This window comes from Chiloscyllium punctatum, chromosome 23, assembly GCF_047496795.1.
Source record: "Chiloscyllium punctatum isolate Juve2018m chromosome 23, sChiPun1.3, whole genome shotgun sequence".
Lineage (NCBI taxonomy): Eukaryota > Metazoa > Chordata > Chondrichthyes > Orectolobiformes > Hemiscylliidae > Chiloscyllium > Chiloscyllium punctatum.
Genome location: NC_092761.1, coordinates 37,515,265 through 37,582,844, shown reverse-complemented (window position 1 = coordinate 37,582,844; position 67,580 = coordinate 37,515,265).

Sequence of the window (67,580 nt, the reverse complement as noted above, 5' to 3'; positions counted from 1 at the left end):
CCCTCTCTCCTTCTCCCCTCTCTCCTTCTCCCCTGTCTCCTTCCCCCTCTCCTTCACCACTCTCTCCTTCTCCCCTCTCTCCTCCCCCTTCCTTCCACTCTCCCCTTCACATCTGTCTCCTTCCACCTTCCTTCCATTCCCCACCTCCTTCTCCCCTCTCTCCTTCCCCCTCTCCTTTCACCAATCTCTCCTTCAGCCCTCTCTCCTTCCCCCATAATTCCCCTCTCCTTTCCCCTTCCTCCTCCCCTCTCCTTCTCCCCTCTCTCCATCCCCCGTCCTTCCCCTCTACTTCCGCCTTCCTTATCCCCTCTCCTTCCCCCTCTCCTACCCCCCTCTCCTTCACCACTCTCTCCTTCAGCCCTCTCTCCTTCCCCCTTCCTTCCCCTCTCTCCTTCCCCCCCTCTCCTTCTCCCCTTCCTTCTCCCCTCTCTCCTTCCCCCTCACCTTCTCCTCTCCCTCCTTCCCCCTCTCTCCTTCTCCCTTTCTTCTCCCCTCTCTCCTTCCCCCTTCCTTCTCCCGTCTCTCCTTCCGCGCTCTTCCTTCACCCCTCTCTCCTTCCCCGCTCTCTCTTTCTCCCCTCTGTCCTTCCCCCTTCCTTCCACGCTCTGTTTCTCCACCCTCTTCCTTCCCCCCTCTCCTTCCCCCCTCTTTCCTTCCCCGTTTCGTCCCCTTTCTCCTTCTCCACTCCCTACTTTCCCCACTCACCTTCCCCATCTCCTTCAGCACTCAATTCCCCTCTCTCCTTCTCCCCTCTCTCTTTCCCCCCTCTCCTTCTCCTCTCTCTCTCCTTCCCGTCTCTCCTTACTCCTTCCTTCCCTCCTCTCCATCTCCACTCTGTCCTCCCACCTTCCTTCCACTCTCTCCTTCTGCCTACTCTCTCATTCCACATTCCTTCTGTTCCCCCACTCCCCTGTCTCCTGCCCCCTTCTTTCCCCTCTCTCTTTCTCCCCTCTCTCCTTCCCCCTTCCTTCCCCTCTCTCCTTCCTCCCTTTCTCCTTCCCCTCTCTCTCTTTCTCCCCTATCTCCTTCCCGCTTCCTTCCCCTCTCCTTTCCCCTTCCTTCACCCCTCTCTCCTTTCCCCTTCGTTCCCCTCTCTCCTTCTCCCGTCTCCATCCCCCATCCTTCCCATCTCCTTCTCCTCTCTCCTTCTCCCCTTTCTCCTTCCCCCTTCTTTCCCCTCTCTCCTTCCCCCTTCCTTCCACTCTCCCCTTCTCATCTGTCTCCTTCCACCTTCCTTCCATTCCCCACCTCCTTCTCCCCTCTCTCCTTCCCCCCTCCTCCCCCCCTCTCTGTCTCCACTCTCTCCTTCCCCCTTCCTTCCCAACTCTCGTTATTCCATCCTTCCCATCTCTCCTTCTCCCCTCTCTCCTTCCCCCCTCTCCTTTGCCCTCTCCTTCACCACTCTCTCCTTCAGCCCTCTCTCCTTCCCCCATAATTCCCCTCTCCTTTCCCCTTCCTCCTCCCCTCTCCTTCCCACCTCTCTCCTTCCCCCGTCCTTCCCCTCTCCTTCCGCCTTCCTTATCCCCTCTCCTACCCCCCTCTCCTTCTCCCCTCTCTCCTTCAGCCCTCTCTCCTTCTCTCTTCCTTCTCCCCTCTCTCCTTCCCCCTTCCTTCTCCCCTCTCTCCTTCCCCGCTCTCTCCTTCTCCCCTCTCTCCTTCCCCCTTCCTTCCCCTCTCTCCTTCCCCCCTCTCTCCTTCTCCCCTTCCTTCTCCCCTCTCTCCTTCCCCCTCACCTTCTCCTCTCCCTCCTTCCCCCTCTCTCCTTCTCCCTTCCTTCTCCCCTCTCTCCTTCCCCCTTCCTTCTCCCGTCTCTCCTTCCGCGCTCTTCCTTCACCCGTCTCACATTCCCCGCTCTCTCTTTCTCCCCTCTGTCCTTCCCCCTTCCTTCCACGCTCTGTTTCTCCACCCTCTTCCTTCCCCCCCCTCTCCTACCCCCCTCTTTCCTTCCCCGTTTCGTCCCCTTTCTCCTTCTCCACTCCCGACTTTCCCCACTCACCTTCCCCATCTCCTTCAGCACTCAATTCCCCTCTCTCCTTCTGCCCTCTCTCTTTCCCCCCTCTCCTTCTCCTCTCTCTCTCCTTCCCGTCTCTCCTTACTCCTTCCTTCCCTCCTCTCCATCTCCACTCTGTCCTCCCACCTTCCTTCCCCTCTCTCCTTCTGCCTACTCTCTCATTCCACATTCCTTCTGTTCCCCCACTCCCCTGTCTCCTGTCCCCTTCTTTCCCCTCTCTCCTTCTCACCTCTCTCCTTCCCCCTTCCTTCCCCTCTCTCCTTCCTCCCTTTCTCCTTCCCCTCTCTCTCTTTCTCCCCTATCTCCTTCCCGCTTCCTTCCCCTCTCCTTTCCCCTTCCTTCACCCCTCTCTCCTTTCCCCTTCGTTCCCCTCTCTCCTTCTCCCGTCTCCATCCCCCATCCTTCCCATCTCCTTCTCCTCTCTCCTTCTCCCCTTTCTCCTTCCCCCTTCTTTCCCCTCTCTCCTTCCCCCTTCCTTCCACTCTCCCCTTCTCATCTGTCTCCTTCCACCTTCCTTCCATTCCCCACCTCCTTCTCCTCTCTCTCCTTCCCCCCTCCTCCCCCCCTCTCTGTCTCCACTCTCTCCTTCCCCCTTCCTTCCCAACTCTCGTTATTCCATCCTTCCCATCTCTCCTTCTCCCCTCTCTCCTTCCCCCCTCTCCTTCCCCTCTCCTTCACCACTCTCTCCTTCAGCCCTCTCTCCTTCCCCCATAATTCCCCTCTCCTTTCCCCTTCCTCCTCCCCTCTCCTTCCCACCTCTCCACTCCCCCGTCCTTCCCCTCTCCTTCCGCCTTCCTTATCCCCTCTCCTACCCCCCTCTCCTTCACCACACTCTCCTTCAGCCCTCTCTCCTTCTCTCTTCCTTCTCCCGTCTCTCCTTCCCCCTTCCTTCTCCCCTCTCTCCTACTGCGCTCTTCCTTCACCCATCTCTCCTTCCCCTCTCTCTCCTTCTCCCCTCTCTCCTTCCCCGCTCTCTCCTTCTCCCCTCTCTCCTTCCCCCTTCCTTCCACGCTCTGTTTCTCCAACCTCTTCCTTCCCCCCTCTCCCCTTCCCCATTTCGTCCCCTTTCTCCTTCTCCACGCCCTACCTTCCCCACTCACCTTCCCCCTCTCCTTCAGCACTCTCTCTTCCCCTCTCTCCTTCTCCCCCTCTCCTTCTCCCCTCTCTCCTTCCCCCCTCTCCTTCTCCTCTCTCTCCTTCCCGTCTCTCCTGACACCTTCCTTCCCTCCTCTCCGTCTCCACTCTGTCCTCCCCAATTCCTTCCCCTCTCTCCTTCTGCCCCCACTCTCATTCCACATTACTTCCCCTCCCCCACTCCCCTGTCTCCTGCCCCCTTCCTTCCCCTCTCTCCTTCTCCCCTCTCTCCTTCCCCCTTCCTTCCCGTCTCTTGTTCCTTCATTCCCCCCTCTCTTTCTCCCCTCTCTCTCCTTCCCCCTTCCTTCCCCTCTCTCCTTCCCCCCTCTCTCCTTCTCCCCTATCTCCTTCCCGCTTCCTTACCCTCTCCTTTCCCCTTCCTTCACCCCTCTCTCCTGCTCCCCTCTCTCCTTCTCCCTGTATCCTTCTCCCCTCACTACTTCCCCCTCTCTCTTTCCCCCTCCTTCCCCACTCTCTCCTTCCCCCCTCTATCCGTGACCCTCTCCTTCCCCCTCTCTTTCTCCCCTCTCTCCTTGTCCCCTCTCCCCTTTCCCTCTCTCCTCTCCCCTCTCTCCTTCCCTCTCTAGTTCTCGCATCTCTCCTTCTCCCTTCATTCCCATTTCTCCTTCTCCCCTCTCTCCTTCCCCCTTCCGTCCACGCTCTGTTTCTCCCCCCTCCCCTCCCCTCACCTTCACCTTTCCTTCCCCTCTCTCCTACCCCCTTCCTTCCTCACTCTCCTTCCCCCCTCTCTCTACCCCCCTCTCCTTCTCCCCTCTTTCTTTCTCCCTTCCATCCTCCCTCTCCTTCACCACTCTCTACTTCGCCCCTCTCTTCTCCCGCCCCTCTCCTTCGCTCTCTGCTTCCCCCCTCACCTTCACCACTCTCTCCTTCCCCCTCTCCTTCACCCCTCTCTCTTTCCCACTCTCTCCATCCCTGCTCTCATTCTCCCCTCTCTCCTTCTTCCCTCTCTCCTACCCCCTCTCATTCACCACTCTCTCCTTCTCCCCTCTCTCCTTCCCCCATCCTTCCCCTCTCCTTCTCCTCTTTCTCCTTCCCCCCTTCATTCCCCTCTCTCCTTCCCCCATCCTTCCCCTCTCCTTCTCCTCTCTCCTTCTCCCCTTTCTCCTTCCCCCTACTTTCCCCTTTCTCCTTCCACCTTCCTTCCATTCCCCACCTCCTTCTCCCCTCTCTCCTTCCCCCTCTCTTTCTACCCTCTCTCCTTCCCCCTTCCTTCCCATCTCTCGTTATTCCTTCCTTCCTCCCTCTCCTTCTCCACTCTCTACTTCCCCCTTGCGCCTCCCCTCTCTTTCTTCCCCCTTCCTTCACCTCTCTCCTTCTCCCCTGTCTCCTTCGCCCTCTCTCCTTCTCCCCTCTCTCCTTCCCCTCTCCGTCCCTTCCTTCCCCCCCTCTCCTTGTCCCCTCTCTCCTTCCCTCCCTCCTTCTCCTCTGTTTCCTTCCCATTTCCTTTCGCTCTCTCCTTCCCCCCTCTCTCCTTCCTCCTCACCTTCCCCCCTCTACTTCACCACTCTCTTCTTCTCCCCTTTCGTCTTCTCCCCTCTCTCCTTCCCTTCCTTCCCCCTCTCCTTCTCACCTTTCCTTCTCCCCTCTCTCCTTCCCTCTTTCATTCCCTCCCTCCTTCTCCCCTGTTTCCTTCCCATTTCCTTTCGCTCTCTCCTTCCCCCCTCTCTCCTTCCTCCTCACCTTGCCCCCTCTACTTCACCACTCTCTTCTTCTCCCCTCTCTCCTTCCCACTCTCCTTCCCCCCATCTACTTCAACACTCTCCCCTTCTCCCCTCTCTCCTTCTCCCTTCCTTCCCCTCTCTCCTTCTCCGCTGTCTCCTTCCTCCTTCCTTTCCCACCCTCCTTCTCCTCTCTCTCCTTCTCCCTCTCCTTCCCCCCTCTCCTTCTCCCCCTCTCCTTCTCACCTCTCTCCTTCCCCCTCTCCTTCACCACTCTCTCCTTCTCCCCTCTCTCCTTTCCCCCCTTTCCTGCCCCCTCTCCTTCACCACTCACTCCTTCAGCCCTCTCTCCTTCCCCATCATTCCCCTCTCCTTCCCACGTCCTTCCCCTCTCTCCTTCTCCCCTCTCTCCTTCCCCCATCCTTCTGCCCTCTCTCCTTCCCCCTCTCATCCCCATCTCCATTTCCCCGCTCTCCTTCTCCCCTCTCTCCTTCCCTCTCTCCTCCCCCTCTCTCCTTCCCCCTTCATTCTCCCCTCTCTCCTTCCACGCTCTTCATTCTCCCCTCTCTCCTTCCCCCTTCCTTCCACGCTCTGTTTCTACCCCCGCTCCCCTCTCTCCTTCCCCCTCTCCTTCCCCCCCACTCCTTCACCACTCTCTCCTTCTCCCCTCCCTACCCACTTCCTCCCCTCTCTCCTTCCCCCATCCCCTTCTCCCCTTTCTCCTTTCCCCTGCTTTCCCCTCTCTCCTTCCCCCTTCCTTCCACTCTCCCCTTCACATCTGTCTCCTTCCACCTTCCTTCCATTCCCCACCTCCTTCTCCCCTCTCTCCTTCCCCCTCTCCATCTCCATTCTCTCCTTCCCCCTTCCTTCCCAACTCTCGTTATTCCTTCCTTCCCCTCTCTCCTTACCCCCTCTCCTTTCCCCTCTCCCCTTCAGCCCACTCTCCTTCCCCCATAATTCCCCTCTCCTTTCCCCTTCCTCCTCCCCTCTCCTTCTCCCCATTCTCCTTCCCCCATCATTCCCCTCTCCTTCCGCCTTCCTTGTCCCCTCTCCTATCCCCTCTCCTTCACCACTCTCTCCTTCAGCACTCTCTCCTTCCCCCTTCCTTCCCCTCTCTCCTTCCCCTTCTCTCCTTCCCCCCTCTCCTTCTCCCCTCACTCCACGCCCTTCCTTCCCCTCTCTCCTTCCCCCTTCCTCCTACTCTCTCTTTCTCCCCTCTCTCCTTCCCCCTTTCCTTCTCCCCTCTTCCTTCCCCTCTCTCCTTCCCCTCGTCTCCTTCACCACTCTCTCCTTCTCCTCTCTCACCTTCCCCCTTCCTTTCCCCTATCCTTTCCTCTCTCTCCTTCTCCCCCCTCCTCCCCCACTCCTCTCCCCTCTCTCTGCTTCTCCCCTCTCTCCATTCCCTGCCTTCCCCTCTCTCCTTCCCCACTTCTCTCTTTCTCCCCTCTCTCCTTCCCACCCCATTCCCCTCTCTCCGTTTCCCCTCTCTCTCCTCCCCCCTTCCTTCCCCTCTCTCCTTCTCCACTTTTTCCTTTCCCCTTCCTTCCACTTTCTCCTTATCCCCCATTCCTTCTCCCCTCTCTCCACGCCCTTCCTTCCTTCTCCTTTCCCCTTCCTCCTCCCCTCTCCTTCTCCCCATTCTCCTTCCCCCATCATTCCCCTCTCCTTCCGCCTTCCTTGTACCCTCTCCTACCCCCCTCTCCTTCACCACTCTCTCCTTCAGCACTCTCTCCTTCCCCCTTCCTTCCCCTCTCTCCTTCCCCCTTCTCTCCTTCCCCCCTCTCCTTCTCCCCTCTCTCCACGCCCTTCCTTCCCCTCTCTCCTTCCCCCTTCCTCCTACTCTCTCTTTCTCCCCTCTAGCCTTCCCCCTCTCCTCCCCCCTCTCCTTCTCCACCCTCTCGTCCCCTGTCTCCTTCCCCCTCTCCTTCTCCCCTCTCTCTTTCCCCATTCCTTCCCCTCTCTCCTTCCCCCTCTCCTTCTCCCCTCTTCCTTCCCCTCTCTCCTTCCCCTCGTCTCCTTCACCACTCTCTCCTTCTCCTCTCTCACCTTCCCCCTTCCTTTCCCCTATCCTTTCCTCTCTCTCCTTCTCCCCCCCTCCTCCCCCACTCCTCTCCCCTCTCTCTGCTTCTCCCCTCTCTCCATTCCCTGCCTTCCCCTCTCTCCTTCCCCACTTCTCTCTTTCTCCCCTCTCTCCTTCCCACCCCATTCCCCTCTCTCCGTTTCCCCTCTCTCTCCTCCCCCCTTCCTTCCCCTCTATCCTTCTCCACTTTTTCCTTTCCCCTTCCTTCCACTTTCTCCTTATCCCCCATTCCTTCTCCCCTCTCTCCACGCCCTTCCTTTCCCTTTCTCCTTCCCCTTCCTCCTACTCTCTCTTTCTCCTCTCTCTCCTACCACCTCTCCCCCCCCGCTCCTCCCCACTCTCCTTCTACACCATCTCGTCCCCTCTTCCTTCCCCCTCTGCTTCTCGCCTCTCTCCTTCACCCCCCTCCTTCCCCCCTCTCTCCTTCCCCCTTCCTTCCCCCTCTACTTTTTCCCACTCTCCTTCCCCACACCTTTCCCTCTTTCCTTCTCCCCTCTCTTCTTCTCCACCTCTCCTTCCCCCTTCTCTCACCTCTCTCCTTCCCCCATCTCCCCTTCTCCCCTCTCTCCTTCCCCCCTCTCCTTCACCACTCCCTCCTTCTCCCCTCTCTCCTTCCCCCTTCCTTCCTCTCTCTCCTTCCCCCACTCTCTCCTTCCCCCCTCTCTGCTTCTCCCCTCTCTCCTTCTCCCCTCTCACCTTCACCCCACTGCTTCACCACTCTACCCTTCTCCCCTTTTTCATTCCCCCATCTCTCCCTCCCGCCTCTTTCCTTCTCCCTTCTCTCCTTCCCCCTTCCATCCCCTCTCTCCTTCCCCCATCTCTCCCTCCCGCGTCTTTCCTATTCCCTTTTCTCGTTCCCCCTTCCTTCCCCTCTCTCCTTCTCCCCTCTCACCTTCCCCCCTCTCACCTTCCCCCCTCTCCTTCACCACTCTATGCTACTCCCCTCTCTCCTTCCCCCCTCTCCTTCCCTCTTCCTTCTCGTCTCTCCTTTCTCCTTCGTGACCCATTTCCTTCCCCCCCTCCCCCATCTCTCCTTCCCCTTTCCTTCCTCCCTCTCTCCTTCCCCACCTTCCCCCCTCTCTCCTTCTCACATCTCTCCTTCTCCCCTCTCTCCTTCCGCCTTCCTTCTATCCTCTCTCTTTCCCCATTCATTCCCCTGTCTCCTTTGTCCTTTTCTCCATCACCCTCTCCTACCTCCCTCTCTCCTTCCGCCCACTCCTTCACCACTCTCTCCATCCCCCCTCTTTTTCCTGCTTCGCCTTCACCACTCTCTCCTTCTCCCCTCTCTCCTTCCCCCCTCACCTACACCACTCTCTCTTTCTCCCCTCTCTCCTTCCCCCCTTGCCGCTCTCTCCTTCTCCCCTCTCTCCTTCCCCTTCCTTCCCCCTCTCCTTCTCCGCTTTCTCCTTCTCCCCTTTCTCCTTCCCCCTTCCTTCTTTCTTCTCCTTCTCCTCTCTCTCTTTCCACCTTCCTTCTCCCCACTCTCCTTCTCCCCTCTCTCCTTCCCCCTTCCTTCCCCTCTCTCCTTCACCACTCTCTCCTTCAGCCCTCTCTGCTTCACCCTTCCTTGCTCCTGCTTCCCCCTCTCTCCTTCCTCCTCTCCTTCACCACTCTCTCCTCCTCCCCTCTCTCCTTCCCCCTTCCTTATCCCCTCTCTTTTGCCTCCTTCCTTCCCCTCTCTCCTTATCCCCGTCTCCTTCCACCCTCTCCTTCACCACTCTCTCCTTCTACCCTCTCTCCTTCCCCGTCTCTCTTCCCCTCTCCTTCCCCTCCTCACCTTCACTACTCTCTCCTTCTCTCCTCTCTCCTTCCCCGTCTCCTTCCCCCCGTCTCCTTCACCACTCTCCTTCCCCCCTCACCTTCACCACTTTCTCCTTCTCCCCTCTCTCCTTCCCTTTCACCTTCTCCCTCTCCTTCACCACTCTCTCCTTCTCCCCTCTTTCCTTCCCCCCTCTCCTTCACCACCCTCTCATTCTCCCCTCTCTCGTCCCCCCCACCTTCTTCCCCCTCTCCTGCACCACTCTCCCATTCTCCCCTCTCTCCTTCCCCGTCTGTCTTCTCCCTCTCCTTCCCCCCTCACCTTCACTACTCTCTCCTTCTCTCCTCTCTCCTTCCCCGTCTCCTTCCCCCCGTCTCCTTTACCACTCTCCTTCCCCCCCTCACCTTCACCACTTTCTCCTTCTCCCCTCTCTCCTTCCCTTTCACCTTCTCCCTCTCCTTCACCACTCTCTCCTTCTCCCCTCTTTCCTTCCCCCCTCTCCTTCACCACCCTCTCATTCTCCCCTCTCTCTTCCCCCCCACCTTCTTCCCCCTCTCCTGCACCACTCTCCCATTCTCCCCTCTCTCCTTCCCCCCGTCTCCTTCTCCCCTCTCTCCTTACCCCTCTCCTTCCACCCTCTCCTTCACCACTCTCTCATTCTCCCCTCTCTCCTTCCCCCTTCTTTCCCCTCTCTCCTTCTCCCCTCTTTCCTTCCCACTCCTTCCCCCTTCCTTCTCCCCTCACTCCTTCCACCTTCCTTCCCCTCTCTCCTACTCACAGCACTCCTTCCCCCTTCCGTCCCTCTCCTCCCATCTCTGCTTCATCCTTCCTTCCCCACTTTCCATCACCACTCTATCCGACCCCCTCTCCTTCTCCCCTCTCTCCTTCCCTCTTCCTTCCCCTCTCTCCATCTCCACCTCTCCTTCCCCTGTCCTTACCCTCTTTCCTCCCCGCCTCTCTCCTCCAACTCTCCTTCCCCCTTCCATCCCCTCTCTCCTTCCCCGATCTCTCCCTCCCGCCTCTTTCCTTCTTCCTTCCCCCTTCCTTCCCCTCTCTCCTTCCCCCCGTCTCCTTCCCCCCTCTCCTTCACCACTCTCTCCTTCTCCCCTCTCTCCTTCCCCCTTCACCTTCACCACTCTCTCTTTCTCCCCTCTCTCCTTCCCCCCTTCCCCCTCTCTCCTTCTCCTCTCTCTCCTTCCCCTTCCTTCCCCCTCTCCTTCACCACTCTCTCCTTCAGCCCTCTCTCCTTCACCCTTCCTTGCTCCTGCTTCCCCCCTCTCTCCTTCACCACTCTCTCCTCCTCCCCTCTCTCCTTCCCCCTTCCTTCCACCTTCCTTATCCCCTCTTTCTGGCCTCCTTCCTTCCCCTCTCTCCTTATCCCCCTCCTTCCCCGTCTCAAACACCCTCTCCTTCACCACTCTCTCCTTTTCCCCTCTCTCCTTCCCCGTCTCTCTTCCCCTCTCCTTCCCCTCCTCACCTTCACTACTCTCTCCTCTCTCCTTCCCCTTCTCCTTCCCCCCGTCTCCTTCACCACTCTCTCCTTCGCCCCTCTCTCCTTCCCCTCTCCTTCCCCACTCACCTTCACCACTTTCTCCTTCTCCCCTCTCTCCTTCCCCTTCACCTCCCTCTCCTTCACCACTCTCTCGTCCTCCCCTCTTTCCTTCCCCCTCTCCATCACCACCCTCTCATTCTCCCCTCTCTCTCTTCCCCCCCTTCTTCCCCCTCTCCTGCACCACTCTCCCATTCTCCCCTCTCTCCTTCCCCCGTCTGTTTTCCCCCTCTCCTCCCCCCCTCACCTTCACTACTCTCTCCTTCTCTCCTCTCTCCTTCCCACCGTCTCCTTCTCCCCTCTCTCCTTCCCACTCCTTCCCCCTTCCTTCTCCCCTCTCCTTCTCCACTCGCTCCTTCCACCATCCTTCCCCTCTCTCCTTCTCACATCACTCCTTCCCCCTTCCGTCCCCTCTCCTCCCATCTCTGCTTCCCCCTTCCTTCCCCTCTTTCCTTCGCCAGTCTCTCCTTCCCCCCTCTCCTTCTCCCCTCTCTCCTTCCCTCTTCCTTCCCCTCTCTCCATCTCCACCTCTCCTTCCCCTGTCCTTACCCTCTTTCCTCCCCGCCTCTCTCATCCTCCACCTCTCCTTCCCCCTTCCATCCCCTCTCTCCTTTCCTCATCTCTCCCTCCCGCCTCTTTCCTTCTCCCTTCTCTCCTTCCCCCTTCCTTCCCCTCTCACCTTCCCCCCTCTCCTTCGCCACTCTCTCCTTCTCCCCTCTCTCCTTCCCTCTTCCTTCCCCTACTCTCTCCTTCTCCCCTCTCTCTCCTTCTCCCCTCTCCTTCACCACTCTATGCTACTCCCCACTCTCCTTCCCCCCTCTCCTTCCCTCTTCCGTCTCGTCTCTCCTTTCTCCTTCGTGACCCATTTCCTTCCCCCTTCTCTCCTCCCATCTCTCCTTCCCCTTTCCTTCCTCCCTCTCTCCTTCCCCACCTCCCCCCCTCTCTCCTTCACACATCTCTTCTTCTCCCCTCTCTCCTTCCGCCTTCCTTCTCCCCTCTCTCTTTCCCCATTCATTCCCCTGTCTCCTTTGCCCTTTTCTTCATCGCCCTCTCCTACCTCCCTCTCTCCTTCCGCCCACTCCTTCACCACTCTCTCCTTCCCCCCTCTCTCGTTCCCCCCTCTTCTTCCCACCTCGCCTTCACCACTCTCTCCTTCTCCCCTCTCTCCTTCACCACTCTCTCCTTCTCCCCTCTCTCCTTCCCCACTTCCCCCTCTCTCCTTCTCCCCTCTCTCCTTCCTCCTTCCTTCCACTCTCCCCTTCTCCCTTGTCTCCTTCCACCTTCCTTCCTTTTCCCACCTCCTTCTCCCCTGTCTCCTTCCCCCTTCCTTCCCGTCTCTCGTTATTCCTTCCGTACCCCCCTCTTCGCCTCTCTCCTCCCCCCTTCCTTCCCCTCTCTCCTTCTCCTCCTCTCCTTCCCCCTTCCTTCCCGTCTCTCGTTATTCCTTCCGTCCCCGCTTCTCCCCTCTCTCCTCCCCCCTTCCTTCCCCTCTCTCCTTATCCTCCTCTCCTTCCCCCTTCATTCCCCTCTCTCCTTCACCACTCTCTCCTTCAGCCCTCTCTCCTTCCCCCTTCCTCCTCCCCTCTCCTTCTCCCTTCTCTCCTTCCCCCTCTCCTTCCCCTCTCTCCTTCACCATTCTCTCCTTTTCCCCTCTCTCCTTCCCGCCATCCATTCCCTATCCTTCCGACTTCCTCCTCCCCTCCTTCTCCACTCTCTCTTTTCCCCTTCCCTTCTCTCCTTCCCCCATTCCCTCCTCCCCCCTTCTCCTCTCGCTCCTTCTAACTCTCCTTCCTCCTTTCTCATTCTCCCTCTCCTTCCCCCTCTCCTTCTCCTCTCTCTCCTCCCTCTTCCTTCCCCTCTCTCCTTCTACACTCTCTCCTTCCTCCCTCCTACCTCCTCTCCTTCTCCCCCCCTCTCCTTCCCCCCCTTTCCCCTCTCCTTCTCCTCTCTCTCCTCCCCCTTCCTTCCCCTCTCTCCTTCCCCCCACCCCTTCCTCCGTCACTCCTTCCCCCCTCTCTCTTTCTCCACCTCTACTTCCCCCTTTCTTCCACTCTCTCCTTACCCCATCTCTCTTTCCCCCTCTCCTTCTCCTCTCTCTCCTTCTCCCCCCTCTCCTCCCCCCTCCTTCTCCCCCTCTCCTTCTCCTCTCTCTCCTTCCCCCTTCCTTAACCCCATCCTTTCCTCTCTCTCCTTCTCCCCTCTCCTCCCCCTTCCTTCCCTTCTCTCCTTCCCCACTCCTCCCCGCCTCCTTCCCCCCTCACCCCTTCCCCCCTCTCTCTTTCTCCACCTCTACTTCCCGCTTTCTTCAACTCTCTCCTTACCCCATCTCTCTTTCCCCCCTCTCCTTCTCCTCTCTCTCCTTTCCCCCTATCTTCCCCCCATCCTTTCCTCTCTCTCCTTCTCCCCCCTCTCCTCCCCCTCTCCTTTGCCCTCTCTCCTTCCCCCCTCCTTCTCCTCTCTCCTACCCCTCTCTCTGCTTCTCCCCTCTCTCCTTTCCCTGCCTTCCCCTCTGACCTTTCCCACTTCTCTCCTGCTCCCCTCTCTCCTTCCCACCCCCTTCCCCTCTCTCTGTTTCCCTCTCTCCTCCCCCCTTCCTTCCCCTCTGTCCTTTTCCACTCTTTACTTTCCCCTTCCTTCCACTTTCTCCTTATCCCCTTTCCTTCTCCCCTCTCTCCACGCCCTTCCTTCCCCTCTCTCCTTCCCCCTTCCTCCTACTCTCTCTTTCTCCCCTCTCTCCATTCCCCTCTCCTCCCCCTCTCCTTCTCCCCACTCTCCTTCTCCACCCTCTCATCCCCTGTCTCCTTCCCCCTCTCCTTCTCCCCTCTCTCTTTCCACATTCCTTCCCCTCTCTCCTTCCCCCTCTCCTTCTCCCCTCTTCCTTCCCCTCTCTCCTTCCCTCTCTCCTTCTCCCCTCTTCCTTCCCCTCTCTCCTTCCCCTCTCTCCTTCCCCCCGTCTCCTTCACAACTCTCTCCTTCTCCTCTCTCTCCTTCCCCCTTCCTTTCCCCTATCCTTTCCTCAGTCTACTTCTCCCCCCTCTCCTCCCCCACTCCTCTCCCCTCTCTCTGCTTCTCCCCTCTCTCCTTTCCCTGCCTTTCCCTCTCTCCTTCCCCACTTCTCTCTTTCTCCCCTCTCTCCTTCCCACCCCCTTCCCCTCTCTCCGTTTCCCCTCTCTCCTCCCCCCTTCCTTCCCCTCTCTCCTCCACTTTTTACTTTCCCCTTCCTTCCACTTCTCCTTATCCCCCATTCCTTCTCCCCTCTCTCCACGCCCCTCCTTCCCCTCTCTCCTTCCCCCTTCCTCCTACTCTCTCTTTCTCCTCTCTCTCTCCTACCACCTCTGCCCCCTTTCCTTCTCCCCACTCTCCTTTTACACCATCTCGTTCCCTCTTCCTTCCCCCCTCTGCTTCTCGCCTCTCTCCTTCCCTCCCTCCTTCCCCCCTCTCTCTCTCCTTCCGACTTTCTTCCCCCTCTACATTTTCCCACACTCCTTCCCCACTCCTTCCCCTTTTTCCTCCTCCCCTCTCCTCTTCTCCACCTCTCCCTCCGCCTTCCCTCGCCTCTCTCCTTCCCCCATCTCTCCTTTCCCAGTCTCTCCTTCTCCCCTCTCTCCTTCCCTCTTTCTTCCCTTGTCCTTACCTTCTTCCCTCCCTGCCTCTCTCCTTCTCCAACTCTCCTTCCCCCTTCCATCTCCTCTCTCCTTCCCCATCTCTCCTTCCCGCCTCTCTCCTTCCCCCTCTCCTTCCCCCCTCTCATTCACCACTCCCTCCTTCTCCCCTCTCTCCTTACCCCTTCCTTCCCCTCTCTCCTTCCCCCACTCTTTCCTTCCCACCTCTCTGCTTCTCCCCTCTCTCCTTCTCCCCCTCTCACCTTCCCCCCACTCCTTCATCACTCTACCCTTCTCGTCTCTCCTTCCCACCTTCCCCCCTCTCTCCATCTCCCCACTCTCCTTTCCCCTTCCTTTCCCCCCTCCTTCTCCTCTCTCTCGTTCCCCCCCTCTCCTTCCCCCTTCCTCCTCGTCTCTCCTTTCTCCTTCCTACCCCATTTCCTTCCCCCACTCTCACCTAACCTCTCTCTCCTTCTCCCCTCTCCTCCGCTCTCACCTTCCCCCCTCTCCTTCACCACTCTATCCTTCTCCCCTCTCTCCTTCCCCTTTCCTTCCCCCTCTCTCCTTCCCCACCTTCCCCCTCTCTCCTTTCCCCTCTCCTTCCCCTCTCTCCTTCCTACTTCCTTCTGCGCTCCCCTTCTCCCCTGTCTCCTTCCACCTTCCCTCCTTTCCCCACTCTCCTTCTCCCCTCTCTCCTTCCTCCTTCCTTCTACTCTCCCCTTCTCCCCTGTCTCCTTCCACCTTCCTTCCCTTCCCCACCTCCTTCTCCACTGTCTCCTTCCCCCTTCATTCCCGTCTCTTGTTGTTCCTTCCTTCCCCCTCTCCTTCTCCCCTCTCTCCTTCCACCTTCCTTCCCCTCTCTCCTTCGCCCTTCTCTCTTTCCCCCTCTCCATCCTCACCCTCTCCTTCCCCCTCTCCTTCCGCCCTCTCCTTCACCACTCTCTCCTTCTGCCCTCTCTCCTTCCCCCCTCACCTTCACCACTCTCTCCTTCTCCACTCTCTCCTTCCTCCATCCCCCCTCACCTTCAGCACTCTCATTCTCCCCTCTCTCCTTCTCCCCTCTCTCCTTCCCCCCTCTCTCCTTCTCCCCTCTCTCCTTCTCCCCCTCTCCTTCTCCCCTCTCTCCTCCCCCTCTCCTTCTCCGCTCTCTACTTCTCCCCTTTCTCCTTCCCCCTTAATTCTCCCTTCTTCTTCTCCTCTCTCTCTTCCCCCCTTCCTTCTCCCCACTCACCTTCCGCCTTCCTTCCATTCTCCCCTTCTCCCCTGACTCCTTCCACCTTCCTTCCTTTCCCCACCTCCTTCTCCCCTGTCTCCTTCCCCCTTCCTTCCCGTCTCTTGTTGTTCCTTCCTTGCCCCCTCTCATTCTCCCCTCTCTCCTTCCACCTTCCTTCCCCTCTCTCCTTCACCACTGTCTCCTTCAGCCCTCTCTCCTTCCCCCTTCCTCCTCCCCTCTCTCTTCTCCTCTCCTTACCCCTCTCCTTCACCACTCTCTCCTTCTCCCCTCTCTCCTCCCCCCTTCCTTCTCCCCTCTCCTTATCCCCTCTCTCTTTCCCCCTTCCTTCGCCTCTCTCCTTCTCCCCCTCCTTCCCGGTCTCCTTCCACCCTCTCCTTCACCACTCTCTCCTTCTCCCCTCTCTCCTTCCCCACTCTCTCGTACCCCTCTCCTTCCCCCCTCACCTTCACCACTCTCTCATTCTCCCCTCAATCCTTCCACCCCTCCTTCCCCCCTCTCCTGCACCATTCTCTCATTCTCCCCTCTCTCCTTCCCCCTTCCTTCCACTCTCCCCTTCTCCCCTTCCTTCTTCCCTCTCACCTTCCCTGTCTCCTTCCCCCCTCTCCTTCTCCCCTCTCTCCTTGCCCCTACATTCCCCTCTTTCCTTCACAACTCTCTCCTTCCCCCTCCATCTTTCTCCACCTCTCCTTCCCCCTTCCTTCCCCTCTCTCCTTCTCCCATCACTCCTTCCCCCTTCCATTCCCTCTCCTTCCCCCCTCCTTCTCGTCTCTTTCCTTCTCCCCTCTTTCCTTCCATCTTCCATTCCCTCTCTCCTTCTCCCCTGTCTGCTTCCCCCTTCCTTCCCCTCTTTCCCTCAACACTCTCTCCTTCCCCCCTCTCCTTCGCCCCTCTCTCCTTCCCTCTTCCTTTCCCTCTCTCCATCTCTACCTCTCCTTACCCTCTTCCCTCCCCGCCTAACTCCTTCTCCACCTCTCCTTCCCTGTTCCATCCCCTCTCTCCTTCCCACATCTCTCCTTCCCGCCTCTCTCCTTCACCCTTCTTTCCTTCCCTCCTCTCCTTCCCCCTCTCCTTACCCCCTCTCCTTCACCACACTCTCCTTGCCCACTCTCTCCTTCCCTCTTCCTTCCCCTCTTTCCTTCCCCCACTCTCTCCTTCCCCCACTCTCTCCTTCCCCCCTCTCTGCTTCTCCCCTCTCTCCTTCTCCCCTCTCTCCTTCTCCCCCTCTCCTTCCCCCCACTCCACCCTTCTCCTCTCTCCTTCCCCGCTTCCCCCCTCTCTCCATCTCCCCACTCTCCTTTCCCCTTCCTTTCCCCCCTCCTTCTCCTCTCTCTCGTTCCTCCCCCCTCTCCTTCCCCCTTCCTCCTCGTCTCTCCTTTCTCCTTCCTACCCCATTTCCTTCCCCCACTCTCGCCTAATCTCTCTCTCCTTCTCCCCCTCTCCTCCCCTCTCACATTTCCCCCTCTCCTTCACCACTCTATCCTTCTCCCCTCTCTCCTTCCCCTTTCCTTCCCCCCTCTCTCCTTCCCCACCTTCCCCCTCTCTCCTTTCCCCTCTCCTTCCCCTCTCTCCTTCCTCCTTCCTTCTACTCTCCCCTTCTCCCCTGTCTCCTTCCACCTTCCCTCCTTTCCCCACTCTCCTTCTCCCCTCTCTCCTTCCTCCTTCCTTCTACTCTCCCCTTGTCCCCTGTCTCCTTCCACCTTCCTTCCCTTCCCCACCTCCTTCTCCCCTGTCTCCTTCCCCCTTCCTTCCCCTCTCTCCTTCGCCCTTCTCTCCTTCCCCCTCTCCACCCTCACCCTCTCCTTCCCCGTCTCCTTGCGCCCTCTCCTTCACCACTCTCTCCTTCTGCCCTCTCTCCTTCCCCCCTCACCTTCACCACTCTCTCCTTTTCCACTCTCTCCTTCCCCCCTCCCCCCTCACCTTCACCACTCTCATTCTCCCCTCTCTCCTTCTCCCCTCTCCTTCCCCCCTCTCTCCTTCTCCCCTCTCTCCTTCTCCCCTCTCTCCTTCTCCCCTCTCTCCTTCTCCCCTCTCTCCTCCCCCTCTCCTTCTCCGCTCTCTACTTCTCCCCTTTCTCCTTCCCCCTTCATTCTCCCTTCTTCTTCTCCTCTCTCTCTTTCCCCCTTCCTTCTCCCCACTCTCCTTCCGCCTTCCTTCCATTCTCCCCTTCTCCCCTGACTCCTTCCACCTTCCTTCATTTCCCCACCTCCTTTTCCCCTGTCTCCTTCCCCCTTCCTTCCCGTCTCTTGTTGTTCCTTCCTTGCCCACTCTCATTCTCCCCTCTCTCCTTCCACCTTCCTTCCTCTCTCTCCTTCACCACTCTCTCCTTCAGCACTCTCTCCTTCCCCCTTCCTCCTCCCCGCTCTCCTTCTCCTCTCCTTACCCCTCTCCTTCACCACTCTCTCCTTCTCCCCTCTCTCCTCCCCCCTTCCTTCTCCCCTCTCCTTATCCCCTCTCTCTTTCCCCCTTCCTTCGCCTCTCTCCTTCTCCCCCTCCTTCCCGGTCTACTTCCACCCTCTCCTTCACCACTCTCTCCTTCTCCCGTCTCTCCTTTTCCACTCTCTCGTACCCCCTCTCCTTCCCCCTCACCTTCACCACTCTCTCCTTCTCCCCTCAATCCTTCCCCACCTCTCCTTCCTCCTCTCCTTCACCACTCTCTCATTCTCCCCTCAATCCTTCCACCCCTCCTTCCCCCCTCTCCTGCACCATTCTCTCATTCTCCCCTCTCTCCTTCCCCCTTCCTTCCACTCTCCCCTTCTCCCCTTCCTTCTTCCCTCTCACCTTCCCTGTCTCCTTCCCCCCCTCCTTCTCCCCTCTCTCCTTGCCCCTACCTTCCCCTCTTTCCTTCACAACTCTCTCCTTCCCCCCCTCTTTCTCCACCTCTCCTTCCCCTTCCTTCCCACTCTCCTTCTCCCATCACTCCTTCCCCCTTCCATTCCCTCTCCTTCCCCCCTCCTTCTCGTCTCTTTCCTTCTCCCCTCTCTCCGTCCATCCTCCATTCCCTCTCTCCTTCTCCCCTGTCTGCTTCCCCCTTCCTTCCCCTCTTTCCCTCAACACTCACTCCTTCCCCCCTCTCCTTCGCCCCTCTCTCCTTCCCTCTTCCTTTCCCTCTCTCCATCTCTACCTCTCCTTCCCTGTCCTTACCCTCTTCCCTCCCCGCCTAACTCCTTCTCCACCTCTCCTTCCCTGTTCCATCCCCTCTCTCCTTCCCCCATCTCTCCTTCCCGCCTCTCTCCTTCACCCTTCTTTCCTTCCCTCCTCTCCTTCCCCCCTCTCCTTACCCCCTCTCCTTCACCACACTCTCCTTGCCCACTCTCTCCTTCCCTCTTCCTTCCCCTCTTTCCTTCCCCCACTCTCTCCTTCCCCCACTCTCTCCTTCCCCCCTCTCTCCTTCTCCCCTCTCTCCTCCCCCCTCACCTTCACCACTCTCTTTCTCCCCTCTCTCATTCACCCCCTTCCCCCATCTCTCCTTTTCCCCTCTCTCCTTCTCCCCTCTCTACTCCCCCTCCCTTTCCCCACTCCTTCTCCGCTCTCTCCTTCTCCCCTTTCTCCATCCCCCTTCCTTCTCCCTTGTCCTTCTCCTCTCTCTCTTTCCCCCTTCCTTCTCCCCACTCTCCTTCTCCCCTCTCTCCTTCATCCTTCCTTCTACTCTCAACTTCTCCCCTGTCTCCTTCCACCTTCCTTCCTTTCCCCACCTCCTTCTCCCCTGTCTCCTTCCCCCTTCCTTCCCGTCTCCTGTTGTTCCTTCCTTCCCCCCTCTCCTTCTCCCCTCTCTCCTCCCCACTTCCTTCCCCTCTCTCCTTCACCCCTCTCTCCTTCCCCCTTCCTTCCCCTCTCTCCTTCCCCCTTCCTTCCCCTCTCTCCTTCACCACTCTCTCCTTCAGCCCTCTCTCCGTCCCCCTTCCTCCTCCCCTCTCCTTCTCCCCTCTCTCCGTCCCCCTTCCTTGCTCCTCCGTCGCCCCCTTTCTCCTTCCCCTCTCCTTCCCCCTCTCCTTCACCACTCTCTCCTTCTTCCCTCTCACCTTCCCCGTCTCCTTCCCCCCTCTCCTTCTCCCCTCTCTCATTGCCCCTTCCTTCCCCTCTTTCCTTCACAACTCTCTCCTTCCCCCCTCCCTCTTTCTCCACCTCTCCTTCCCCTTCCTTCCCCTCTCTCCTTCTCCCATCACTCCTTCCCCCTTCGTTCCCCTCTCCTTCCCCCCTCCTTCTCGCCGCTTTCCTTCTCCCCTCTCTCCTTCCATCTTCCATTCCCTCTCTCCTTCTCTCCTGTCTGCTTCCCCCTTCCTTCCCCTCTTTCCTTCACCACTCACTCCTTCCCCCCCTCTCCTTCTCCCCTCTCTCCTTTCTCCTTCCTTCTACTCTCCCCTTCTCCCATGTCTCCTTCCCCCTTCCTTCCCATCTCTTGTTGTTACTTCCTTCCCCCCTCTCCTTCTCCCCTCTCTCCTTCCGTATTCCTTTCCCTCTCTCAATCTCTACCTCTCCTACCCCTGTCCTTACCCTCTTCCCTCCCCGCCTCACTCCTTCTCCACCTCTCCTTCCCCGTTCCATCCCCTCTCTCCTTCCCCCATCTCTCCTTCCCGCCTCTCTCCTTCACCCTTCTTTCCTTCCCTCCTCTCCTTCCCCCTCTCCTTACTCCCTCTCCTTCACCACACTCTCCTTGCCCACTCTCTCCTTCCCTCTTCCTTCCCCTCTTTCCTTCCCCCACTCTCTCCTTCCCCCACTCTCTCCTTCCCCTCTCTCTCCTTCTCCCCTCTCTCCTTCCCCCTCCCCCCTCACCTTCACCACTCTCTTTCTCCCCTCTCTCATTCACCCCCTTCCCCCATCTCTCCTTCTCCCCTCTCTCCTTCTCCACTCTCTACTCCCCCTCCCTTTCCCCACACCCTCTCCGCGCTCTCCTTCTCCCCTTCTCCCCTTTCTCCATCCCCCTTCCTTCTCCCTTGTCCTTCTCCTCTCTCTCTTTCCCCCTTCCTTCTCCCCACTCTCCTTCTCCCCTCTCTCCTTCATCCTTCCTTCTACTCTCACCTTCTCCCCTGTCTCCTTCCACCTTCCTTCCTTCCCCACCTCCTTCTCCCCTGTCTCCTTCCTCCTTCCTTCCCGTCTCTTGTTGTTCCTTCCTTCCCCCCTCTCCTTCTCCCCTCTCTCCTCCCCACTTCCTTCCCCTCTCTCCTTCACCCCTCTCTCCTTCCCCCTTCCTTCCCCTCTCTCCTTCCCCCTTCCTTCCCCTCTCTCCTTCACCACTCTCTCCTTCAGCCCTCTCTCCGTCCCCTTCCTCCTCCCCTCTCCTTCTCCCCTCTCTCCGTCCCCCTTCCTTGCTCCTCCGTCGCCCCCTTTCTCCTTCCCCTCTCCTTCCCCATCTCCTTCACCACTCTCTCCTTCTTCCCTCTCACCTTCCCAGTCTCCTTTCCCCCTCTCCTTCTCCCCTCTCTCCTTCCGGATTCCTTTCCCTCTCTCCATCTCTACCTCTCCTTCCCCTGTCCTTACCCTCTTCCCTCCCCGCCTCACTCCTTCTCCACCTCTCCTTCCCCGTTCCATCCCCTCTCTCCTTCCCCCATCTCTCCTTCCCGCCTCTCTCCTTCTCCCTTCTTTCCTTCCCCCCTCTCCTTCCCCCTCCCCTTCACCACACTCTCCTTCTTCACTCTCTGCTTCCCCCTTCCTTCCCCTCTCTCCTTCCCCCACTCTCTCCTTCCCCCACTCTCTCTTTCTCCCCTCTCTCCTCCCCCCCTTTCCCCCTCTCTCCTTCTCCCCTCACTCCTCCCCCTCACTTTCCCCACTCCTTCTCCGCGCTCTCCTTCTCCTCTCTCTCTTTCCTCCTTCCTTCTCCCCACTCTCCTTCTCCCCTCTCTCCTTCCTCCTTCCTTCCACTCTCCTCTTCTCCCCTGTCTCCTTCCACCTTCCTTCCTTTCCCCACCTCCTTCTCCCCTGTCTCCTTCCGCCTTTCTTCCCGTCTCTTGTTGTTCCTTCCTTCCCCCCTCTCCTTCTCCCCTCTATCCTCCCCCCTTCCTTCCCCTCTCTCCTTCTCCCCTCTCTCCTTCCCCTTCCTTCCCCTCTCTCCTTCACCACTCTCTCCTTCAGCCCTCTCTCCTTCCCCTTCCTCCTCCCCTCTCCTTCTCCCCTCTTTCCGTCCCACTTCCTTGCTCCTTCATCCCCCCACCTCCTTCCCCTCTCTCTTTCTCCACCTCTACTTCCCCCTTTTTTCCTCTCTCCTTACCCCATCTCTCTTTCCCCCTCTCCTTCTCCTCTCTCTCCTTCCCCCCTATCTTCCCCCCATCCTTTCCTCTCTCTCCTTCTCCCCCTCTCCTCCCCCTCTCCTTTCCCCCTCTCTCCTTCCCCCCCTCCTTCTCCTCTCTCCTACCCCTCTCTCTGCTTCTCCCCTCTCTCCTTTCCCTCTCTCCTTCCCCACTTCTCTCTTTCTCCCCTCTCTCCTTCCCACCCCATTCCCCTCTCTCCGTTTCCCCTCTCTCATCCCCCCCTTCCTTTCCCTCTCTCCTTCTCCACTTTTTCCTTTCCCATTCCTTCCACTTTCTCCTTATCCCCCATTCCTTCTCCCCTCTCTCCACACCTTTCCTTCCCCTCTCTCCTTCCCCCTTCCTCCTACTCTCTCTTTCTCCTCTCTCTCCTACCACCTCTCCCCACCCCCCTTCTCACCACTCACCTTCTACACCATCTCGTCCCCTCTTCCGTCTCCCCTCTGCTTTTCGCCTCTCTCCTACCCCCCCTCCTTCCCCCCTCTCTCTCTCCTTCTCCCTTCCTTCCTCCTCTACTTTTTCCCACTCTCCTTCCCACTTTTTCCTTTCCCATTCTTTCCTTCTCCCCTCTCCTCTTCTCCACCTCTCCTTCCCCCTCCTCTCCCCTCTCTCCTTCCCCCATCTCTCCTTTCCCAGTCTCTCCTTCTCCCCTCTCTCCTTCCCTCTTCCTTCCCTTGTCCTTACCTTCTTCCCTCCCCGCCTCTTTCCTTCTCCACCTCTCTTTCCCACTTCCATCTCCTCTCTCCTCCCATCTCTCCTTCCCCAATCTCTCCTTCCCCCTCTCCTTCCCCCCCTCTCCTTCACCACTCCCTCCTTCTCCCCTCTCTCCTTCCCCCTTCCTTCCCCTCTCTCCTTCCCCCACTCTCTCCTTTCCCCCTCTCTGCTTCTCCCCTCTCTCCTTCTCCCCTCTCTCCTTCCCCCCACTCCTTCACCACTCTACCCTTCTATCCCACTCTCCTTTCCCCTTCCTTTCCCCCCTCCTTCTCCTCTCGCTCGTTCCCCCCTCTCCTTCCCCCTTCTTCCTCGTCTCTCCTTTCTCCTTCCTACCCCATTTCCTTCCCCCACTCTCTCCTTGCCCCCACTCTCCTTCTCCCCTCTCTCCTCCCCTCTCACCATCCCCCCTTCACCACTCTATCCTTCTCCCCTCTCTCTATCCCCACCTTCCCCCCTCTCTTCATCCCTCTCTCCTTCCCCTCTCCTTCCCCTCTCTCCTTCCTTCTACTCTCCCCTTCTCCCCTGTCTCCTTCTACCTTCCTTCCTTTCCCCACCTCCTTCTCCCATGTCTCCTTCCCCCTTCCTTCCCGTCTCTTGTTGTTCCTTCCTTCCCCCCTCTCCTTCTCCCCTCTCTCCTTCCGCCTTTCTGCTCCACTCTCTTTCTCCCCTCTCTCCCCATTCATTCCCCTCTCTCCTTCTCCCCTCTCTCCTTCCCCCCTCACCTTCACTACTCTCTCCTTCTCCACTCTCTTCTTCCCCCCTCCCCCCCACCTTCACCACTCTCATTCTCCCCTCTCTCCTTCTCCCCTCTCTCCTCCCCCTCCCTTCCCCCTCTCCTTCTCCGCTCTCTCCTTCTCCCCTTTCTCCTTCCGCCTTCCTTCTCCCTTCTTCTCCTCTCTCTCTTTCCCCCTTCCTAACCCCCACTCTCTTCTCCCCTGTCTCCTTCCGCCTTCCTTCCACTCTCCACTTCTCCCCAGTCTCCTTCCGCCTTCCTTCCTTTCCCCACCTCCTTCTCCCCTGTCTCCTTCTCCCTTCCTTCCTGTCTCTTGTTGTTCCTTCCTTGCCCCCTCTCCTCCTTCCCTCTCTCCTTCCACCTTCCTTCCCCTCTCTCCTTCACCACTCTCTCCTTCAGCCCTCTCTCCTTCCCCCTTCCTCCTCCCCTCTCCTTCTCCCCTCTCTCGGTCCCCCTTCCTTGCTCCTCCTTCCCCCCCTCTCTCCTTCCCCCTCTCCTTCACCACTCTCTCCTTCTCCACTCTCCCTACCCCCTTCCTTCTCTCCTCTCCTTATCCCCTCTCGCTTTCCCCCTTCCTTCCCCTCTCTCCTTCTCCCCCTCCTTCCCGGTCTCCTTCCACCCTCTCCTTCACCACTCTCTTCTTCTCCCATCTCTCCTTCCCCACTCTCTCGTACCCCCTCTCCTTCCCCCCTCACCTTCACTACTCTCTCCTTCTCTCCTTTCTTCTTCCCCGTCTCCTTACCCCCTCACCTTCACCACTCTCTCCTTCTCCCCTCAATCCTTCCACCCCTCCTTTCCCCCTCTCCTGCACCATTCTCTCATTGTCCCTCTCTCCTTCCCCCTACTTTCCCCTCTCTCCTGCTCCCCTCTCTCCTTCTCCCCCTCACTCCTTCCCCCTTCCTTACCCTTTCTCCTTCTCCCCTCTCTCCTTCCCCCTTCCTTCCATTCTCCCCTTCTCCCTTTGCTTTCCCCCTTCCTTATTCCCTCTCACCTTCCCCGTCTCCTTCCTCCCTCTCCATCTCCCCTCTCTCCTTGCCCCTTCCTTCCCCTCTTTCCTTCACAACTCTCTCCTTCCCCCCTCCCTCTTTCTCCACCTCTCCTTCCCCTTCCTTCCCCTCTCTCCTTCTCCCATCACTCCTTCCCCCTTCCTTCCCCTCTCCGTCCCCCTCCTTCTCGCCTCTTTCCTTCTCCCCTCTCTCTTTCCATCTTCCATTCCCTCTCTCCTTCTCCCCTGTCTGCTTCCCCCTTCCTTTCCCTCTTTCCTTCACCACTCTCTCCTTCCCCTTCTCTCCATTCCCCTCTCTCCTTCTCCACTCTCTACTTCCCCACTCCCCCCTCACCTTCACCACTCTCTCCTTCTCCCCTCTCTCCTCCCCCTCCCTTTCCCCACTCCTTCTCCGCTCTCTCCTTCTCCCCTTTCTCCATCCCCCTTCCTTCTCCCTTCTCCTTCTCCTCTCTCTCTTTCCCCCTTCCTTCTCCACACTCCCCATCTCCCCTGTCTCCTTCCACCTTCCTTCCTTTCCCCACCTCTTTCTCCCATGTCTCCTTCCCCCCTCTACTTCTCCCCTCTCTCCTCCGCCATTCCCATCTCTCCTTCTCCCCTCTCTCCTTCCCCCTTCCTTCCCCTCTCTCCTTCACCACTCTCTCCTTCTCCCCTCTCTCCGTCCCCCTTCCTTGTTCCTCCTTCCCCCCCTCTCCTTCCCCTCTCCTTCCCTCTCTCCTTCACCACTCTCTCCTTCTCCCCTCTCTCCTTCTCCCCTCTCTCCTTCCCCCTTCCTTATCCCCTCTCTCTTTCCCCCTTTCTTCCCCTCTCTCCTTCTCCCCCTCCTTCTCGGTCTCCTTCCACCCTCTCCTTCACCACTCTCTCCTTCTCCCCTCTCTCGTCCGCCTCTCCTTCCCCCCCTCACCTTCACTAGTCTCTCCTTCTCTCCTTTCTTCTTCCACATCTCCTTCCCCCATCTCCTTCACCACTCTCTCCTTCTCCCCTCTCTCCTTCCCCACTCTCTCCTTCTCCCCTCTCTCCTTCCCCTTCACCTTATCCCTCTCCTTCACCACTCTCCTTCTCCCCGCAATCCTTCCCCACCTCTCCTTCCCGCTCTCCTTTCCCCCCTCTCCTTCACCACTCTCTCATTCTCCCCCTCTTTCCTTCCCCCTTCTTTCCCCTCTCTCCTTCTCCCCTCTCTCCTTCTCCCTTCCTTACCCTTTCTCCCTCTCCCCTCTCTCCTTCCCCCTTCCTTCCACTCTCCCCTTCTTCCGTGTCTCCTTCCCCCTTCCTTTCCCCCCTCCTTCTTCCCTCTCACCTTCCCCGTCTCCTTCCGCCCTCTCCTTCTCCCCTCTCTTCTTGCCCCTTCCTTCCCCTCTTTCCTTCACAACTCTCTCTTTCCCCCTCCCTCTTTCTCCACCTCTCCTTCCCCTTCCTTCCCCTCTCTCCTTCTCCCATCACTCCTTCCCCCTTCCCCCATTCTTCTCGCCTCTTTCCTTCTCCCCTCCCTCCTTCCATCTTCCATTCCCTCTCTCCTTCTCCCCTCTCTCCTTCCCTCTTCCTTCCCCTCTCTCCATCTCTACCTCTCCTTCCCTTATCCTTACCCTCTTTCCTCCCCACCTCTCTCCTTCTCCACCTCTCCTTCCCCCTTCCATCCCCTCTCTCCTTCCCCCATCTCTCCCTCCCGCCTCTCCTTCTCCCTTCTTTCCTTCTCCCTTCTTTCCTTCCCCCCTCTCCTTCTCCCTCTCCTTCTCCCCTCTCCTTCACCACACTCTCCTTCCCACTTTCTTCCCCTCTCTCCTTCCCCCACTCTCTCCTTCCCCCTCTCTCCTTCTCCCCTCTCCTACTCCCCTCTCGCTTTCCCCCCCTCTCCTTCACCACTCTATCCTTCTCCCCTCTCTGCTTCCCCTTTTCTTCCTGTCTCTCCTTCCCCCCTCCCCGCTCTCTCCATCTCCTCTCTCTCCTTCCCCCTTCCTTTCCCCCCTCCTTCTCCTCTCTTTCCTTCCCCCTTCCTTCTCGTCTCTCCTTTCTCCTTCCGACCCCAATTCCTCCCGCCACTCTCTCCTTCCCCCCTCTCCTTCTCCCATCTAACCTTCCCCCCTCTCCTTCACCACTCCATCCTTCTCCCCTCTCTCCTTCCCCTTTCATTTCCCCCTCTCTCCTTCCCCACCATCCCCCCTCCTTCCCCCATCTCTCCTTCTCCCCTTTCTCCTTCCCCCTTCCTTCTCCCTTCTTCTTCTCCTCTCTCTCTTTCCCACTCTCCTTCTCCCCTCTCTCCTTCCTCCTTCCTTCCACTCTCCCCTTCTCCCCGTCTCCTTCCACCTTCCTTCCTTTCCCCACCTCCTTCTTCCCTGTCTCCTTCACCCTTCCTTCCCGTCTCTTGTTGTTCCTTCCTTCCCCCTCTCCTTCTCCCCTCTCTCCTTCTCCCCTCTCTCCTTCCCCCTTCTTTCACTCTCCCCGTCTCCCCTGTCTCCTTCCCCCTTCCTTCCCCCTCTCCTTCTCCACTCTCCACCACTCTCTCCTTCTCCCCTCTCTCCTTCCCCCCCTCCTTCCCCCTCTCCTTCCACCCTCTCCTGCACCATTCTCTCATTCTCCCCTCTTTCCTTCCCCCTTCTTTCCCCTCTCTCCTTCTCCCCTCTCTCCTTCTCCACTCGCTCATTCCCCTTCCTTACACTTTCTCCTTCTCTGCTCTCTCCTTCCCCTTCCTTCCACTCTCCCCTTCTCCACTCTCTCCTTCCCACTTCCTTTCCCTCCCCTTCTTCCCTCTCACCTTCCCCGTCTCCTTACCCCCACTCCTTCTCCCCTCTCTCCTTGCCACTTCCTTCCCCTCTTTCCTTCACAACTCTCTCCTTCCCCACTCCCTCTTTCTCCTACTCTCCTTCCCCTTCCTTCCCCTCTCTCCTTCTCCCATCACTCCTTCCACACCCCTTCCCCCATCCTTCTCGCCTCTTTCCTTCTCCCCTCTCTCCTTCCATCTTCCATTCCCTCTCTCCTTCTCCCCTGTCTGCTTCCCCCTTCCTTCCCCTCTTTCCTTCACCACTCTCTCCTACCCCCCTCTCCTTCTCCCGTCTCTCCTTCCCTCTTCCTTCCCCTCTCTCCATCTCTACCTCTCCTTCCCCTGTCCTTACCCTCTTCCCTCCCCGCCTCACTCCTTCTCCACCTCTCCTTCCCCCTTCCATCCCCCACTCTCCTTACTCCATCTCTCCTTCCCGCCTCTCTCCTTCTCCCTTCTTTCCTTCCCTCCTCTCCTTCCCCCTCTCCTTACCGCCTCTCCTTCAGCACACTCTCCTTCTCCACTCTCTCCTTCCCCCTTCCTTCCCCTCTCTCCTTCCCCGACTCTCTCCTTCCCCCCTCTCTCCATCTCCCCTCTCTCTCCTTCCCCCTTCCTTTCCCCCCTCCTTCTCCTCTCTTTCCTTCCCCCCTCTCCTTCCCCCTTCCTTCTTGTCTCTCCTTTCTCCTTCCTACCCCATTTCCTTCCCCCACTCTCTCCTTCCCCCCTCTCCTTCACCACTCTATCCTTCTCCCCTCTCTCCTTCCCCTTTCCTTCCCCCCTCTCTCCTTCACCACCATCTCCTCTCTCTCCTTCCCCCCTCTCCTTCCCCCCCTCTCTCCTTCCCCCTCTGTCCTTCTCCCCTCTCTCCTTCTCCCCTCTCTCCTTCCGCCTTCCTTCTCCCCCTCCTTCTCCCCTCTCTCTTTCCGCATTCATTCCCCTCTCTCCTTCGCCCCTCTTTCCTTCCCCCTCTCCTTCTGCCTGCTCCTTCACCACTCTCTCCTTCTTCCCTCTCTCCTTCCTCCCTCTCTCCTTCCCCCCCTCACCTTCACCACTCTCTCCTTCAGCCCTCTCTCCTTCACCCTTCCTTGCTCCTGCTTCCCCCCTCTCTCCTTCCTCCTCTCCTTCACCACTCTCTCCTCCTCCCCTCTCTCCTTCCCCCTTCCTTCCCCCTTCCTTATCCCCTCTCTCTTGCCTCCATCCTTCCCCTCTCTCCTTATCCCCCTCCTTCATCGTCTCCTTCCACCCTCTCCTTCACCACTCTCTCCTTCTCCCGTCTCTCCTTCCCCGTCTCTTCCCCTCTCCTTCCCCTCCTCACCTTCACTACTCTCTCCTTCTCTCCTCTCTCCTTCCCCGTCTCCTTCACCACTCTCTCCTTCGCCCCTCTCTCCTTCCCCTCTCCTTCCCCCCTCACCTTCACCACTCTCTCCTTCTCCCCTCTCTCCTTCCCCTTCACCTTCTCCCTCTCCTTCACCACTCTCTCCTTCTCCCCTCTTTCCTTCCCCCCTCTCCTTCACCACCCTCTCATTCTCCCCTCTCTCGTCCCCCCCCCCTCCTTCCCCCTCTCCTGCACCACTCTCCCATTCTCTCCTCTCTCCTTCACCCCGTCTCCTTCTCCCCTCTCCCCTTACCCCTCTCCTTGCCCCCTCTCCTTCACCACTCTCTCATTCTCCCCTCTCTCCTTCCCCCTTCTTTCCCCACTCTCCTTCTCCCCTCTCTACTTCCCACTCCTTCCCCCTTCCATCTCCCCTCTCCTTCTCCCCTCGCACCTTCCACCTTCCGTCCCCTCTCTCATTCTCACATCACTGCTTCCCCCTTCCGTCCCCTCTCCTCCCATCTCTGCTTCCCCCTTCCTTCCCCTCTTTCCTTCACCACACTCTCCTTCCCCTATCTCCATCTTCACCTCTCCTTCCCTCTTCCCTCCCCCTCTCTCCTTCCCCCATCTCTCCCTCCGCCTCTTTCCTTCTCCATTCTCTCCTTCCTCCTTCCTTCCCCTCTCTCCATCCCCCCCTCTTCTTCCTCCTCTCCTTCCCCCCTCTCCTTCACCACTCTCTCCTTCTCCCCTCTCACCTTGCCCCCACTCTTTCACCACTCTACCCTTCTCCCCACTCTCCTTCCCTCCCTTCTCCCCTCTATCCATCTCCCCACTCTCCTTTCCCCTTCCTTTCCCCACTCTCCTTCCCCCTTCCTTCACGTCTCTCCTTTCTCCTTCCTACCCCATTTCCTTCCCCCACTCACTCCTTGTCCCCTCTCTCCTCCCCACTCACCTTCCCCCCTCTCCTTCACCACTCTCTCCTTCTCCCCTCGCTCCTTCCCCTTTCCTTCCCCACTCTCTCCTTCCCCACCTTCCCCCCTCTCTCCTTCCCCCTCTCTCCTTCTCACCTCTCTCCTTCTCCCCTCTCTCCTTCCGCCTTCCTTCTCCACTCTCCTTCTCCCCTCTCTTTCCCAATTCATTCCCCTCTCTCCTTCGCTCTTCTCTCCTTCCCCCTCTTCTTCCACCCTCTCCTTCACCACTCTCTCCTTCTCCCCCTCTCTCCTTCTCCCCTCTCTCCTTCTCCCATCTCTCCTCCCCCTCCCTTCCCCCTCTCCTTCTCCGCTCTCTCCTTCTCTCTTTCTCCTACCCCCTTCCTTCTCCTTTCTTCTTCTCCTCTCGCTCTTTCCCCCTTCCTTCTCCCCACTCTCCTTCTCCCCTCTCTCCTTCCTCCTTCCTTCCACTCTCCCCTTCTCCCCTGTCTCCTTCCACCTTCCCTCCTTTTCCCACCTCCTTCTCCCCTGTCTGCTTCCCCCTTCCTTCCCGTCTCTTGTTGTTCCTTCCTTCCCGCCCTCTCCTTCTCCCCTCTCTCCTTCCACCTGCCTTCCCCCTCTCTCCTTCACCACTCTCTCCTGGCCCCTTCCTCCTCCCCTCGCCTTCTCCCCTCTCTCCGTCCCCCTTCCTTGCTTCTCCTTCCCCCCCTCTCTCCTTCCCTTCTCCTTCCCCCTCTCCTTCACCACTCTCTCCTTCTCCCCTCTCTCCTTCCCCCTTCCTTCTCCCCTCTCCTTATCCTCTCTCTCTTTCCCCCTTACTTCGCCTCTCTCCCTCTCCCCCTCCGTCCCGGTCTCCTTCCACCCTCTCCTTCACCACTCTCTCCTTCTCGCCTCTCTCCTTCCCCCGTCTCTCTTCCCCCTCTCCTTCTCCCCCTCACCTTCACTACTCTCACCTTCTCTCCTTTCTTCTTCCCTGTCTCCTTCCCCCCTCACATTCACCACTCTCTCCTTCTCCCCTCAATCCTTCCCCACCTCTCCTTCCCCCTCTCCTTTCCCCCCTCTCCTTCACCACTCTCTCATTCTCCCCCCTCTCCTTATCCCCTCTCTCTTTCCCCCTTCCTTCTCCCCTCTCCTTGTCCTCTCTCTCTTTCCCCCTTCCTTCCCCTCTCTCCTTCTCCCCCTCCTTCCCGGTCTCCTTCCACCCTCTCCTTCACCACTCTCTCCTTCTCGCATCTCTGTTTCCCCCGTCTCTCTTACCCCTCTCTTCCCCCACTCACCTTCACTACTCTCTCCTTCTCTCCTTTCTTCTTCCCCGTCTCCTTCCCCCCTCACCTTCACCACTCTCTCCTTCTCCCCTCAATCCTTCCCCACCTCCTTCCCCCTCTCCTTTCCCCCCTCACCTTCACCCACTCTCTCCTTCTCCCCTCAATCATTCCACCCCTCCTTCCCCCCTCTCCTGCACCATTCTCTCCTTCTCCCCTCTCTCCTTCCCCCTTCCTTCCACTCTCCCCTTCTCCCCTTCCTTTCCCCTTCCTTATTTCCTCTCACATTCCCCGTCTCCTTCCCCCCCTCTCCTTCTCCCCTCTCTCCTGCCCATTCCTTCCCCGCTTTCCTTCACAACTCTCTCCTTCCCCCCCCCCCCTTTTCGCGTCTTTCCTTCTCCCCTCTCTCCTTCTATCTTCCATTCCCTCTCTCCTTCTCCCCAGTCTGCTTCCCCATTCTTTCCACTCTTTCCTACACCACACTCTCCTTCCCCCCTCTCCTTCTCCCCTCTCTCCTTCCGTCTTCCTTTCCCTCTCTCCATCTCTACCTCTCCTTTCCCTGTCCTTACCCTCTTCCCTCCCCACCTCACTCCTTCTCCACCTCTCCTTCCCCGTTCCATCCCCTCTCTCCTTCCCCCATCTCTCCTTCCCGCCTCTCTCCTTGTCCCTTCTTTCCTTCCCCCCTCTCCTTACCCCTCTCCTTCCCCCCCTCTCCTTCACCACACTCTCCTCCTCCACTCTCTCCTTCCCCCTTCCTTCCCCTCTCTCCTTCCCTCCTCTCTCCTTCCCCCCTCCCCCTCACCTTCAACACTCTCTTTTTCTCCCCTCTCTCCTCCCCCTCCCTTTCCCCACTCCTTCCCCACTCTCTCCTTCTCCCCTTTCTCCATCCCCCTTCCTTCTCCCTTCTCCTTCTCCCCTCTCTCCTTTCTCCTTCCATAAACTCTCCTCTTCGCCCCTGTATCCTTCCACCTTCCTTCCTTTCCCCCTCTCCTTCTCCCCTCTTTCCTCCCCCCTTCCTTCACCGCTCTCCTTCTCCGCTCTTGCCTTCTCCCCTCTCTCCTTCCTCCTTCCTTCCACTCTTCCCTTCTCCCCTGTCTCCTTCCACCTTCCTTCCTTCCCCCCTCTCCTTCTCCCCTCTCTCCTCCCCCCCTTCCCTCCCCTCTCTCCTTCTCCCCTCTCTCCTTCCCCCTTCCTTCCCCTCTCTCCTTCACCACTCTCTCCTTCAGCCCTCTCTCCTTCCCCCTTCCTCCTCCCCTCTCCTTCTCCCCTCTCTCCGTCCCCCTTCCTTGCTCCTCCTTCCCCCCCTCTCTCCTTCCCCTCTCCTTCCCCCTCTCCTTCACCACTCTCTCCTTCCCCCCTCTCTCCTTCCCCTTTCCTTCTCCCCTCTCCTTATTACCTCTCTCTTTCCCCCTTCCTTCCCCTCTCTCCTTCTCCCCCTCCTTCCCGGTCTCCTTCCACCCTCTCCTTCACCACCCTCTCCTTTTCCCCTCTCTCCTTTCCCCGTCTCTTTTTCCGCCTCTCCTTCCCCTGGCTCCTTCACCACTCTCTCCTTCTTCCCTCTCTCCTTCCCCACTCTCTCCTTCTCCCCTCTCCCCTCTCTCCTTCTCCTCTCTCTCTTTCCCCCTTCCTTCTCCCCACTCTCCTTCTCCCCTCTCTCCTTCCTCCTTCCTTCCACTCTTCCCTTCTCCCCTGTCTCCTTCCACCTTCCTTCCTTCCCCCCTCTCCTTCTCCCCTCTCTCCTCCCCGCTTCCCTCCCCTCTCTCCTTCTCCCCTCTCTCTCCTTCCCCCTTCCTTCCCCTCTCTCCTTCACCACTCTCTCCTTCAGCCCTCTCTCCTTCCCCCTTCCTCCTCCCCTCTCCTTCTCCCCTCTCTCCGTCCCCCTTCCTTGCTCCTCCTTCCCCCCCTCTCTCCTTCCCCTCTCCTTCCCCCTCTCCTTCACCACTCTCTCCTTCCCCCCTCTCTCCTTCCCCTTTCCTTCTCCCCTCTCCTTATTACCTCTCTCTTTCCCCCTTCCTTCCCCTCTCTCCTTCTCCCCCTCCTTCCCGGTCTCCTTCCACCCTCTCCTTCACCACCCTCTCCTTTTCCCCTCTCTCCTTCCCCCGTCTCTTTTTCCGCCTCTCCTTCCCCTGGCTCCTTCACCACTCTCTCCTTCTTCCCTCTCTCCTTCCCCACTCTCTCCTTCTCCCCTCTCCCCTCTCTCCTTCTCCCCTCTCTCCTTCCCCCTTCCTTCCCCTCTCTCCTTCACCACTCTCTCCTTCAGCCCTCTCTCGTTCCCCCTTCCTCCTCCCCTCTCCTTCTCCCCTCTCTCCGTCCCCCTTCCTTGCTCCTCCTTCCCCCCCCTTCTCCTTCCCCTCTCCTTCCCCCTCTCCTTCACCACTCCTTCCTTCTCCCCTCTCTCCTTCCCCCTTCCTTACCCTCTTCTTATCCCCCTCTCTCTTTCCCCCTTCCTTCCCCTCTCTCCTTCTCCCCCTCCTTCTCGGTCTCCTTCCACCCTCTCCTTCACCACTCTCTCCTTCTCCCCTCTCTCTTCCGCCTCTCCTTCCCCGCCTCACCTTCACGACTCTCTCCTTCTCTCCTTTCTTCTTCCACATCTCCTTCCCCCCATCTCCTTCACCACTCTCTCCTTCTCCCCTCTCTCCTTCCCCACTCTCTCCTTCTCCCCTCAATCCTTCCCCACCTCTCCTTCCAGCTCTCCTTTCCCCCTTCTCCTTCACCACTCTCTCCTTCTCCCCTCTCCCCTGCCCCCCCTACTTCCCCCTCTCCTTCCCCCCTCTCCTGCACCACTCTCTCCTTCCCCCCTCTCTCCTTCTCCCTTCCTTACCCTTTCTCCCTCTCCCCTCTCTCCTTCCCCCTTCCTTCCACTCTCCCCTTCTTCCGTGTCTCCTTCCCCCTTCCTTTCCCCCCTCCTTCTTCCCTCTCACCTTCCCCGTCTCCTTACCCCCACTCCTTCTCCCCTCTCTTCTTGCCCCTTCCTTCCCCTCTTTCCTTCACAACTCTCTCCTTCCCCCCTCCCTCTTTTTCCACCTCTCCTTCCCCTTCCTTCCCCTCTCTCCTTCTCCCATCACTCCTTCCCCCTTCCTTCCCCCATTCTTCTCGCCTCTTTCCTTCTCCCCTCCCTCCTTCCATCTTCCATTCCCTCTCTCCTTCTCCCCTCTCTCCTTCCCTCTTCCTTCCCCCTCTCCATCTCTACCTCTCCTTCCCTTATCCTTACCGTCTTCACTCCCCACCTCTCTCCTTCTCCACCTCTCCTTCCCCCTTCCATCCCCTCTCTCCTTCCCCCATCTCTCCTTCCCGCCTCTCCTTCTCCCTTCTTTCCTTCTCCCTTCTTTCCTTCCCCCCTCTCCTTCTCCCTCTCCTTCACCCCTCTCCTTCACCACACTCTCCTTCACCACACTCTCCTTCCCCCTTTCTTCCCCTCTCTCCTTCCCCCACTCTCTCCTTCCCCCCTCTCTCCTTCTCCCCTCTCCTACTCCCCTCTCACCTTCCCCCCCTCTCCTTCACCACTCTATCCTTCTCCCCTCTCTGCTTCCCCTTTTCTTCCTGTCTCTCCTTCCCCCCTCCCCGCTCTCTCCATCTCCTCTCTCTCCTTCCCCCATCCTTTCCCCCCTCCTTCTCCTCTCTTTCCTTCCCCCCTCTCCTTCCCCCTTCCTTCTCGTCTCTCCTTTCTCCTTCCGACCCCAATTCCTTCCGCCAATCTCTCCTTCACCCTCTCCTTCTCCCATCTCACCTTCTCCCCTCTCCTTCACCACTCCATCGTTCTCCCCTCTCTCCTTCCCCTTTCATTTCCCCCTCTCTCCTTCCCCACCATCCCCCCTCCTTCCACCCATCTCTCCTTCTCCCCTTTCTCCTTCCCCCTTCCTTCCACTCTCCCCTTCTCCCCGTCTCCTTCCACCTTCCTTCCTTTCCCCACCTCCTTCTTCCCTGTCTCCTTCACCCCTCCTTCCCGTCTATTGTTGTTCCTTCCTTCCCCCTCTCCTTCTCCCCTCTCTCCTTCTCCCCTCTCTCCTTCCCCCTTCTTCCACTCTCCCCGTCTCCCCTGTCTCCTTCCCCCTTCCTTCCCCCTCTCCTTCTCCCCTCTCCTTCACCACTCTCTCATTCTCCCCTCTCTCCTTCCCCCCCTCCTTCCCCCTCTCCTTCCACCCTCTCCTGCACCATTCTCTCATTCTCCCCTATTTCCTTCCCCCTTCTTTCCCCTCTCTCCTTCTCCCCTCTCTCCTTCTCCCCTCGCTCCTTCCCCCTTCCTTACCCTTTCTCCTTCTCCACTCTCTCCTTCTCCCCTCTCTCCTTCTCCCCTCTCTCCTTCCCCCTTCCTTCCACTCACTCCGTCTCCCCTGTCTTCTTCCCCCTTCCATCCCCCTCTCCTTCCCCCCCTCTCCTTCACCACTCTCTCATTCTCCCCTCTCTCCTTGCCCCCCTCCTTCCCCCTCTCCTTCCACCCTCTCCTGCACCATTCTCTCATTCTCCCCTCTTTCCTTCCCCCTTCTTTCCCCTCTCTCCTTCTCCCCTCTCTCCTTCTCCACTCGCTCCTTCCCCCTTCCTTTCACTTTCTCCTTCTCCCCTCTCTCCTTCCCCTTCCTTCCACTCTCCCCTTCTCCACTCTCTCCTTCCCACTTCCTTTCCCTCCCCTTCTTCCCTCTCACCTTCCCCGTCTCCTTACCCCCACTCCTTCTCCCCTCTCTCCTTGCCACTTCCTTCCCCTCTTTCCTTCACAACTCTCTCCTTCCCCCCTCCCTCTTTCTCCAACTCTCCTTCCCCTTCCTTCCCCTCTCTCCTTCTCCCATCACTCCTTCCCCACCCCTACCCCCCTCCTTCTCGCCTCTTTCCTTCTCCCCTCTCTCCTTCCATCTTCCATTCCCTCTCTCCTTCTCCCCTGTCTGCTTCCCCCTTCCTTCCCCTCTTTCCTTCACCACTCTCTCCTACCCCCCTCTCCTTCTCCCGTCTCTCCTTCCCTCTTCCTTCCCCTCTCTCCATCTCTACCTCTCCTTCCCCTGTCCTTACCCTCTTCCCTCCCCGCCTCACTCCTTCTCCACCTCTCCTCCCCCTTCCTTCCTCTCTCTCCTTCTCCACTCTTTCCTTTCCCCTTCCTTCCACATTCTCCTGATCCCCCATTCCTTCTCCCCTCTCTCCACGCGCTTCCTTCCCCTCTCTCCTTCCCCCTTCCTCCTACTCTCTACTCTCTCTCCTACCACCTCTCCCCCCACTCCTTCTCCCCACTCTCCTTCTACACCATCTCGTCCCCTCTTCCTTCCCCCTTCTGCTTCTCGCCTCTCTCGTTCCCCCCCTCCTTCCCCCCCACTCTCCCTTTCCCTCTTCTTTGCCCCTCTTCTTTTTCCCAGTCTCCTTCCCCTCTTTCCTTCTCTACTCTCTTCTTCTCCGCCTCTACTTCCCCCTTCCCTCACCTCTCTCCTTCCCCAGTCTCTCCTTCTCCCCTCTCTCCTTCCCTCTTCCTTCCCTTGTCCTTACCCTCTTCCCTGCCCGCCTCTCTCCTTCTGCACCTCTCCTTCCCCCTTCCATCTCCTCTCTCCTTCCCCCATCTCTCCTTCCCCCATCTCTCCTTCCCGCCTCTCTCCTTCCCCCTCTCCTTCCCCCGTCTCCTTCATCACTCTCTCCTTCTCCCCTCTCACCTTCCACCCACTCCTTCACCACTCTACCCTTCTCCCCTCTCTCCTTCCCCCCTTCCCCCCTCTCTCTATCTCCCCACTCTCCTTTCACCTTCCTTTCCCCCCTCCTTCTCCTCTCTCTCGTTACCCCCCTCTCCTTCCCCCTTCCACCTCGTCTCTCCTTTCTCCTTCCTACCCCATTTCCTTCCCCCACTCTCTCCTTGCCCGCTCTCGCCTTCTCCCCTCTCTCCTCCCCCCCTCCTTCACCACTCTATCCTTCTCCCCTCTCTCCTTCGCCTTTCCTTCCCCCCTCGCTCCTTCCACACCTTCCCCCCTCTCTCCTTACCCCTCTCCTTCCCCTCTCTCCTTCCTCCTTCCTTCCACTCTCCCCTTCTCCCCTGTCTCCTTCCACCTATCTTCCTTTCACCACCTCCTTCTCCCCTGTCTCCTTCCCCCTTCCTTCCAGTCTGTTGTTGTTCCTTCCTTCCCCCCTCTCCTTCTCCCCTCTCTCCTTCCATCTTCCTTCCCCTCTCTCATTCTCATCTCTCTCCTTCCGCCTTCCTTCTCCACTCACTCTTTCCCCATTCATTCCCCTCTCTCCTTCGTCTTCTCTCCTTCCCCCTCTCCGACCTCACTCTCTCCTTCCCCCTCTCCTCCCCCCCTCACCTTCACCACTCTTTCCTTCCCCCTCCCCCTCACCTTCACCACTCTCATTCTCCCCTCTCTCCTTCCCCCCTCTCTCCTTCTCCCCTCTCTCCTACTCCCCTCTCTCCTCCCCCTCCCTTCCCCCTCTCCTCCGCTCTCTCCTTCTCCCCTTTCTCCTTCCCCCTTCCTTCTCCTTTCTTCTTCTCCTCTCTCTCTTTCCCCCTTCCTTCTCCTCACTCTCCTTCTCCCCTCACTCCTTCCGCCTTCCTTCCACTCTCCCCTTCTCCCCTGTCTCCTTCCACCTTCCTTCCTTTCCCCACCTCCTTCTCCCCTCTCTCCTTCCACCTTCCTTCCCCTCTCTCCTTCACCACTCGCTCCTTCAGCCCTCTCTCCTTCCCCCTTCCTCCTCCCCTCTCCTTCTCCCCTCTCTCCGTCCCCTTCCTTGCTCCTCCTTCCCCCCTTTCTCCTTCACCTCCCCTTCCCCCTCTCCTTCACCAATCTCTCCTTCTCCCCCCGTCCTCCCCCTCTCCTTTCCCCCCTCTCCTTCCCCCCTCCTTCTCCTCTCTCCTACCCCTCTCTCTGCTTCTCCCCTCTCTCCTTTCCCTGCCTTCCCCTCTCTCCTTCCCCACTTCTCTCTTTCTCCCCTCTCTCCTTCCCACCCCCTTCCCCTCTCTCTGTTTCCCCTCTCTCCTCCCCCCTTCCTTCCCCTCTGTCCTTTTCCACTCTCTCCTTCCCCCTCTCCTTCCCCCCTCACTTTCACCACTCTCTCCTTCTCCTCTATCTACTTCCCCCTTCCTTCCCCCTATCCTTTCCTCTCTCTCCTTCTCCCCACTCTCCTCCCCCTCTCCTTTCCCCCTCCCTCCTTTCCCCTTCCTTCTTCTCTCTCCTTCCCCACTTCTCTCTTTCTCCCCTCTCTCCTTCCCACCCCCTTCCCCTCTTTCTGTTTCCCCTCTCTCCTCCCCGCTTCCTTCCCCTCTCTCCTTCTCCACTTTTTCCTTTCCCCTTCCTTCCAACTTTCTCCTTATCCCCTTTCCTTCTCCCCTCTCTCCACGCCCTTCCTTCCCCTCTCTCCTTCCCCCTTCCTCCTACTCTCTCTTTCTCCCCTCTCCCCTTCCCACCCCCTTCCCCTCTCTCCGTTTACCCTCTCTCCTCTCCCCTTCCTTCCTCTCTCTCCTTCTCCACTCTTTCCTTTCCCCTTCCTTCCACTTTCTCCTTATCCCCATTCCTTCTCCCCTCTCTCCATGCCCTTCCTTCCCCTCTCTCCTTCCCCCTTCCTCCTACTCTCTCCTCTCTCTCGTACCACCTCTCCCCCCAATGCTTCTCCCCACTCTCCTTCTACACCATCTCGTCCCCTCTTCCTTCCCCCTTCTGCTAATCGCCTCTCTCTCCTTCCCCCCTCCTTCCCCCCTCTCCCTCTCCTTCCCTCTTCTTTCCCCCTCTTCTTTTGCCCACTCTCCTTCCCCTCTTTCCTTCTCTACTCTCTTCTTCTCCGCCTGTCCTTCCCCCTTCCCTCACCACTCTCCTTCCCCCATCTCTCCTTTCCCAGTCTCTCCTTCTCCCCTCTCTCCTTCCCTCTTCCTTCCCTTGTCCTTACACTCTTCCCTCCCCGCCTCTCTCCTTCTGCACCTCTCCTTCCCCCTTCCATCTCCTCTCTCCTTCCCCCATCTCTCCTTCCCCCCTTCTCTCCTTCCCGCCTCTCCCCTTCCCCCATCTCCTTCACCACTCCCTCCTTCTCCCCTCTCTCCTTCCCCTCTCTCCTTCCCCCACTCTCTCCTTCCCCCCTCTCTGCTTCTCCCCTCTCTCCTTCTCCCCTCTCACCTTCCACCCACTCCTTCACCACTCTACCCTTCTCCCCTCTCTCCTTCCCCCCTTCCCCCCTCTCTCCATCTCCCCACTCTCCCTTCCCCTTCCTTTTCCCCCTCCTTCTCCTCTCTCTCATTCCCCCCTCTCCTTCCCCCTTCCTCCTCGTCTCTCCTTTCTCCTTCCTACCCCATTTCCTTCCCCCACTCTCTCCTTGCCCGCTCTCGCCTTCTCCCCTCTCTCCTCGCCCCCTTTCCTTCACCACTCTATCCTTCTCCCCTCTCTCCTTCCCCTTTCCTTCCCCCCCTCGCTCCTTCCACACCTTCCCCCTCTCTCCTTACCCCTCTCCTTCCCCTCTCTCCTTCCACCTTCCTTCCTTCCCCCCTCTCCTTCTCCCCTCTCTCCTTCCATCTTCCTTCCCCTCTCTCCTTCTCCTGTCTCTCCTTCCGCCTTCCTTCTCCACTCACTCTTTCCCCATTCATTCCCCTCTCTCCTTCGCCCTTCTCTCCTTCCCCCTCTCCGACCTCACTCTCTCCTTCCCCCTCTCCTTCCCCCCTCACCTTCACCACTCTCTCCTTCCCCCTCCCCCTCACCTTCACCACTCTCATTCTCCCCTCTCTCCTTCCCCCCTCTCTCCTTCTCCCCTCTCTCCTCCCCCTCCCTTCCCCCTCTCCTCCGCTCTCTCCTTCTCCCCTTTCTCCTTCCCCCTTCCTTCTCCTTTCTTCTTCTCCTCTCTCTCTTTCCCCCTTCCTTCTCCTCACTCTCCTTCTCCATTCACTCCTTCCGCCTTCCTTCCACTCTCCCCTTCTCCCCTGTCTCCTTCCACCTTCCTTCCTTTCCCCCACCTCCTTCTCCCCTGTCTCCTTCCCTCTTCCTTCCCGTCTCTTGCTGTCCCTTCCTTCCCCCCCCTCCTTCTCCCTTCTCTCCTTCCACCTTCCTTCCCCTCTCTCCTTCACCACTCTCTCCTTCAGCCCTCTCTCCTTCCCCCTTCCTCCTCCCCTCTCCTTCTCCCCTCTCTCCGTCCCCTTCCTTGCTCCTCCTTCACCCCCTTTCTCCTTCCCCTCTCCTTCCCCCTCTCCTTCACCACTCTCTCCTTCTCGCCTCTCTCCTCCCCCCTTCCTTCTCCCCTCTCCTTATCCCCTCTCTCTTTCCCCCTTCCTTTGCCTCTCTCCTTCTCCCCCTCCTTCCCGGTCTCCTTCCACCCCCTCCTTCACCACTCTCTCCTTGTCCCATCTCTCCTTCCCCCGTCTCTCTTCCCCCTCTCCTTCCCCCCCTCACCTTCACTACTCTATCCTTCTCTCCATTCTTCTTCCCCGTCTCCTTCACCACTCTCTCCTTCTCCCCTCTCTCCTTCCCCACTCTCTCCTACCCCCTCTCCTTCCCCCTCACCTTCACCACTCTCCCCTTCTCCCCTCAATCCTTCCCCACCTCTCCTTCCCCCTCTCCTTTCCCCCCTCTCCTTCTCCCCTCTCTCCTCCCCCTTGCGACTCCCCTCTCCTTATTCCCTCACTCTTTCCCCCTTTCTTCCCCTCTCTCCTTCTCCCCCTCCTTCCCGGTCTACTTCCACCCTCTCGTTCACCACTCTCTCCTTGTCCCATCCCTCCTTTCCTCGTCTCTCTTCCCCCTCTCCTTCCCCCCCCCTCACTTTCACTACTCTCTCCTTCTCTCCTTTCTCCTTCCCCATCTCCTTCCCCCCTCACCTTCACTACTCTCTCCTTCTCCACTCAATCCTTCACACCTCTCCTTCCCCCTCTCCATTCCCCCCTCACCTTCACCACTCTCTCCTTCTCCCCTCAATCCTTCTCCCCACTCCTTCCCCCCTCTCCTGCACCATTCTCTCATTCTCCACTCTCTCCTTCCCCCTTCCTTCCACTCTCCCCTTCTCCCCTTCCTTTCCCCCTTCCTTATACCTCTCACCTTCCCCGTCTCCTTCCCCCCTCTCCTTCTCCCCTCTCTACTTGCCCCGTCTCGCTTCCCCCTCTCCTTCCCCCCCTCACCTTCACTACTCTATCCTTCTCTCCATTCTTCTTCCCCGTCTCCTTCATCACTCTCTCCTTTTCCCCTCTCTCTCCTCGCCCCTCTCCTTCCCCCCTCACCTTCACCACTCTCTCCTTCTCCCCTCAATCATTCCCCACCTCTCCTTCCCCCTCTCCTTTCCCCACTCACCTTCACCACTCTCTCCTTCTCCCCTCAATCCTTCCCCACCTCTCCTTCCCCCTCTCCTGCAGCATTCTCTCATTCTCCCCTCTCTCCTTCCCCCTACTTTCCCCTCTCTCCTTCACCCTTCTCTCCTTCTCCCCTCACTCCTTCCCCCTTCCTTACCCTTTCTCCTTCTCCCCTCTCTCCTTCCCCCTTCCTTCCACTCTCCCCTTCCTTTCCCCCTTCCTTCTTCCCTCTCACCTTCCCCGTCTCCTTCCCCCTCTCCTTTCCCCCTCTCTCCTTCCCCCTTCCTTCTCCTCTCTCCTACCCCTCTCTCTGCTTCTCCCCTCTCTCCTTTCCCTGCCTTCCCCTCTCTTCTTCCCCACTTCTCTCTTTCTCCCCTCTCTCTTTCCCACCCCCTTCCCCTCTCTCTGTTTCCCCTCCCTCCTCCCCCCTTCCTTCCCCTCTGTCCATTTCCACTCGCTCCTTCCCCCTCTCCTTCCCCCCTCACTTTCACCACTCTCTCCTTCCCCTCTCTCCTTCGCCCTCTCTCGTTCACCACTCTCTCCTTCTCCCCTCTCTCCATCCCCCCTCAACTTCACCACTCTGAGATTCTCCCCTCTCTCCTTCCCCCCTCTGTCCTTCTCCCCTCTCTCCTTCTCCCCCCCTTCCCTCTCTCCTTCCCCCCTCTCTCCTTCTCCACTCTCTCCTTCTCACCCCTTCCCCCTCGCCTTCTCCCCTCTCTCCTTCCCCTTTCCTTCCCCCCTTTCTCCTTCCCCACCTTCCCCCCTCTCTCAATCCCCCTCTCCTTCCCCTCTCTCCTTCCTTCTACTCTCCCCTTCTCTCCTGTCTCCTTCCACCTTCCTTCCTTTCCCCACCTCCTTCTCCCCTGTCTCCTTGCCCCTTCGTTCCCGTCTCTTGTTGTTGCTTCCTTGCCCCCTCTCCTTCTCCCCTCTCTCCTTCCACCTTCCTGCCCCTCTCTCCTTCACCACTCTCTCCTTCAGCCCTCTCTCCTTCCCCCTTCCTCCTCCTCCTCTCTCCTTCTCCCCTCTCTCCGTCCCCCTTCCTTGCTCCTCCATCCCCCTCTCTCCTTCCCCTCTCCTTCCCCCTCTCCTTCACCACTCTCTCCTTCCCCCTCCCCCTCACCTTCACCACTCTCATTCTCCCCTCTCTCCTTCCCCCCTCTCTCCTTCTCCCCTCTCTCCTCCCCCTCCCTTCCCCCTCTCCTCCGCTCTCTCCTTCTCCCCTTTCTCCTTCCCCCTTCCTTCTCCTTTCTTCTTCTCCTCTCTCTCTTTCCCCCTTCCTTCTCCTCACTCTCCTTCTCCATTCACTCCTTCCGCCTTCCTTCCACTCTCCCCTTCTCCCCTGTCTCCTTCCACCTTCCTTCCTTTCCCCCACCTCCTTCTCCCCTGTCTCCTTCCCTCTTCCTTCCCGTCTCTTGCTGTCCCTTCCTTCCCCCCCCTCCTTCTCCCTTCTCTCCTTCCACCTTCCTTCCCCTCTCTCCTTCACCACTCTCTCCTTCAGCCCTCTCTCCTTCCCCCTTCCTCCTCCCCTCTCCTTCTCCCCTCTCTCCGTCCCCTTCCTTGCTCCTCCTTCACCCCCTTTCTCCTTCCCCTCTCCTTCCCCCTCTCCTTCACCACTCTCTCCTTCTCGCCTCTCTCCTCCCCCCTTCCTTCTCCCCTCTCCTTATCCCCTCTCTCTTTCCCCCTTCCTTTGCCTCTCTCCTTCTCCCCCTCCTTCCCGGTCTCCTTCCACCCCCTCCTTCACCACTCTCTCCTTGTCCCATCTCTCCTTCCCCCGTCTCTCTTCCCCCTCTCCTTCCCCCCCTCACCTTCACTACTCTATCCTTCTCTCCATTCTTCTTCCCCGTCTCCTTCACCACTCTCTCCTTCTCCCCTCTCTCCTTCCCCACTCTCTCCTACCCCCTCTCCTTCCCCCTCACCTTCACCACTCTCCCCTTCTCCCCTCAATCCTTCCCCACCTCTCCTTCCCCCTCTCCTTTCCCCCCTCTCCTTCTCCCCTCTCTCCTCCCCCTTGCGACTCCCCTCTCCTTATTCCCTCACTCTTTCCCCCTTTCTTCCCCTCTCTCCTTCTCCCCCTCCTTCCCGGTCTACTTCCACCCTCTCGTTCACCACTCTCTCCTTGTCCCATCCCTCCTTTCCTCGTCTCTCTTCCCCCTCTCCTTCCCCCCCCCTCACTTTCACTACTCTCTCCTTCTCTCCTTTCTCCTTCCCCATCTCCTTCCCCCCTCACCTTCACTACTCTCTCCTTCTCCACTCAATCCTTCACACCTCTCCTTCCCCCTCTCCATTCCCCCCTCACCTTCACCACTCTCTCCTTCTCCCCTCAATCCTTCTCCCCACTCCTTCCCCCCTCTCCTGCACCATTCTCTCATTCTCCACTCTCTCCTTCCCCCTTCCTTCCACTCTCCCCTTCTCCCCTTCCTTTCCCCCTTCCTTATACCTCTCACCTTCCCCGTCTCCTTCCCCCCTCTCCTTCTCCCCTCTCTACTTGCCCCGTCTCGCTTCCCCCTCTCCTTCCCCCCCTCACCTTCACTACTCTATCCTTCTCTCCATTCTTCTTCCCCGTCTCCTTCATCACTCTCTCCTTTTCCCCTCTCTCTCCTCGCCCCTCTCCTTCCCCCCTCACCTTCACCACTCTCTCCTTCTCCCCTCAATCATTCCCCACCTCTCCTTCCCCCTCTCCTTTCCCCACTCACCTTCACCACTCTCTCCTTCTCCCCTCAATCCTTCCCCACCTCTCCTTCCCCCTCTCCTGCAGCATTCTCTCATTCTCCCCTCTCTCCTTCCCCCTACTTTCCCCTCTCTCCTTCACCCTTCTCTCCTTCTCCCCTCACTCCTTCCCCCTTCCTTACCCTTTCTCCTTCTCCCCTCTCTCCTTCCCCCTTCCTTCCACTCTCCCCTTCCTTTCCCCCTTCCTTCTTCCCTCTCACCTTCCCCGTCTCCTTCCCCCTCTCCTTTCCCCCTCTCTCCTTCCCCCTTCCTTCTCCTCTCTCCTACCCCTCTCTCTGCTTCTCCCCTCTCTCCTTTCCCTGCCTTCCCCTCTCTTCTTCCCCACTTCTCTCTTTCTCCCCTCTCTCTTTCCCACCCCCTTCCCCTCTCTCTGTTTCCCCTCCCTCCTCCCCCCTTCCTTCCCCTCTGTCCATTTCCACTCGCTCCTTCCCCCTCTCCTTCCCCCCTCACTTTCACCACTCTCTCCTTCCCCTCTCTCCTTCGCCCTCTCTCGTTCACCACTCTCTCCTTCTCCCCTCTCTCCATCCCCCCTCAACTTCACCACTCTGAGATTCTCCCCTCTCTCCTTCCCCCCTCTGTCCTTCTCCCCTCTCTCCTTCTCCCCCCCTTCCCTCTCTCCTTCCCCCCTCTCTCCTTCTCCACTCTCTCCTTCTCACCCCTTCCCCCTCGCCTTCTCCCCTCTCTCCTTCCCCTTTCCTTCCCCCCTTTCTCCTTCCCCACCTTCCCCCCTCTCTCAATCCCCCTCTCCTTCCCCTCTCTCCTTCCTTCTACTCTCCCCTTCTCTCCTGTCTCCTTCCACCTTCCTTCCTTTCCCCACCTCCTTCTCCCCTGTCTCCTTGCCCCTTCGTTCCCGTCTCTTGTTGTTGCTTCCTTGCCCCCTCTCCTTCTCCCCTCTCTCCTTCCACCTTCCTGCCCCTCTCTCCTTCACCACTCTCTCCTTCAGCCCTCTCTCCTTCCCCCTTCCTCCTCCTCCTCTCTCCTTCTCCCCTCTCTCCGTCCCCCTTCCTTGCTCCTCCATCCCCCTCTCTCCTTCCCCTCTCCTTCCCCCTCTCCTTCACCACTCTCTCCTTCTCCCCTCTCTCCTCCCCCTTCCTTCTCCGCTCTCTTTATCCCCTCTCTCCTCCCCGCTTCCTTCTCCCCTCTCCTTATTCCCTCACTCTTTCCCCCTTCCTTCCCCTCTCTCCTTCTCCCCCTCCTTCCCGGTCTCCTTCCACCCTCTCCTTCACCACTCTCTACTTCTCCCCTCTCTCCTTTCCCCGTCTCTCTTCCCCCTCTCCTTCCCCCCCCCCCTCACTTTCACTACTCTCTCCTTCTCTCCTTTCTTCTTCCGCATCTCCTTCCCCCCGCACCTTCACCACTCTCTTCTTCTCCCCTCAATCCTTCCTCACCTCTCTTTCCCCCTCTCCATTCCCCCCTCACCTTCACCACTCTCTCCTTCTCCCCTCAATCCTTCTCCCCACTCCTTCCCCCGTCTCCTGCACCATTCTCTCATTCTCCCCTCTCTCCTTCCCCCTACTTTCCCCTCTCTCCTTCTCCCCTCTCTCCTTTCCCCTTCCTTACCCTTTCTCCTTCTCCCCTCTCTCCTTGCCCATTCCTTCCACTCTCCCCTTCTCCCCTTCCTTTCCCCCTCCCTTATTCCCTCTCATCTTCCCCATCTTCTTCCCCCCTCTCCTTCTTCCCTCTCTACTTGACCTGTCTCGCTTCCCCCTCTCCTTCCCCCCCTCACCTTCAATACTCTATCCTTCTCTCCATTCTTCTTCCCCGTCTCCTTCACCACTCTCTCCTATTCCCATCTCTCCTACCCCACTCTCTCCTGGCCCCTCTCCTTCCCCCCTCAACTTCACCACTCTCTCCTTCTCCCCTCAATCCTTCCGCACCTCACCTTCACCATTCTCTCCTTCTCCCCTCAATCCTTCCCCCTACTTTCCCCTCTCTCCTTCTCCCTTCTCTCCTTCTCCCCTCACTCCTTCCCCCTTCCTTACCCTTTCTCCTTCTCCCCTCTCTCCTTCCCCCTTCCTTCCACTCTCCCCTTCTCCCCTTCCTTTCCCCCTTCCTTCTTCCCTCTCACCTTCCCCGTCTCCTTCCCCCCTCTCCTTCTCCCCTCTCTTTTTGCCCCTTCCTTCCCGTCTTTCCTTCACAACTCTCTCCTTCCCCCTCCCTCTTTCTCCACCTCTCCTTCCCCTTCCTTCCCCTCTCTCCTTCTCCCATCACTCCTTCCCCCTTCCTTCCCTCCATCCTTTCCTCTCTCTCCTTCTCCCCCCCTCCTCCCCCTTCCTTCCCCTCTCTCCTTCCCCACTCCTCCCCCCTCTCCTTCCTCCCTCACTCCTTCCCCCACCCTCTTTCTCCACCTCTACTTCCCCCTTTCTTCCACTCTCTCCTTACCCCATCTCTTTTTTCCCCCTCTCCTTCTGCGCTCTCTTCTTCCCCCTATCTTCCCCCCATCCTTTCCTCTCGCCTTCTCCTCCCTGTCCTCCCCCTCTCCTTTCCCCCTCTCTCCTTACCCCCTCCTTCTCCTCTCTCCTATCCCTCTCTCTGCTTCTCCCCTCTCTCCTTCCCACCCCCTTCCCCTCTCTCTGTTTCCCCTCTCTCCTCCCCCCTTCCTTCCCCTCTGTCCTTTTCCACTCTCTCCTTCCCCCTCTCCTTCCCCTCTCACTTTCACCACTCTCTCCTTCCCCTCTCTCCTTCACCACTCTCTCCTTCTCCCCTCTCTCCTTCCCCCCTCAACTTCACCACTCTCTCCTTCTCCCCTCTCTCCTTCCCCCCTCTCCTTCTCCCCCCTTCCCTCTCTCCTTCTCCCCTCTCTCCTTCTACCCCCTTCCCTCTCTCCTTCTCCCCTATCTCCTTCACCACTTTCCCCCTTTCTCCATCCCCCTCTCCTTCCCCTCTCTCCTTCCTTCTACTCTCCCCTTCTCCCCTGTCTCCTTCTCCCTTCCTTCCTGTCTCTTGTTGTTCCTTCCTTGCCCCCTCTCCTTCTTCCCTCTCTCCTTCCACCTTCCTGCCCCTCTCTCCTTCACCACTCTCTCCTTCAGCCCTCTCTCCTTCCCCCTTCCTCCTCCCCTCTCCTTCTCGCCTCTCTCCGTCCCCCTTCCTGGCTCCTCCTTCCCCCCTCTCTCCTTCCCCTCTCCTTCCCCCTCTCCTTCACCACTCTCTCCTTCTCCCCTCTCTCCTCCCCCCTTCCTTCTCCCCTCTCTTTATCCACTCTCTCCCCCCCGCTTCCTTCTCCCCTCTCCTTATCCCCTCTCTCTTTCCCCCTTCCTTTGCCTCTCTCCTTCTCCCCCTCCTTCCCGGTCTCCTTCCATCCTCTCCTTCACCACTCTCTCCTTCTCCCCTCTCTCCTTCCCCCGTCTCGCGTCCCCCTCTCCTTCCCCCCCTCACCTTCACTACTCTATCCTTCTCTCCATTCTTCTTGCCCGTCGCCTTCACCACACTCTCCTTCTCCACTCTATCCTTCCCCCTTCCTTCCCCTGTCTCCTATCCCCACTCTCTCCTTCCCCTCTCTCTCCTTCTCCCCTCTCTCCTTCTCCACTCTCTCCTTCCCCACTCCCCCCTCACCTTCACCACTCTCTCTTTCTCCCCTCACTCCTTCCCCTCCCTTTCCCCCTCTCTCCTTCTCCTCTCTCTCCTTCACCCCTCTCTCCTCCCCCTCCCTTTCCCCACTCCTTCTCCCCTCTCTCCTTCTCCCCTTTCTCCATCCCCTTCCTTCTCCGCTCTCTCTTTCCCCCTTCCTTCTCCCCACTCTCCTTCTCCCCTCTCTCCTTTCTCCTTCCGACTACTCTTCCCTTCTCCCCTGTCTCATTCCACCTTCCTTCCTTTCCCCACCTCCTTCTCCCCTGATCCTTCCCCCTTCTTTCCCATCTCTTGTTGTTCCTTCATTCCCCCGTCTCCTTCTCCCCTCGCTCCTCCCCCCTTCCTTCCCCTCTCTCCTTCACCACTCTCTCCTTCCCCCTTCCTTCCCCTCTCTACTTCACCACTCTCCTTCAGCCCTCTCTCCTTCCTCCTTCCTCCTCCCCTCTCCTTCTCCCCTCTCTCCGTCCCTCTTCCTTGCTCCTCCTTCACCCCTCTCCTTCCCCTCTCCTTTCCCCTCTCCTTCACCACTCTCTCCTTCTCCCCTCTCTCCTTCCCCCTTCCTTCCCCCCTCTCCTTATCCCCTCTCTCTTTCCCCCTTCCTTCCCCTCTCTCCTTCTCCCCCTCCTTCACGGGCTCCTTCCACCCTCTCCTTCACCACTCTCTACTTCTCCCCTCTCTCCTTCCCCCTTCCTTCCCCTCTCTACTTCACCACTCTCCTTCAGCCCTCTCTCCTTCCTCCTTCCTCCTCCCCTCTCCTTCTCCCCTCTCTCCGTCCCACTTCCTTGCTCCTCCTTCACCCCTCTCCTTCCCCTCTCCTTCCACCCTCTCCTTCACCACTCTCTCCTTCTCCCCTCTCTCTTCTGCCTCTCCTCCCCCCCCCCCCTCACCTTCACTACTCTCTCCTTCTCTCCATTATTCTTCCACGTCTCCTTCCCCCCCTCTCCTTCACCACTCCCTCCTTCTCCCCTCTCTCCTTAGCCCACTCTCTCCTTCCCCCCTCTCGGCTTCTCACCTCTCTCCTTCTCCCCCTCACCTTCTACCCACTCCTTCACCACTCTACCCTTCTCCCCTCTCTCCTTCCCCGCTACCCCCCTATCTCCATCTCCCCACTCTCCTTTCCCCTTCTTTTCCCCCCTCCTTCTCCTCTCTCTCGTTCCCCCCCTCCTTCCCCCTTCCTCCTCGTCTCTCCTTTCTCCTTCCTACCCCATTTCCTTCCCCCACTCTCTCCTGCCCCCTCTCTCCTTCTCCCCTCTCTCCTCCCCTCTCACCTGCCCCCCTCTCCTTCACCACTCTATCGTTCTCCCCTCTCTCCTTCCCCTTTCCTTCCCTCCTCTCTCTTTCCCCACCTTCCCCCCCTCCTTCCCCCTTCCTCCTCGTCTCTCCTTTCTCCTTCCTACCCCATTTCCTTCCCCCACTCTCTCCTGCCCCCTCTCTCCTTCTCCCCTCTCTCCTCCCCTCTCACCTGCCCCCCTCTCCTTCACCACTCTATCGTTCTCCCCTCTCTCCTTCCCCTTTCCTTCCCTCCTCTCTCTTTCCCCACCTTCCCCCCTCTCCTTCCTCCTTCCTTCTACTCTCCCCTTCTCCCCTGTCTCCATCCCCTTCCTTCTCCTCTCTCTCTTTCCCCCTTCCTTCTCCCCACTCTCCTTCTCCCCTCTCTCCTTTCTCCTTCCTTCTACTCTTCCCTTCTCCCCTGTCTCCTTCCACCTTCCTTCCTTTCCCCACCTCCTTCTCCCCTGTCTTCTTCCCCCTTCCTTCCCGTCACTTGTTGTTCCTCCCTTCCCCACTCTCCTTCTCCCCTCTCTCCTTCCACCTTCCTTCCTCTCTCTCCCTCTCCCCTCTCTCCTTCCGCATTCCTTCTCCACTCTCCTTCTCCCCTCTCTCTTTCCCCATTCATTCCCCTCTCTCCTTCCCCCTTCCTCCTCCCCATTCCTTCTCCCCTCCCTCCGTCCCCATTCCTTGCTCCTCCTTCCCCCCTCTCTCCTTCCCATCTCCTTACCCCTCTCCTCCACCACTCTCTCCTTCTCCCCTCTCTCCTCCCCCCTTCCTTCTCCCCTCTCTTTATCCCCTCTCTCCTCCCCGCTTCCCTCTCCCCTCTCCTTACTCCCTCTCTCTTTCCCCCTTCCTTTGCCTCTCTCCTTCTCCCCCTCCTTCCCGGTCTCCTTCCACCCTCTCCTTCACCACTCTCTCCTTTTCCCCTCTCTCCTTCCCCACTCTCTCCTAGCCCCTCTCCTTCCCCCCTCACCTTCACCACTCTCTCCTTCTCCCGTCAATCCTTCCCGACCTCTCCTTCCCCCTCTCCTTTCCCCCCTCACCTTCACCACTCTCTCCTTCTCCCCTCAATCCTTCCCCACCTCTCCTTCCCCCCTCTCCTGCACCATTCTCTCATTCTCCCCTCTCTCCTTCCCCCTACTTTCCCCTCTCTCCTTCTCCCCTCTCCCTTCTCCCCTCTCTCCTTGCCCCTTCCTTCCCCTCTTTCCTTCCCAACTCTCTCGTTCCCCGCTCCCTCTTTCTCCACCTCTCCTGCCCCTTCCTTTCCCTCTCTCCTTTTCCCATCACTCCTTCCACCTTCCTTCCCCCCTCCTTCTCGCCTCTTTCCTTCTCCCCTCTCTCCTTCCATCTTCCATTCCCTCTCTCCTTCTCCCCTGTCTGCTTCCCCCTTCTTTCCCCTCTTTCCTTCACCACTCTCTCCTACCCCCTCTCCTTCTCCCCTCTCTCCTTCCCTCTTCTTTTCCCTCTCTCCATCTCTACCTCTCCTTCCCCTGTCATTACCCTCTTCCCTCCCCGCCTCACTCCTTCTCCACCTCTCCTTCCCCGTTCCATCCCCTCTCTCCTTCCCCCATCTCTCCTTCCCGCCTCTCTCCTTCTCCCTTCTTTCCTTCCATCCCTCTCCTTCCCCCTCTCCTTACCTCCTCTCCTTCACCACACTCTCCTTCTCCACTCTCTCCTTCCCCCTTCCTTCCCCTGTCTCCTTCCCCCACTCTCTCCTTCCCCCCTCTCTCCTTCTCCCCTCTCTATTTCTCCACTCTCTCCTTCCCCCCTCCCCCTCACCTTCACCACTCTCTATTTCTCCCCTCTCTCCTTCCCCCCCCCCACTTTCCCCCTCTCTCCTTCTCCCCTCTCTCCTTCACCCCTCTCTCCTCCCCCTCCCTTTCCCCACTCCTTCTCCCCTCTCTCCTTCTCGCCTTTCTCCATCCCCTTCTTTCTCCTCTCTCTCTTTCCCCCTTCCTTCTCCCCACTCTCCTTCTCCCCTCTCTCCTTCCTCCTTCCTTCTACTCTCCCCTACTCCCTGTCTCCTTCCACCTTCCTTCCTTGCCCCCTCTCCTTCTCCCCTCTCTCCTCCCCCTTCCTTCCCCTCTCTCCTTCTCACTTCTCTCCCTCCCCCTTCCTTCCCCTCTCTCCTTCACCACTCTCTCCTTCAGCCCTCTCTCCTTCCCCCTTCCTCCTACCCTCTCCTTCTCCCCTCTCTCCGTCCCCCTTCCTTGCTCCTCCTTCCTCCCCCCTCTCCTTCCCCCTCTCCTTCACCACTCTCTCCTTCTCCCCTCTCTCCTTTCCCCTTCCTTCCCCTCTCCTTCCCCGTTCCTTCTCCCCTCTCATTATCCCCTCTCTCTTTCCCCCTTCCTTCCCCTCTCTCCTTCTCCCCCTCCTTCACGGTCTCCTTCCACCCTCTCCTTCTCCCCTCTCTCCTTTCACCTTCCTTCCCCCCTCAACTTCACCACTCTCTCCTTCTCCCCTCTCTCATTCCCCCCTCACCTTCACCACTCTCTCCTTCTCCACTCTCTCCATCCCCCGTCCCCCGTCACCTTCACCACTCTCATTCTCCCCTCTCTCATTCTCCCCTCTCTCCTTCTCCCCTCTCTCCTTCTCCCCTCCCTTTCCCCTCTCCTTCTCCGCTCTCTCCGTCTCCTGTTTCTCCATCCCCCTTCCTTCTCCCTTCTCCTTCTCCTCTCTCTCTTTCCACCTTCCTTCTCCCCCCTCTCCTTCTCCCCTCCCTCCTTCCACCTTCCTTCCCCTCTCTCCTTCACCACTCTCTCCTTCAGCCATCTCTCCTTCCCCCTTCCTCCACCCCTCTCCTTCTCCCCTCTCTCCGTCCCCCTTCCGTGCTCCTCCTTCCCCCCTCTCTCCTTTCCCTCTCCTTCCCCCTCTCCTTCACCACTCCCTCCTTCTCCCCTCTCTCCTCCCCCCTTACTTCTCCCCTCTCCTTATCCCCTCTCTCCTCCCCCCTTCCCTTTCCCCTCTCCTTATCCCTTCTCTCTTTCCCCCTTCCTTCACCTCTCTCCTTCTCCCCCTCCTTCCCGGTCTCCTTCCACGCTCTCCTTCACCACTCTCTCCTTCTCCCATCTCTCCTTTCCCCGTCTCTCTTCCCCCTCTCCTTCCCCCCCTCACTTTCACTAATCTCTCCTTCTCTCCTTTCTTCTTCTCCATCTCCTTCCCCCCTCACTTTCACCACTCTCTCCTTCTCCCCTCTCTCCTTCTCACCTCTCTCCTTCCCCCTTGCTATTCCCCTCTCCTTATTCCCTCACTCTTTCCCCCTTCCTTCACCTCTCTCCTTCTCCCCCTCCTTCCCGGTCTCCTTCCACCCTCTCCTTCACCACTCTCTCCTTCTTCCATCTCTCCTTTCCCCGTCTCTCTTCCCCCTCTCCTTCCCCCTCACTTTCACTACTCTCTCCTTCTCTCCTTTCTTCTTCTCCATCTCCTTCCCCCTCACCTTCACCACTCTCTCCTTCTCCCCTCAATCCTTCTCCCCACTCCTTGACCCGTCTCCTGCACCATTCTCTCATTCTCTCCTCTCTCCTTCCCCCTACTTTCCCCTCTCTCCTTCTCCCCTCTCTCCTTCCGCCTTCCTTCTCCACTCTCCTTATCCCCTCTCTCTTTCCCCATTCATTCCCCTCTCTCCTTCGCCCTTCTCTCCTTCCTCCTCTCCGACCTCACTCTCTCCTTCCCCCTCTCCTTCCGCCCTCTCCTTCACCACTCTCTCCTTCTCCCCTCTCTCCTTCCCACAGCAACTTCAACACTCTCTCCTTTTCCCCACTCTCCTTCCCCCCTCAACTTCACCACTCTCTCCTTCTCCCCTCTCTCCTTCTCCCCTCAACTTCACCACTCTCTCCTTCTCCTCTCTCTCATTCCACCCTCGCCTTCACCACTCTCTCCTTCTCCACTCTCTCCTTCTCCCCTCCCCCCTCACCTTCACCACTCTCATTCTCCCCTCTCTCATTCTCCCTTCTCTCCTTCTCCCCTCTCTCCTTCTCCCCTCCCTTTCCCCTCTCCTTCTCCGCTCTCTCCTTCTCCCCTTTCTCCATCCCCCTTCCTTCTCCCTTCTCCTTCTCCTCTCTCTCTTTCCCCCTTCCTTCTCCCCACTCTCCTTCTCCCCTCTCTCCTTCCTCCTTCCTTCCACTCTCCCCTTCTCTCCTGTCTCCTTCCACCTTCCTTCCTTTCCCCAACTCCTTCTCCACTGTCTCCTTCCCCCTTCCTTCCCGTCTCTTGTTGTTCCTTCCTTTCCCCCTCTCCGTCTCCCCTCCCTCCTTCCACCTTCCTTCCCCTCTCTCCTTCACCACTCTCTCCTTCAGCCCTCTCTCCTTCCCCCTTCCTCCTCCCCTCTCCTTCTCCCCTCTCTCTGTCCCCCTTCCGTGCTCCTCCTTCCCCCCTCTCTCCTTCCCCTCTCCTTCCCCCTCTCCTTCACCACTCTCACCTTCTCCCCTCTCTCCTCCCCCCTTACTCCTCCCCTCTCTTTATCCCCTCTCTCCTCCCCCCTTCCTTTTCCCCTCTCCTTATCCCCTCTCTCTTTCCCCCTTCCTTCACCTCTCTCCTTCTCCCCCTCCTTCCCGGTCTCCTTCCACCCTCTCGTTCACCACTCTCTCCTTCTCCCATCTCTCCTTTCCCCGTCTCTCTTCCCCCTCTCCTTCCCCCCCTCACTTTCACTACTCTCTCCTTCTCTCCTTTCTTCTTCTCCATCTCCTTCCCCCCTCACCTTCACCACTCTCTCCTTCACCCCTCAATCCTTCCCCACCTCTCCTTCCCCCTCTCCATTCCCCCCACACCTTCACCACTCTCTCCTTCTCCCCTCAATCCTTCTCCCAACTCCTTCCCCCGTCTCCTGCACCATTCTCTCATTCTCCCCATTCTCCCTCTCCCCTCTCTCCTTCCCCCTTCCTTCCACTCTCCCCTTCTCCCCTTCCTTTCCCCCTTCCTTCTTCCCTCTCACCTTTCCCGTCTCCTTCCCCCCTCTCCTTCTCCCCTGTCTACTTGCCCCGTCTCGCTTCCCCCTCTCCTTCCCCCCCTCACCTTCAGTACTCTATCCTTCTCTCCATTCTTCTTCCCCGTCTCCTTCACCACTCTCTCCTTATCCCCTCTCTCCTTCGCCACCTCTCCTTCCCCCTCTCCTTTCCCCCCCCACCTTCACCACTCTCTCCTTCTCCCCTCAATCCTTCCCCACCTCTCCTTGCCCCCTCTTCTGCACCATTCTCTCATTCTCCCCTCTCTCCATCCCCCTACTTTCCCCTCTCTCCTTCTCCCCTCTCTCCTTCTCCCCTCACTCCATCCCCCTTCCTTACCGTTTCTCCTTCTCCCCTCTCTCCTTGCCCCTTCCCCTCTTTCCTTCACAACTCTCTCGTTCCCCGCTCCCTCTTTCTCCACCTCTCCTGCCCCTTCCTTTCCCTCTCTCCTTCTCCCATCACTCCTTCCACCTTCCTTCCCCCCTCCTTCTCGCCTCTTTCCTTCTCCCCTCTCTCCTTCCATCTTCCATTCCCTCTCTCCTTCTCCCCTGTCTGCTTCCCCCTTCTTTCCCCTCTTTCCTTCACCACTCTCTCCTACCCCCTCTCCTTCTCCCCTCTCTCCGTCCCTCTTCCTTTCCCTCTCTCCATCTCTACCTCTCCTTCCCCTGTCATTACCCTCTTCCCTCCCCGCCTCACTCCTTCTCCACCTCTCCTTCCCCGTTCCATCCCCTCTCTCCTTCCCCCATCTCTCCTTCCCGCCTCTCTCCTTCTCCCTTCTTTCCTTCCATCCCTCTCCTTCCCCCTCTCCTTACCTCCTCTCCTTCATCACACTCTCCTTCTCCACTCTCTCCTTCCCCCTTCCTTCCCCTGTCTCCTTCCCCCACACTCTCCTTCCCCCCTCTCTCCTTCTCCCCTCTCTATTTCTCCACTCTCTCCTTCCCCCCTCCCCCTCACCTTCACCACTCTCTATTTCTCCCCTCTCTCCTTCCCCCCCCACCTTCCCATTCTCTCCTTCTCCCCTCTCTCCTTCACCCCTCTCTCCTCCCCCTCCCTTTCCCCACTCCTTCTCCCCTCTCTCCTTCTCGTTTTCTCCATCCCCTTCTTTCTCCTCTCTCTCTTTCCCCCTTCCTTCTCCCCACTCTCCTTCTCCCCTCTCTCCTTCCTCCTTCCTTCTACTCTCCCCTACTCCCTGTCTCCTTCCACCTTCCTTCCTTCCCCCCTCTCCTTCTCCCCTCTATCCTCCCCCTTCCTTCCCCTCTCTCCTTCTCACTTCTCTCCCTCCCACTTCCTTCCCCTCTCTCCTTCACCACTCTCTCCTTCAGCCCTCTCTCCTTCCCCCTTCCTCCTCCCCTCTCCTTCTCCCCTCTCTCCGTCCCCCTTCCTTGCTCCTCCTTCCTCCCCCCTCTCCTTCCCCCTCTCCTTCACCACTCTCTCCTTCTCCCCTCTCTCCTTTCCCCTTCCTTCCCCTCTCCTTCCCCGTTCCTTCTCCCCTCTCATTATCCCCTCTCTCTTTCCCCCTTCCTTCCCCTCTCTCCTTCTCCCCCTTCTTCACGGTCTCCTTCCACCCTCTCCTTCCCCCCTCTCCTTCTCCCCTCTCTCCTTCCACCTTCCTTCCCCTCTCTCCTTCTCCCCTCTCTCCTTCCGCCTTCCTTCTCCACTCTCCTTCTCCCCTCTCTCTTTCCCCATTCATTCCCCTCTCTCCTTCGCCCTTCTCTCCTTCCTCCTCTCCGACCTCACTTTCTCCTTCCCCCTCTCCTTCCGCCCTCTCCTTCACCACTCTCTCCTTCTCCCCTCTCTCCTTCCCACCTCAACTTCACCACTCTCTCCTTCTCCGCTCTCTCCTTCCCCCTCAACTTCACCACTCTCTCCTTCTCCCCTCTCTCATTCCCCCCTCACCTTCACCACTCTCTCCTTCTCCACTCTCTCCTTCCCCCCCCCTCACCTTCACCACTCTCATTCTCCCCATCGCTCTCTCCCCTCTCTCCTCCCCCCCCACTTTCCCCCTCTCTCCTTCTCCCCTCTCTCCTTCACCCCTCTCTCCTCCCCCCTCCCTTTCCCCACTCCTTCTCCCCTCTCTCTTTCCCCATTCATTCCCCTCTCTCCTTCGCCCTTCTCTCCTTTCTCCATCCCCTTCCTTCTCCTCTCTCTATTTGCCCCTTCCTTCTCCCCACTCTCCTTCTCCACTGTCCCCTTCCTCCTTCCTTCTACTCTCCCCTACTCCCCTGTCTCCTTCCACCTTCCTTCCTTCCCCCCTCTCCTTCTCCCCTCTCTCCTCCCCCCTTCCTTCCCCTCTCTCCTTCACCACTCTCTCCTTCCACCTTCCTTCCCCTCTCTCCTTCTCCCCTCTCTCCTTCCGCCTTCCTTCTCCACTCTCCTTCTGCCCTCTCTCTTTCCCCATTCATTCCCCTCTCTCCTTCGCCCTTCTCTCCTTCCTCCTCTCCGACCTCACTTTCTCCTTCCCCCTCTCCTTCCGCCCTCTCCTTCACCACTCTCTCCTTCTCCCCTCTCTCCTTCCCACCTCAACTTCACCACTCTCTCCTTCTCCCCTCTCTCCTTCCCCCCTCAACTTCACCACTCTCTCCTCCCCTCTCTCCTTCCCCCCTCAACTTCGCCACTCTCTCCTTCTCCCCTCTCTCATTCCCCCCTCACCTTCACCACTCTCTCCTTCTCCACTCTCTCCATCCCACCTCCACCGTCACCTTCACCACTCTCATTCTCCCCTCTCTCATTCTCCCCTCTCTCCTTCTCCCCTCCCTTTCCCCTCTCCTTCTCCGCTCTCTCCGTCTCCTGTTTCTCCATCCCCCTTCCTTCTCCCTTCTCCTTCTCCTCTCTCTCTTTCCACCTTCCTTCTCCCCCCTCTCCTTCTCCCCTCCCTCCTTCCACCTTCCTTCCCCTCTCTCCTTCACCACTCTCTCCTTCAGCCCTCTCTCCTTCCCCCTTCCTCCACCCCCTCCTTCTCCCCTCTCTCCGTCCCCCTTCCGTGCTCCTCCTTCCCCCCTCTCTCCTTTCCCTCTCCTTCCCCCTCTCCTTCACCACTCTCTCCTTCTCCCCTCTCTCCTCCCCCCTTACTTCTCCCCTCTCCTTATCCCCTCTCTCCTCCCCCCTTCCTTTTCCCCTCTCCTTATCCCCTCTCTCTTTCCCCCTTCCTTCACCTCTCTCCTTCTCCCCCTCCTTCCCGGTCTCCTTCAACGCTCTCCTTCACCACTCTCTCCTTCTCCCATCTCTCCTTTCCCCATCTCTCTTCCCCCTCTCCTTCCCCCCCTCACTTTCACTAATCTCTCCTTCTCTCCTTTCTTCTTCTCCATCTCCTTCCCCCCTCACTTACACCACTCTCTCCTTCTCCCCTCTCTCCTTCTCACCTCTCTCCTTCCCCCTTGCTATTCCCCTCTCCTTATTCCCTCACTCTTTCCCCCTTCCTTCACCTCTCTCCTTCTCCCCCTCCTTCCCGGTCTCCTTCCACCCTCTCCTTCACCACTCTCTCCTTCTCCCATCTCTCCTTTCCCCGTCTCTCTTCCCCCTCTCCTTCCCCCTCACTTTCACTACTCTCTCCTTCTCTCCTTTCTTCTTCTCCATCTCCTTCCCCCCTCACCTTCACCACTCTCTCCTTCTCCCCTCAATCCTTCTCCCCACTCCTTCACCCGTCTCCTGCACCATTCTCTCATTCTCTCCTCTCTCCTTCCCCCCTACTTTCCCCTCTCTCCTTCTCCCCTCTCTCCTTCCGCCTTCCTTCTCCACTCTCCTTATCCCCTCTATCTTTCCCCATTCATTCCCCTCTCTCCTTCGCCCTTCTCTCCTTCCTCCTCTCCGACCTCACTCTCTCCTTCCCCCTCTCCTTCCGCCCTCTCCTTCACCACTCTCTCCTTCTCCCCTCTCTCCTTCCCACCGCAACTTCACCACTCTCTCCTTTTCCCCACTCTCCTTCCCCCCTCAACTTCACCACTCTCTCCTTCTCCCCTCTCTCCTTCTCCCCTCAACTTCACCACTATCTCTTCTCCTCTCTCTCATTCCACCCTCACCTTCACCACTCTCTCCTTCTCCACTCTCTCCTTCTCCCCTCCCCCTCACCTTCACCACTCTCATTCTCCCCTCTCTCATTCTCCCGTCTCTCCTTCTCCCCTCTCTCCTTCTCCCCTCCCTTTCCCTTCTCCTTCTCCTCTCTCTCTTTCCCCCTTCCTTCTCCCCACTCTCCTTCTCACCTCTCTCCTTCCTCCTTCCTTCCACTCTCCCCTTCTCTCCTGTCTCCTTCCACCTTCCTTCCTTTCCCCAACTCCTTCTCCCCTGTCTCCTTCCCCCTTCCTTCCCGTCTCTTGTTGTTCCTTCCTTTCCCCCTCTCCTTCACCACTCCCTCCTTCCACCTTCCTTCCCCTCTCTCCTTCACCACTCTCTCCTTCAGCCTCTCTCCTTCCCCCTTCCTTCTCCCCTCTCCTTCTCCCCTCTCTCCGTCCCCCTTCCGTGCTCCTCCTTCCCCCCTCTCTCCTTCCCCTCTCCTTCCCCCTCTCCTTCACCACTCTCACCTTCTCCCCTCTCTCCTCCCCCCTTACTCCTCCCCTCTCTTTATCCCCTCTCTCCTCCCCCCTTCCTTTTCCCCTCTCCTTATCCCCTCTCTCTTCCCCCTTCCTTCACCTCTCTCCTTCTCCCCCTCCTTCCCGGTCTCCTTCCACCCTCTCGTTCACCACTCTCTCCTTCTCCCATCTCTCCCTTTCCCCGTCTCTCTTCCCGCTCTCCTTCCCCCCCTCACTTTCACTACTCTCTCCTTCTCTCCTTTTTTCTTCTCCATCTCCTTCCCCCCTCACCTTCACCACTCTCTCCTTCACCCCCTCAATCCTTCCCCACCTCTCCTTCCCCCTCTCCATTCCCCCCTCACCTTCACCACTCTCTTATTCTCCCCTCTCTCCTTCTCACCTCTCTCCTTCCCCCTTGCTACTCCCTTCTCCTTATTCCCTCACTCTTTCCCCCTTCCTTCCCCTCTCTCCTTCTCCCCCTCCTTCCCGGTCTCCTTCCACCCTCTCCTTCACCACTCTCTCCTTCTCCCATCTCTCCTTTCCCGTCTCTCTTCCCCGTCTCCTTCCCCCTCACTTTCACTACTCTCTCCTTCTCTCCTTTCTTCTTCTCCATCTCCTTCCCCCCTCACCTTCACCACTCTCTCCTTCTCCCCTCAATCCTTCCCCACCTCTCCTTCCCCCTCTCCATTCCCCCCACACCTTCACCACTCTCTCCTTCTCCCCTCAATCCTTCTCCCAACTCCTTCCCCCGTCTCCTGCACCATTCTCTCATTCTCCCCATTCTCCCTCTCCCCTCTCTCCTTCCCCCTTCCTTCCACTCTCCCCTTCTCCCCTTCCTTTCCCCCTTCCTTCTTCCCTCTCACCTTCCCCGTCTCCTTCCCCCCTCTCCTTCTCCCCTGTCTACTTGCCCCGTCTCGCTTCCCCCTCTCCTTCCCCCCCTCACCTTCACTACTCTATCCTTCTCTCCATTCTTCTTCCCCGTCTCCTTCACCACTCTCTCCTTATCACCTCTCTCCTTCCCCACCTCTCCTTCCTCCTCTCCTTTCCCCCCCCCACCTTCACCACTCTCTCCTTCTCCCCACAATCCTTCCCCACCTCTCTTTGCCCCCTCTTCTGCACCATTCTCTCATTCTCCCCTCTCTCCTTCCCCCTACTTTCCCCTCTCTCCTTCTCCCCTCACTCCTTCCACCTTCCTTACCCTTTCTCCTTCTCCCCTCTCTCCTTCCCCCTTCCTTCCACTCTCCCCTTCTCCCCTTCCTTTCCCCCTTCCTTCTTCCCTCTCAGCTTCCCCGTCTCCTTCCACCCTACCTCTTTCTCCACCTCTCCTTCCCCTTCCTTCCCCTCTCTCCTTCTCCCATCACTCCTTCCCCCTTCCTTCCCTCCATCCTTTCCTCTCTCTCCTTCTCCCCCCTCTCCTCCCCCTTCCTTCCCCTCTCTCCTTCCCCACTCCTCCCCCTCTCCTTCCTCCCTCACTCCTTCCCCCCTCTCTTTTTCTCCACCTCTACTTCCCCCTTTCTTCCACTCTCTCCTTACCCCCATCTCTTTCCCCCCCCTCCTTATCCTCTCTCTCCTTCCCCCTATCTTCCCCCATCCTTTCCTCTCTCCTTCTCCCCCTGTCCTCCCCCTCTCCTTTCCCCCTCTCTCCTTCCACCCGCTTTCTCCTCTCTCTGCTTCTCCCCTCTGTCCTTTACCTGCCTTCCCCTCTCTCCTTCCCCACTTCTCTCTTTCTCCCCTCTCGCCTTCCCACCCCCTTCTCCTCTCTCTGTATCCCCTCTCTCCTCCCCCCTTCCTTCCCGTCTGTCCTTTTCCACTCTCTCCTTCCCCCTCTCCGTCCCCCCTCACTTTCACCACTCTCTCCTTCCCCTCTCTCCTTCACCACTCTCTCCTTCTCCCCTCTCTCCTTCCTCCCTCTCTCCTTCTCCCCTCTCTCCTTCTCCCCCCTTCCCCCTCTCCTTCTCCCCTCTCTCCTTCCCCTTTCCTTCCCCCCTCTCTCTTTCCCCACCTTCCCCCCTCTCTCCATCCCCCTCTCCTTCCCCTCTCTCCTTCCTTCCACTCTCCCCTTCTCTCCTGTCTCCTTCCACCTTCCTTCCTTTCCCCACCTCCTTCTCCCCTCTCTCCTTCCCCCTTCCTCCTCCCCTCTCCTTCTCCCCTCTCTCCGTCCCCCTTCCTTGCTCCTCCTTCCCCCCTCTCTCCTTCCCCTCTCCTTCCCCCTCTCATTCACCACTCTCTCCTTCTCCCCTCTCTCCTCCTCCCTTCCTTCTCCCCTCTCTCCTCCTCCCTTCCTTCTCCCCTCTCCTTATCCCCTCTCTCCTCCCCGCTTCCTTCTCCCCTCTCCTTATCCCCTCTCTCTTTCCCCCTTCCTTTGCCTCTCTCCTTCTCCCCCTCCTTCCCGGTCTCCTTCCATCCTCTCCTTCACCACTCTCTCCTTCTCCCCTCTCTCCTTCCCCCGTCTCGCTTCCCCCTCTCCTTCCCCCCCCTCATCTTCACTACTCTATCCTTCTCTCCATTCTTCTTCCCCGTCTCCTTCAGCACACTCTCCTCCTCCACTCTCTCCTTCCCCCTTCCTTCCCCTGTCTCCTATCCCCACTCTCTCCATCCCCCCTCTCTCCTTCTCCCCTCTCTCCTTCTCCCCTCTCTCCTTCTCCCCTCTCTCCTTCCCCACTCCCCCCTCACCTTCACCACTCTCTCTTTCTCCACTCTCTCCTTCCCCCCCCTTTCCCCTTCTCTCCTTCTCCCCTCTCTCCTCCCCCTCCCTTTCCCCACTCCTTCTCCCCTCTCTCCTTCTCCCCTTTCTCCATCCCCTTCCTTCTCCCTTCTCCTTCTCATCTCTCTCTTTCCCCCTTCCTTCTCCCCACTCTCCTTCACCCCTCTCTCCTTCCTCCTTCCTACTACTTTTCCCTTCTCCCCTGTCTCCTTCCACCTTCCTTCATTTCCCCACCTCCTTCTCCCCTGTCTCCTTCCCCCTTCTTTCCCGTCTCTTGTTGTTCCTTCCTTCCCCCGTCTCCTTCTCCCCTCTCTCCTCACCCCTTCCTTCCCCTCTCTCCTTCACCACTCTCTCCTTCCCCTTTCCTCCTCCCCTCTCCTTCTCCCGTCTCTCCGTCCCCCTTCCTTGCTCCACCTTCCCCTCTCCTTTCCCCTCTCCTTCACCAGTCTCTCCTTCTCCCCTCTCTCCTTCCCCCCTCTCCTTATTCCCTCTCTCTTTCCCCCTTCCTTCCCCTCTCTCCGTCTCCCCCTCCTTCACCACTCTCTCCTTCTCCCCTCTCTCTTCCGCCTCTCCTTCCACCCCTCACCGTCACTACTCTCTCCTTGTCTCCTTTCTTCTTCCACGCCTCCTTCCCCACTCTCTCATTCTCCCCTCTCTCCTTCCCCACTCTCTCCTTCTCCCCTCTCTCTTCCCCCTCTCCTTCCTCCCCTTACCTTCACTACTCTCTCCTTCTCTCCTTTCTTCTTCCACGTCTCCTTCCCACCCCTCCTTCACCACTCCCTCCTTCTCCCCTCTCTCCTTCCCCCACTCTCTCCTTCCTCCCTCTCTGCTTCTCCCCTCTCTCCTTCTCCCCTCTTTCCTTCTACCCACTCCTTCACCACTCTACCCTTCTCCCCTCTCTCCTTCCCCCCCTACCCCCCCTCTCTCCATCTCCCCACTCGCCTTTCCGCTTCCTTTCCCCCCTCCCTCTCCTCTCTCTCGTATCCCCCTCTCCTTCCCCCTTCCTCCTCCTCTCTCCTTTCTCCTTCCTACCCCATTTCCTTCCCCCACTCTCTCATTGCACCCTCTCTCCTTCTCCCCTCTCTCCTCCCATCTCACCTTTCCCCCCTCTCCTTCATCACTCTATCCTTCTCACCTCTCTCCTTCACCTTTCCTTCCCCCCTCTCTCCTTCCCCACATTCCCCCCTCTCTCCTTCTTCCTTCCTTCTACTCTCCCCTTCTCCCCTGTCTCCTTCCCCCTTCCTTCCTGTCTCTTGTTGTTCCTTCCTTCCCCCTCTCCTTCACCCCTCTCTCCTTCCACCTTCCTTCCCCTCTCTCCTTCTCCCCTCTCTCCTTACGCCCTCCTTCTCCACTCTCCTTCTCCCCTCTCTCTTTCCCCATTCATTCCCCTCTCTCCTTCGCCCTTCTCTCCTTCCCCCTCTCCTTCCACCCTTTCCTTCACCACTCTCTCCTTCTCCCCATCTCCTTCCCCCGTCTCGCTTTCCCCTCGCCTTCCCCCCCTCACCGTCACTACTCTATCCTTCTCTCCATTCTTCTTCCCCGTCTCCTTCACCACTCTCTCCTTCTCCCCTCTCTCCTTCCCCACTCTCTCCTAGCCGCTCTCCTTCCCCCCTCACCTTCACCACTCTCTCCTTCTCCCATCAATCCTTCCCCACCTCTCCTTCCCCCTCTCCTTTCCCCCCCTCACCTTCACCACTCTCTCCTTCTCCCCTCAATCCTTCCCCACCTCTCCTTCCCCCCTATCCTGCACAATTCTCTCATTCTCCCCTCTGTCCTTCCCCCTACTTTCCCCTCTCTCCTTCTCCCCTCTCTCCTTCACCCCTCTCTCCTTCCCTCTTCCTTCCACTGTCCCCTTCTCCCCTTCCTTTCCCCTTCCTTCTCCCCTCTCTCCTTGCCCCTTCCTTCCCCTCTTTCCTTCACAACTCGCTCTCCTTCCCCCCCTCCCTCTTTCTCCACCTCTCCTTCCCCTTTCTTCCCCTCTCTCCTTGTCCCATCACTTCTTCCACCTTCCTTCCCCCCTCCTTCTCGCCTCTTTCCTTGTCCCCCTCTCTCCTTCCATCTTCCATTCCCTCTCTCCTTCTCCCCTGTCTGCTTCCCCCTTCTTTTCCCTCTTTCCTTCACCACACTCTCCTACCCCCCTCTCCTTCTCCCCACTCTCCTTCCCTCTTCCTTTCCCTCTCTCCATCGCTACCTCTCCTTCCCCTGTTATTACCATCTTTCCTCCCCGCCTCACTCCTTCGCCACCTCTCCTTCTCCACCTCTCCTTCCCCGTTCCATCCCCCTCTCTCCTTCCCCCATCTCTCCTTCCCGCCTCTCTCCTTCTCCCTTCTTTCCTTCCCCCCTCACCTGCCCCCTCTCCTTACCCCCTCTCCTTCACCACACTCTCCTTCTCCACTCTCTCCTTCCCCCTTCCCCCCTCACCTTCACCACTCTCTCTTTCTCCCCTCTCTCCTTCCCCCCCCACTTTCCCCCTCTCTCCTTCTCCCCTCTCTCCTTCACCCCTCTCTCCTCCCCCTCCCTTTCCCCACTCCCTCTCCCCTCTCTCCTTCTCGCCTTTCTCCATCCCCTTCCTTCTCCCTTCTCCTTCTCCTCTCTCTCTTTCCCCCTTCCTTCTCCCCACTCTCCTTCTCCACTCTCTCCTTCCTCCTTCCTTCTACTCTCCCCTTCTACCCTGTCTCCTTCCACCTTCCTTCCTTCCCCCCTCTCCTTCTCCCCTCTCTCCTCCCCCCTTCCTTCCCCTCTCTCCTTCTCCCCTCTCTCCTTCCCCCTTCCTCCTCCCCTCTCTCCGTCCCCCTTCCTTGCTCCTCTTTCCTACCCCCTCTCCTTCCCCTCTCCTTCCCCCTCTCCTTCACCACTCTCTCCTACTCCCCCTCTCCTTTCCCCCTCCTTCCCCGTTCCTTCCCCCCTCTCTCCGTCCCCCTTCCTTGCTCCTCTTTCCTCCCCCCTCTCCTTCCCCCTCTCTTTCACCACTCTCTCCTTCAGCCCTCTCTCCTTCCCTCTTCCTTCCCCTCTCCTTCCCCCTTCCCTCTCCTTATCCCCTCTCTCTTTCCCCCTTCCTTCCCCTCTCTCCTTCTCCCCCTCCTTCCCGGTCTCCTTCCCGCCGTCTCCTTCACCACTCTCTCCTTCTCCCCTCAATCCTTCCCCCCTCTCCTTCACCACTCTCTCATTGTCCCCTCTCTCCTTCCCCCCCCTCCTTCCCCCCTCTCCTGCACCATTCTCTCATTCTCCCCTCTCTCCTTCCCCCTTCTTTCCCCTATGTCCTTCTCCCCTCTGTCCTTCTCCCCTCGCTCCTTCCCCCTTCCTTACCCTTTCTCCTTCTCCCCTCTCTCCTTCCCCCTTCCTCCTCCCCTCTCTCCGTCCCCCTTCCTTGCTCCTCTTTCCTCCCCCCTCTCCTTCCCCTCTCCTTCCCCCTCTCCATCACCACTCTCTCCTTCTCCCCCTCTCCTTTCCCCCTCCTTCCCCCTTCCTTCCCCCCTCTCTCCGTCCCCCTTCCTTGCTCCTCTTTCCTCCCCCCTCTCCTTCCCCCTCTCCTTCCCCCTCTCTTTCACCACTCTCTCCTTCAGCCCTCTCTCCTTCCCTCTTCCTTCCCCTCTCCTTCCCCCTTCCTTCTACCCTCTCCTTATCCCCTCTCTCTTTCCCCCTTCCTTCCCCTCTCTCCTTCTCCCCCTCCTTCCCGGTCTCCTTCCCCCCGTCTCCTTCACCACTCTCTCCTTCTCCCCTCAATCCTTCCCCCCCTCTCCTTCACCACTCTCTCATTGTCCCCTCTCTCCTTCCCCCCTCCTTCCCCCCTCTCCTGCACCATTCTCTCATTCTCCCCTCTCTCCTTTCCCCTTCTTTCCCCTGTGTCCTTCTCCCCTCTGTCCTTCTCCCCTCGCTCCTTCCCCCTTCCTTACCCTTTCTCCTTCTCCCCTCTCTCCTTCCTCCTTCCTTCCACTCTCCCCTTCTCCCCTGTCTCCTTCCCCCTTCCTTCCCCGCCTTCTACCCCCTCTCCTTCTCCCCTCTCCTTCACCATTCTCTCATTCTCCTCTCTCTCCTTCCCCTTTTCTTCCTCTCTCTCCTTCCCCCCATCCCTCTCTCTCCTTCTCCCCTCTCTCCTTCTGCCTTCCTTCTCCCCTCTCCTTCTCCCCTCTCTCGTTCCCCATTCATTCCCCTCTCTCCTTCGCCCTTCTCTCCTTCCCCCTCTCCTACCTCCCTCTCTCCTTCCCCCCACGTCTTCTCCACTTTCTCCTTCTCCCTTCCTTCTCCCTTCTCCTTCTCCACTCTCTCTTTCCCCCTTCCTTCTCCCCCCTCTCCTTCTCCCCTCACTCTTTCCTCCTTCCTTCCACTCTCCCTTTCTCCCTTGTCTCCCTCCACCTTCCTTCCTTTCCCCACCTCCTTCTCCCCATTCATTCCCCTCTCTCCTTCGCCCTTCTCTCCTTCCCCCTCTCCTACCTCCCTCTCTCCTCCCCCCTTGCCTTCTCCATTTTCTCCTTCTCCCTTCCTTCTCCCTTCCTTCTCCATTCTCCTTCTCCTCTCTCTCTTTCCCCCTTCCTTCTCCCCCCTCTCCTTCTCCCCTCTCTCCTTCCTCCTTCCTTCCACTCTCCCCTTCTCCCTTGTCTCCCTCCACCTTCCTTCATTTCCCCAACTCCTTCTCCCCTGTCTGCTTCCCCCTTCCATCCCGTCACTCGTTATTCCTTCCGTCCCCCCCCCCTCCTCGCCTCTCTCCTCCCCCCTTCCTTCCCCTCTCTCCTTCTCCTCCTCTCCTTCTCCCTTCCTTCCCCTCTCTCCTTCACCACCCTCTGCTTCAGCCCTCTCTCCTTCCCCCTTCCTCCTCCCCTCTCCTTCTCCCCTCTCTCCTTCCCCCTCACCTTCCCTTCTCTCCTTCACCACTCTCTCCTTCTCCGCTCTCTCTTTCCCCCCTTCCATTCCCTGTCCTTTCCCCTTCCTTCTCCCCCTCCTTCTCCACTCTCTCTTTCCCCCTTCCCTTCTCTCCTTCCCATTCCCTCCTCCCCCTTCTCCTCTCTCTCCTTATCCCTCTCCTCCCCCCTTCTCCTTCTCCTCTCTCTCCTACCACTTCCTTCCCCTCTCTCCTTCTACCCTCTCTCCTTCCCCCTCCTACCCCCTCTCCTTCCCTACTCTCTCCTTCCCCCTCTCTCTTTTTCCACCTCTTGCCCCCTTCCCTTCTCTCCTTCCCCCACTCCCTTCTTCCCCCCTCTTTTTCCCTTTCCTTCTCCCCTCTCTCCTTCCCCCTCTCCTCCCCCTCTCCTTCTCCCCTTTCTCCTACTCCCTTCTCTCCTTCCCCCTTCTTTCCCCCTCTCCTTCTCCCCTCTCTCCTTCCCCTCTCCTTCCCCCTTCCTTCTCCCCTCTCCTACTCCCCTCGCTCCTTCCCCGTTCCTTCCACTCTCCCCTTCTCCCGTCTCCTTCCCCCTTCCTTTCCGCCCTCCTTCTTCCCTCTCACCTTCCCCGTCTCCTTCCCGCCTCTCCTTCTCCCCTCTCTCCTTGCCCCTTCCTTCCCCTCTTTCCTTCACCATTCTCTCCTTTCCCCCTCCCTCTTTCTCCACCTCTCCTTCCCCTTCCTTCCCCTCTCCTTCTCCCCTCTCTCCTTCCCCCCTCCCTCTCGCCTCTTTCCTTCTCCCCTGTCTCCTTCCATCTTCCATTCCCTCTGCTTCCCCCTTCCTTCCCCTCTTTCCTTCACCACTCTCTCCTTCCCCCTTGCCTTCTCCCCTCCCTCCTTCCCTCTTCCTTCCCCGCTCTCCATCTCCACCTCTCCTTCCCCGTCCTTCCCCTCTTTCCTCCACGCCTCTCCTTCCCCCTTCCTTTCCCCCTTCCTTCTCCTCTCTTTCCTTCACCCTCTCCTTCCCCCTTCCTTCTCGTCTCTCCTTTCTCCTTCCTACCCCATTTCTTTACCCCACTCTCTCCTTCCCCTCTCTCCTTCTCCCATCTCACCTTCCCCCCTCTCCTTCACCACTCTATCCTTCTCCCCTCTCTACTTCCGCTTTCCTTCCCCCCTCTCTCCTTCCGCACCATCCCCCCTATCTTCTTCCCCCCTCTCTCCTTCCCCCTCTCCTTCCCCCCTCTCTCCTTCTCCCCTCTCTCCTCTCACCTTCCTTAGAAGATAGAACATAGAAGAATACAGCGCAGTACAGGCCCTTCGCCCTCGATGTTGCACCGATGAAAGCCCACCTAACCTACACTAACCCACTATCCTCCATATACCTATCCAATGCCCGCTTAAATACCCATAAAGAGGGAGAGTCCACTACTGCTACTGGCAGGGCATTCCATGAACTTACGACTCGCTGAGTGAAGAACCTACCCCTAACATCAGTCCTATATCTACCCCCCCCCCCCCTTAATTTAAAGCTATGCCCCCTTGTAATAGCTGACTCCATACGTGGAAAAAGGTTCTCACTGTCAACCCTATCTAACCCCCTAATCATCTTGTACACCTCTATCAAGTCACCCCTAAACCTTCTTTTCTCCAATGAAAACAACCCCAAGTGCCTCAGCCTTTCCTCATAGGATCTTCCTACCATACCAGGCAACATCCTGGTAAACTTCCTCTGCACCCGTTCCAGTGCCTCCACATCCTTCCTATAGTATGGCGACCAAAACTGCACACAATATTCCAGATGCGGCCGCACCAGAGTCTTATACAACTGCAGCATGACCTCAGGACTCCGGAACTCAATTCCTCTACCAATAAAAGCCAGTACGCCATATGCCTTCTTCACTGCACTATTTACCTGGGTGGCAACTTTCAGAGATCTGAGTACATGGACACCAAGATCCCTCTGCTCTTCCACACTACCAAGTATCCGACCATTAGCCCAGTACCCCATCTTTGTATTACTCTTACCAAAGTGAATCACCTCACACTTAGCTACATTGAACTCCATTGGCCACCTTTCTGCCCAGCTCTGCAGCTTCTCTATATCCCGCTGTAACCTTCCATATCCTTCCTCACTGTCTACAACTCATCCGACTTTCGTATCGTCCGCAAACTTGCTCACCCAACCTTCTAACCCTTCCTCCAGGTCATTTATAAAAATGGCAAACAGCAATGGTCACAAAACAGATCCTTGCGGAACACCGCTAGTGACGACACTCCAAGATGAACCTTTGCCATCAACTACTACCCTCTGTCTTCTTCCAGCCAGCCAATTCCTCATCCAAACCTCCAACTCACCCTCAATGCCATATCTCTGTATTTTCTGCAGTAGCCTACCATGGGGGACCTTATCAAACGCATTACTAAAATCCATATACACCACATCTACCGCTTTCCCCTCATCTACCTCCTTAGTCACCTTCTCAAAGAATTCAAAAAGGTTTGTGAGGCACGACCTGCCCTTCACAAAACCATGCTGACTATCCTTGATCACATTATTCTTATCCAGATGTGCATAAATCCTATCCCTTACAATTCTCTCTGAGACTTTGCCCACAAAGTCCTTCTTTGCCCTTCTCCCCTCTACTTCTCCCCTCTCTCTTTCCCCATTCATTCCCCTCTCTCCTTCGCCCCTCTATCCTTCCCCCTCTCCTTCCCCCCTCACCTTCACCACTCTCTCTTTCTCCCCTCTCTCCTTGCCCCCTTCCACCCCTCACCTCTCTCCTTCTCCCCTCTCTCCTCCCCCTCCCTTCCCCCTCTCCTTCTCCGCGCTCTCCTTCTCCCCTCTCTCCTTCCTCC